Source organism: Macaca fascicularis, chromosome 1, assembly GCF_037993035.2.
Source record: "Macaca fascicularis isolate 582-1 chromosome 1, T2T-MFA8v1.1".
Lineage (NCBI taxonomy): Eukaryota > Metazoa > Chordata > Mammalia > Primates > Cercopithecidae > Macaca > Macaca fascicularis.
The window spans coordinates 127683202-127755290 of record NC_088375.1 but is presented as its reverse complement, the minus strand read 5'-3'; the positions used below and the strand labels follow the sequence as shown (position 1 = coordinate 127755290).

The 72089-nt window shown below is 36.0% G+C and overlaps 1 long non-coding RNA gene across 1 annotated transcript; it reads left to right on the top strand.

Annotated features, from left to right (window-relative positions):
* The first annotated feature begins 12436 nt into the window (after window positions 1–12436).
* LOC123572466 (uncharacterized) lies at window positions 12437–39160 on the top strand. Its single transcript, XR_006697064.2, has 3 exons — window positions 12437–12557; window positions 14420–14972; window positions 39087–39160. It is a non-coding gene; the product is annotated as an uncharacterized lncRNA (long non-coding RNA).
* Window positions 39161–72089: the final 32929 nt, after the last annotated feature.

The window sequence follows — 72089 nt, the reverse complement described above, 5'->3', positions numbered from 1 at the left end:
GCGGCAATGGAGATTTATCAGACAAAACGGGATGCTTGATACTGGGATATGGCTGGGGGTTTTGTGTTAACAATTGTGGCAATAAAGTTAATGGCCCCTAAAATAGAAGAAGCACCTGCTAAGTGGAGCAAGAAGATGATCAGATCCACAGAGGCTCCTGCATGTGCTAGGTTTCCTGCTAAAGGGGGATAAACTGTTTAGCTGGTTCAAGCGCCAGCTTCTACTACTGAGGATGCAAGTAGGAGTAGAAAAGATGGGGGAGAAGTCAGAAGCTCATATTATTTATCGGGGGATATGCCATATCAGGTGCACCAATTATCAGAGGGACTAGCCAGTTGCCAAAACCCCCAATCATGATTGGTATTACTATAAAGAAGATTATAATGAATGCGTGGGCAGTAACAATAACATTGTAGATCTGATCATCTTCTAGCAGAGTCCCTGGTTGGCCCAATTCTGCTCGAATCAGAAGGCTTAAGGTGATGCCTACTATCCCTGCTCATGTGCCAAATATAGTGTTCCAATATCTTTGTGGTTAGTTGAAAACAATCAACGACTGATGAACCTAAGTGGGGAAAAAGGTTAAATGGCTGAGTAAGCATTAGACTGTAAATCTGTGTGTTTATGTGCTTTGCTTATTCTTTTTTTAAACTGCCTTTAAAGCTAAGCAATCCCAAACACTCTCTGTGACCCAGGACATTTCCAAAGCCAAATTTTTTTAGCCAGGTGCTAAATGAAGATGACCACACAGATACATTATATTGTGTCAAAATTATGAATTTTAATTTTAATCTTTAGTGACTGAAGTCTGATAATGGCTAAATCTGGTGACATGACCTTGATGTTAATATTTTTAAATTATATATATCTTTTCAAATATATGAGAGTTAACTGCCTCATGATTTAAGCTATGTTTTCCAACCTCCTGGGTTCTAACAAAGACGCTAACCTCAGGCAATTTAGAAAAAGATTTGTTGCATGATAATGAGAATTGAACAGCACATACAAAAAACTGATATTGTTTAAATAGCATCATGAATTTAAAAACCTGATAGACTGTAATATTTATCTCATGACAACAGACTACTTGAAAATGCTGTAAAATCTAAAAATAATGCATTTTAATTTTCCTAACAGTTTGAAGCAAAATTGGATGTTTTAAAATTAAAGACATATAGGGCATTGACTGGTAGGTCTTAATTCAAATAATGAGGCCTTATGTGATGTAGTATTTCATATTAAATCCAATTTATGAGCCCAAATATTTTATGGAATTAAAAATGGATTATGACAGCTTATGTAGTCCTCCCTCAATGGTTACCAAACTCTTTGCCAGAGTAGTGATAATATCTTACATAGATGAGATGCATCTTTTTTGACTGGTAGCTGAAGATTCTTGACTGCATCTGCAAAAGATATAAAACACAAGACTGCCCAAAATGGTCTGAGATGACTCTTGGAAGATAGGCCTTATAATACCAATGCTGACCATATCAGTGACTTTGGGCAAATTAACTGTTTTCTCACTGGTAACCCATAGGGATTGAAATTACTGATATCAAGTATCCATTTCAAATCTAACATTCTCTAGTTTCAACGTATTTTACTAGAAGGGATATAAACAGAATTTTCTAGCTTCCAACTTAAGTCATGCACATGCTGTGAACCCTTTCTTTCTGAGTGTCTTCATCACGCTTGTCATGTCCTGGTTTTTCTGATTCCACCATACCTGTGGCATATGGGCTAAAGTAAAATTGCACCAGATGGGTTAAACATTGAAGAATATTTTACTTAAGGCTATTGCAATAGATGAGAGAGATTAACCTCACTCTGCTAAAACAAAGAACGGAAGGATTTTTAATTACTGGGGTTAATGGAAAAGTACTAGAGGATGTTAGGAAGAAGTTTATCAAAGTGATTAGGCCATATGCATTTGCTAAGTGTAACTTATCAAAGTTAGGATTTTGCCCTTCCACAGAGACTGAAAGATGGGAACCCTATCTTTCTCGATGACTGTATTTCAAAGAGATGGCTCTAGGTTCTTAAGAAAGACATTCCTGAGTTATAGAAGATTCACGTCTCAAATAGGTAGAGAAAGAATTACAATTGCAAGTTTTCTAAAGCAAGTGCTTTAAGAAAGGTGAGGTCAGGAGACTATAGTCCTAAAGAAACCTGTTGAAAATTTGGTTAAGCTGAGGAAAATGTTAAGGCCATCTTGATGATTGTGTCTTTGTAAACCAAACATTTTGGTTTAGAGGAGGCCAAACAGTATCCTGAGAGGAAAATAAGAACTGAAATTGAAGTTTAACAATGTCCAAATGCTCACAGATACTATGGAGCACTTGACTTAAGCACCTTACAAGCAGATTATTTACCACCATTTCTCTAGTGCCCAGCAGGTGCCAGTCACATAGTCATAGTTCCATAAAAGCAGTATTTAACATGGAAAAACTGTTCCTTCGTCATCTGGCCTTCACCAACAGATAATTCCTTACTGTACACAAATATGTCAGGCTGCCACAATGACATTCATCTCCAAACCACAATTGTCTCAAAAGCAACAATTTATTACCTTTTTCTCCAGAATCTATGGCTAAGATCATGAGCTATAGAGTCAGAGAGCTTAGTACAAGTTTTAGCTCTGTTGTGCAGTGACTGGTTGATCTTGAGTAAGTTTCATAAACTTCAGGAAGCTCAGCTTTCAAATAATCACAAAAGAAATAATACCAGTACCTACCTCATGGGATTGAGAGAAAGAAAACACTTAGCAAAGTACCTCACACAGAGTAAGCCTCTAATAATTACTGATTTGCTTTACATTGTTAGTGTTTTTCATATAAGAAGCTTGCTAATAGTATGTTGAATTAATAAGTGAAAAAATGAATAGTTACCAAAACAGTTAGGTGATATTTTAACTATATTATTTCTTCTATCCTGAATATTTAAACTATAGACAGAAAATTAAGAATTTCTGCTATATTAGTCTGATCTCCCACTGCTATGAAGAAATACCCAAGACTGCATAATTCATCAAGGAAAGAGGTTTAACTGAATCACATTTCTGAATGGTTGTGGAGGCCTCAGAAAACTTACAATCATAGCAGAAGACACCTCTTCATGGGGTGGCAAGAGAGAGAATGAAGGCCAAGCAAAGGGGAAAGCCCCTTATAAGACCACCAGATCATGTGAGAATTCATTCACTATCATGAGGGCAGCAGCATGGGGGTAACTGCCCCCAAGATTCAGTTATCTCCACCTCATCTCACCCCTGACATGTGGGAATTATTACAATTCAAGATGATATTTGGGTGGGGACACAGAGTTAAACCATATCATTCCACCCTAGCCCCTCTCAAATCTCATGTCTTCACATTCCAAAACACAATCATGCCCTTCCAACAGTCCCCCAACGTCTTAACTCATTAAAGCATTAACCCAGAAGTACAAGTCCAAAGTCTCATCAGAGACAAGGCAAGTCTCTTTTGCCTATGAAACTGTAAAATCAAAAGAAAGTTAGTTACTTCCTAGATAAATTGGAGGTACAGATATTGGGTAAATACACCCATTCCAAATGGGAGAAATTGGCCAAAACAAAGGGGCTACAGGCCCCATGAAAGTCCAAAATTCAGTAGGGCAGTCATTAAACATTAAAATTCCAAAATGATCTCCTTTGACTCCATGTCTAACAACCAGGTCACACTGATGCAAGAGGTGGCTCCCATAGCCTTGGAAATCTCCATCCCTGTAGCTTTGCAAGGTACAGCCCCCCTCCAAGCTTCCTTCATGGGCTAATATTGAGTGCCTGTGGCTTTTCCAGGGGCATGGTGCAAGCTGCCAGTGGATCTACCATTCTGGGGTCTGGAGGATAGTGGCCCTCTTCTCACAACTCCACTAGGCAGTGCCCCAGTGGGGACTCTGGAGGTTCCAACCCCGTATTTTCCTTCTGCACTGCTCTAGCAGCAGCTCTCCATGAGGGCCCAGCCCCTGCAGCAAACTTCCACCTGGACATCCAGACATTTCCATACATCCTCTGAAATCTAGGCAGAAGTTCTCAAACTTCAGTTCTTGACTTCTGTGCACCTGTAGGCTCAACACCATGTGGAAGCTGCCAAGGCTTGGGGTTTGCATCCTCTGAAGCCATGGCCCCAACTGTACCTTGGCCCCTTTTAGCCATGGCTGGGACACAGGGGACCAAGTCCTGAGACTGCACAAAGCAGCAAAGTCCTGGGCCCAGTCCATGGAATCATTTTGCCCTCCTAGGCCTCCAAGCCTGTGATGTAAGGGGCTTCCGTGAAGATCTCTGATATGCCCTGGAGACATTTTCCCCATTTTCTTGGCAATTATCATTTGGCTCCTGATATGGTTTGGCTCTATGTCCACATTCAAATCTCATCTTATAGCTCCCATAATTCCCATGTGTTGTGGAAAGAACTGGGTGGAAGATGATTGAATCATGGGGGTGGTCTTTCCCATGCTGTCCTCATGATAGTAAATGGGTCTCACAATATCTGATGGTTTTAAAAATGGGAGTTTCTCTGCACAAGCTCTCTTTTTGCCTGCTGCCATCCACATGTGACTTGCTCTTCCGTGCCTTCCACCACGATTGTGAGGCCTCCCAGCCATGCGGAACTGTAAGTCCAACTAAACCTCTTTTTTTCTGTAAATTGCCTAGTCCCAGGTATGTCTTTATCAGCAGCATGTAAACAGACTAATACAGCTCCTCGTTACTTATGCAAATTTCTGCATCAGGTTTGAATTTCTCCTCAGAAAATGGGTTTTTCTTTTCTAGCACATTGTCGAGCTGCAAATTTTCTAAACTTTTATGCTCTGCTTCCTGTTAAATGCTTTGTCACTTATAAATATCTCCCACCAGAAACACTAAATTATCTCTCTCAAGTTTTAAAGCTCCACAGATCTCTATAGCATGGGCAATATGCTGCCAGTCTCTTTGCTAAAGCATAACAAGAGTCATCTTTTCTCCAGTTTCCAACAAGTTCCTCATCTTCATCTGAAACCACCTCAGCCTGGACTTCATTGTCCATATCACTATCAGCATTTTGGTCAAAGTCATTTGACAAGTCTCTAGGAAGTCCCAACTTTCCCATATCCTCCTGTCTTCTGAGTCATTTAAGTCACTAGGAAGTTTCAAATTTTTGCACATCCTCCTATTTTCTTCTAGGCCCTCCAAACTGTTCCAATCTCTGCCTATTATCCAGTTCCAAAGTTGCTTTCACATTTTCATATATCCTTCCTTATAGCAGCACCCTATTCCTTTGGTAACAGTTTGCTGTATTATTTCATTCTCATACTAATATGAAAAAATACCCAAGACTGGGTAATTTATAAAGGAAAAAGGTTAAATTGACTAACACTTCCACATGGTTTTGGAGGCCTCGGGAAACTTACAATCATGGCAGAAGGCACCTCTTCATAGGGTAGCAGGAGAGAGAATGAGTGTCAAGTGAAGGAGGAAGAGCCCCTTATAAAACCATCAGATCTCATGACAACTCACTCACTACTATGAGAACAGCGTGGCAGAAACCACCCCCATGATTCACTTATCTCCACTTGGTCTGCCTCTTGACATGTGGGGATTACTACAATTCAAGGTGAGATTTGGGTGGGAACACAGAGCCAAACCATATCATCTGCCTTCACAAGACAGACACAATATAGCCAAATATGTCAATGAGTTCATCTCTAATTAATTAATTGTTTCAATTAAAAACAAAGTACATGGAATAAATATTTATTTTCAAAGGAGAAACAAAAAAAGAAACAATAAAATTTCTATCAACTTTATGAAGTAATTAAATGAACATAAAACAATGCTATTTAATAGAGAAATGTCTCACTTTTTTTTGCTTAGTTGTTTGAAATATGACTACTGAAATTTACATTACTTTTCTGTTTCCATCTACCAAATAAGAATAATGAAACTTGATAAGGTACATTGACACCCCCCTCAGTGGAAAGGCATTTGTTAATAATAAACAGGGTCCAATGACCTTGTAAAGATGAGGTACCAGATCCTTCCCATCATCCAATGAGTCTTTGGCAAGATCTCCAAAAACACAACCGTTCACTTAGATAACAATTTTTGGGTGGGGATGTTACAGTAATTTATGGTAATTGCTCCATTCAAAAAAACAATTTTAACGAAAAAATAGAAGGCATCTCTATTTGGGAGGCATTCTACCTCAACAATCCTATAAGCCTAACTAAGGGATGTTAATGAATCAAAAAAGGAAAAAGAACAGTAATTTGGGCAAGCATGACAACTATAGTTCTGTCTATATTTTATTCAGAGAAATTGAATGTCCCACACCTTATGTTCAAAGTTTTTCTTACTTAATGATGTATGGCTTCTTAATAAGTTATAAATTATTCCCAAGAATAAGCTAGAAAATATATATATTCTGATTGAGACTACAATTGACTAAAAAATGACATGATGGTTTGGAAGATCTATCCAAAAATAAGCAATCATGTCAACCTTGTGAGTAGGCAACATGTTCAAGTTTGTCTTAGATTGGAATCACTTGCATTTGCATCTTTCTCAATCTAGAGAATACTGGATTTCCTTCTGAAAAAAACATTTTAGTTTCTTCCTGAAGGTATAAAGGAGATTCATACACTGGAGAATATTTTTAACTAGGAATGTACACTTTTTTATGAATATATTTACATTAATAAGTGCTGTGAACATACCAAAAAAAAAAAAAAAACATATGGTGTCTGTTCTTGAGAAACTTACATTGCTGCCCATTTCTCTACTTCAGTCTATGGAAAAATATTAAAGAGTAGTCTATACCACTAGTCTCCAGTTCAGTTTATTTTTTCTGCCTATTCTTTCTCAAACCCAATTCAACAAGACTTTTACTCCAATAATCACAAAAACTGCTCTTATCAAGGTCACTAAAGGCATCTATGTTCTTAAATCCCATGATCAGTTCTCAAATAATTTGACCTATTTGCAACATCTGTCTCTCCACCTTAATATGCTTTCTTTGTGTGACTTCCAGGATGTCAACTTTACATTTTCCCACTACCTCTCTGAACATTTCTTTGTTTCCTTACCTGGTTCTCCTTTATTTCCTAAACCTCTCAATATTAGAGAAACAATGGGATAAGTTTTTGTATGTCTTCTCTTTTCTAACTATATGCATTATTTTGACAATGAGAATTGCAAAAATAATCTTCAACTTTTATCTTGATAGTGGTATAGATGTATCAATTTGAAAACTATTTTGTGTGTATTTAATTATGAGCCAATGAGTAAATATGTTGATCTTCATCAATAAGTGAATGAATAAAGACAATTTGTTATATATACACAATGGAATACTATTCAGTCTCAAGAAAGAAATTTTGTCATTTACAATGACATGAATGAACCTTGAGAACACTGTGTTAAGTAAAATAAACCAAGGGCAGAAAAACAAATACTGTATGATCTCACTTATATGTTTAATCTAAAAATAGATGAGCTCATAGAAGTAGAGAGTAGAATGTTGGTTACCAGAGGCTGGGAAGATTTGGGGTTGGAGGGATGAAGTCAAGGGATACAAAATTTCAGTTAGAACTTATTCTGAGGAGTAAGTTCAAGAGATCTATTGTACAACATGGTGGCAGTGGTTAATAACAGTGTACTGTATTTTGAAAATCACTAAGATAATAGATTTTGAGTGTTCTCACTGCAAATAAAAGATGTGAGGTAATGCATACGTTAATTAGATTGATAGAGCCATTCCACAATGTATGCATATTTGAAAACATCAGATGTACACAATAAATGCTAAATTTTTATGTCAATTAAATAAAAATTAATAACCTATACTTTTATTTATCCTTTGACCTAGAAATCTTACTTCTAGGAATTTTTCTGAAGATATAGCTCCAATATGAGAAATATATATGCAAAAGGTATTTCACTGTAGTATTTTTTTGTTACTATAAAATATTAAGAACAAAGAAAACTAAAAATAAAACTTAATTGAGTAAGCTATGAGTCATACACCCAATGGAGTACCTGCAGCTCTACAGAAGAATGGAGAGAAGCTCTATAAAGGGATATAGAATGATTTTCAGTATGTATTATTAAGTTACAAAGCAATGTACAATGGAGTATGTATAATTTACTGTGTCTTGATAAGACAAAGTAGGAGGCATATACATGTGTTAGCTTATTTTTGCAAAAAGAAATATAGGGATAATACACTCAACATTAATTTAATGGGCTACCTCTAGGAAGTAAATGGGAATTGGATGGCAGGAAGCAGCACTTCTCTTAAAATGGTTCTTTGTGTAGTTTTGACTTTAAATACCACATTATCATTTTATATATTCAAAAACAAAAAATCAAAATTAACTGACACAAATTAAATTTAAATACAAATAAACAAAAATAAGTTATACTGTGTATCAAATGGATTATATAACCACATTAGAAAAACTATAATCTAAATGATATTTTGTAAACATTACTTTGATTATATACCTTTAGTCTAAAGGCAATGAGAATTGCAAAAAAATCTTCAACTTTTATCTTGATAGTGGTATAGATATATCAATTCTAAAACAATTTTTTGTGTATTTAATTTTAAGCCAATGAGTAAATATGTTGATCTTTTTCGGGGCCCTTACTTCTTACTATGGGAGAAGGAAACACAAACTGAGAATGTGAAAAGTCAAGAAAACCTCTATGGTTGGAATTTTTTAAAAAGGTTCAGTAGGTAGTCGTGACATCTTAAAAGAGGTAATAGTAATCAATTTCCTGTTCATTGAAATAGTTCAGTAGCAATAAGTATGCCTAGTGTCCAGATCTTGATTTTTACGTCCACTTCTCCATTAACAGAAGCCAAGGATCCTGGATCTAGGATCTGATCATTGATCCCAGGGCTCAGACAAAGAAAGTACTAATAAATTAATATAGAGTTTTACCTTCTAAGCTCAGACTATCTCTTTCACTAGTTTGATAATTAGAGTAGCTTTCTGACTTTTTTCCCTGCTTCTACTCATGCCCCATACATTCCATTCTCAACAGAGCAGTCACAGTAATCCTATTAAAATGCAAGTTTAATCATGTCAATGATAAAGCCCTCATGTATTTTCAGATCTGTTAGAGTAAAAGCCAAACTCCTTTGAGGGCCTATAAATCTCTATAGAATCAGGTACGCCACTCTTTTTCTCTTGCTCAGTTCCTTCCAGGCACATTGGTAACTCTTTTGCTTCTTAAACGCATGAAGAGCACTCTAAACTCAAGTCCTTTACACACACTGCTTTAGTTAACTCAGAATGCTCTTCCTGCAGATATCCACATGGCTCTCCCCTCTTTTCCATCATTTCTTTATTCAACCATCATTTTCTTAATGAAGTCCTTTTTGGTCATTCTATCTAAAACCCCTAACTCACTCCTTCCCAACCTTCTTCATCATTATATTTGTTCTCCTCTTTAGGTATCATTTTCTAAGGAATCATTTAACTTGTATTTATTTTTAAATGACTACTTAATTAAGCAAATAACAGAGTAACCAAACACAAAGAAAATGTAAGCCAAACAAACCAAAAAAGCAAAATCAAATGCCATGTAAATCTACTATATTATATAATACACGTTATATAATACCATGTATAACTGGTATTAAAATAAAATGAATTCATGAGTTTTTATAAAGAAAATATTATATAGATAAGATGACAATGGAAGTATAAAATTGAGCTGGTGCTTGACTAAGAGGAACTGGAAAAAAATAAAGAATGTTGATGGTAAGGGAATACTACATTGAAGATTCACTTTCACATCTTCAAAAAATTTGATTATTTTCAAAATGTGATCCTTCAAAGATATTAATTTTCAAATAGATTGAAAATGATCATATCAATATCCTTCTCACCCTTGAATCATCCAAACCATCATTACTATATCTTATGAAAAATAAAATAAAATAAAGAAAAACAGAAAATAGTCACTTAGGCCAAAGACACTGAATGATTACTACTCTTTCGTAAGTATCCAACCTGGAAAATTAATTTAAATCAAAAATCTATAATTTCATAAGTATTCTCTACATGGCTGATAAATTTTGTCAAAGCAAAAGGCATTTTCTGATGTCATGTCATTTTTTTTTCTCTTTGTAGGTCTGATCAATGCATTCTTTCTCTCACAACATTGATAAAAAATTAGGAATCATGTCACTACCTCCTCTGCACTCTTCTGTAGAATTTTAAACAACTGATCTGGGAGACCTTTGCTAAAATACCTTTTGAAGGATATGAGAGCACCTTATCACTCACTATGCAATTAATAATTTTTTCTCTTTCAAGAAAAAAATGAAATTAAGGAAGTGTGATTATTATTATTATTAAGAGAGTTACTGTGTATGTCTGCAAAACAGATTATACATATTGCAGATAACATTTGAACAATTGTAAGAATTCTCTTTTATTAAACAGTGAAGGAACTCCTGGGTAAAGCTCACTCAGTTGCTGTTATAAAGATGTGATGAGCTTGCATTAAGGTGCACTATTTATGTTTCAGAAGTGAAAAAATAAGGGCATATTTCTACCTATCCAGAAGTCATCCAGTCATGCGCAGAGCTTGACTGTGATTGTGATAAAATACCTCTGTGTCACTTCTCTACCTTCAAGTACCTTCTCTACTCTGCCAGCAAGGAATCTGGAATTGCTCAGATATAACTCTGGCATGGGGCTGAAAATCAATGGCTGATACCTTAAGTTGTTAACATTGTCTTATAGATCGAGAATGAGCATACGATACACTAACCTTTTTAATTGGCTTCTTTCTCTTAGTAGCCTAAAACTTCAAGTTTTTCTTTCTACAAAGAATAAGAATGAGGTGTTGTTGTTGTTGTTATTGTTTTTGTTGTTTGAGTAGTCTCGCTCTGTCGCCCAGGCTGGAGTACAGTGGCGCGATCTCGGCTCACCGCAAGCTCCGCCTCCCGGGTGCACGCCATTCTCCTGCCTCAGTCTCCAGAGTAACTGGGACTGAAGGCGCCTGCCACCACTCCCGGCTAACTTTTTTTTTTTTTCTTTTCACTGGAGACGGGGTTTCACCGTGTTAGCCAGGATGGTCTTGATCTCCTGACCTTGTGATCCACACGTCTCAGCCTCCCAAAATGCTGGGATTACAGGCGTGAGCCACCACGTCCAGTCAAGAACGAGATTTTGTCCAAAGAAGGGAGTCATCTCTAATTTCAGCAGTTCTAAAACAATCATCATTATGGTTTATATCACACAACATTACAATGATTTGGTTACTTAACCTAATTTCCACCAGCCTGTAATGAAGTCAAAGAGAAGAATTTTATCTTATGAGCCTTTGTACTGTGCTTGACAAAACATTTTAGTTCATGCATGGCACACAATAAATATTTTTAAAAGAATACAAAAAATTAAGCTCATAAAATCTGTGAATGACATAAAGCTAGGGAGATGGGCAGCTCATACATTAAGTACAAAATCAAGACTCCAAGTTATCTCTAAAATCAAGCTAAAATCTAACAAGTGGCATTTTCAAATCTTTTATTCAGACTTTCTAATAAAATACCCAAATATAGATCTGAAAGGAAATTGACAAAACTGCAATTCATAAAAATACTCTCAGGAATTAAAGTTCACAACAACATCAAAACGAACCAGTGTGAAACAGCCTCTTTGGAAAACTAATGCAGGTTTGTGACTGTGGCCCAAAGACCTGGGGCCTGGTAAACCCAGGAACCAGCCCACCGGCACCATCAGAACTCATATACCAGGACACAAGAAGTGTGAAGCTCTTCCTCCACTTTAAAAGGAAGATAATATTTTTAGTTCTACAGGAGGAAGAAACTTGCTATTGAAAAGATCTAGCTATGTCAAAGAAGCAAAGGTCAAAGAATATGCAGAGAAATTGCAAAAAGCCCCAGAGGGAAGCAAAGAGAGGGAGGCACAGCTGCAACAAATTAAAAATAGGAACAGGGATTCTCTGGTCAGAAAATAACCACCTCCTGATGGAGTTAGAATCTTTCCAAAAAGCAACATTCTAGAATCATCCAGGAGATTTCTGCAATAGAGAATGGCCTTGTAAAAACTAAAAGAATTACAGATGAATACAAAAATATATCGGAGAGCTGGGCAAACAAATGATTCCAGGGAATAAGCAAAATGAGCCTCTGTTATGTCTCTGCAAGAATCTGAACTGTATCTGAATTAAACCAATGAAAGAACCACCTTCTTGGAAGGGAAAAAAAAAAAAAAAAAAAAAAAAACTTTACCATGAAAGAAAATCTCCTGAAATCTGTTCAGAAGATGCAAGATTAAGCTAATGATTTTTGTGTGTGTGTGTGTGTGTGTGTGTGTGTGTGTGTGTGTGTGTGTGTGTGTGTGTTAGAAATCCACAGAATGGTAACTGCAAGAGAATTCCAGAACCCCCAAGCTCAGCTCAGAGGAAGCTAAGCAGTTGGACAAAGCCATCTAAACCCAAAGCAATGGCTCGATGGAATTCTCCAAGGAGGATCTTGCTCTGATCTAAATATACAGTGGAAATCTGATGTGATCTAGTGAATCACCCAACCCCTATCTTCAATAACTGTGACTTCAATATCTTCACTCAATCTTGGAATGAACTTACTGTGGTCAATAGGGCATACTTTCAGACCCACACGTCTGACTGATTAGTCTCCAAACTGAACAAGTGTTCTGACATTATGGAGGGGGAGCAGGGACAAGAGATAGCAGTGACCAATAGCCAGATAGTACCCATGTGACTTTGAGCCACAAAAGTTTGGAAAATGCTTGAAATTTGGGGTGCTACTTTCAAAATTTTTCTCACCATCACTGCAGAGTGTGGTCAAGATGTTGTTTTACTAAAATCAGAAAGCCTTTGATGGGTCATATAAAGGTTTATGCATGTCCTTGATATAACTTAAACCATAATTAACTGGATTTGCAGACTCTCATCTATGTCTACCAGAGCAAAAACCTCCAATGTTTTATGGCACATTAAGGATTGACATTTTAAACTGTTTTTAGAATTTGAGTGGCAATTTACCTGACTTTTTTTTTTCCCAAAATAATACCTGCTACCACAATGCCTAGCTAAAGGCTGATTAATTTGCCCCTTATTGGGCTTTTGGAGATGTGCTTATCTCCAACTTGAGGTTGAAGACAAATTTCATCTTGACCAGTGTCAGTTAAGTAATTTTTATTCTTCAGGTGCTTCCTGACCATTAGCTTGTCTGACTCTCCAGTGTGAGATTGACCTCATTTTCTGGTTCTAAGAGGGTCTTCCATCAGGGCGGGCTGGCCTCGGTAACATGGCCCCTGATAATCGGGCTTTATTCAAAACCTTATTGAATTAATAGAGGCATCCTTCAAAGGAAATTCACATATGAAGATTGTTGCTAGAAGCTTACTTATCAAAGAAGTAAAATAACACAGGATATCAAATAATCTACAGTGGGTTTACTCATCACTGATTATTATGATCTGATGTCTCACATTTTTTGGATTAAAGAACACAGTAATTTCAGGAGCGCTATTCTCACCTGAATAATTTTCTTTTTGTTATTATTTTCTAGGAAAAAAAGCAAATGTATCTTTAAGTCAAGAGTACAACTTTTTATACTACTGCAATTCAACAGAAGAAATAAGTGCCAGGCTTCCTAACCTAAATGTTTTCTTAATCTGCATAAAAAAGATAGGCTTTTACTTTTTGACAATAACAAAAGAAGCGAAAGAAAGTAATGTTCAATTTGTTTCCAGCTGAGTGACAACCTCATGATGGTGTTTTATCCTGCCATATCTACTTATGCTTCTCTATTGTCTCACATGGTGGTGAAAACTATTTTGGCTTCTGTTTGTTTTTATTGAACTAAGTAAATATGAAAAATCAAATCCATCATGAAAACTTTTTAATTTTAATTTTTAGTAACATAGTTTAGATAAGTGCATGTACTACTAAAACTATTTTAACATTTGATCATTTAATTGAATCTCCTACATTTCCATTATAAATGATAACAGTCCATATTTCTATTCTCTCAAATCTATTTTATTCCATGAATTGGTATGTGGAATGAAGTTTGTTTTGAATGGTAGAGGGGAAAAACAACAATTATTGGAAACTTAGGGGGCTATGGTAGATTCATGTCAACAGTGGAACTTGTCCTACCCTGTCTTGCACAGGACACTCTAATCAGTGATCATGGTGGTCCCCTCAGAACCAGGTACTATTTACTTAACTAACAAACAAAGGCACAGAAAATTTCTAAAGAGCATTAGCAAACTAGGGTAATTGAATGATGATCAACATAATGAGCAATGATTAAAGGTGCTGAGAACATTATGTAGAAAAAGAAGAAAGAAAGATTATGCTTAATGAGATGATCTTCAAAATCCCCCCCTCCCCCTTTTTCCCCAGGGTTGCTGCGCCTCATTCACTAAAGCCAAATCCTGGGAAAGATTCCTATGAGATGGTTTCTGTCATTCTTCCTAAACTGGGAGCTAAGTGATTAATATAGAAGAGAACCCACAGATAAACATATCTCTGCAAATGGGAATAAGTACCACACTGCTCATAACCAACATCCCCACCGTGGTTCCTCTTAGCACTTCAGTCAAAGGCACACTCCAAACAGAAGAATCTGAACCACAAATTTAGCCAAACAGTTTCTACTACCTTCAGAAAGGTTTTCAGAAGTTATTTTTCCTCCCGGACCTCCTAGATTTCTAGTTTCTCTATTCCTGCTAGGAGGGACACTACTACCTTATTTAGGAGTATCTTGGAAGATTCAAGTGGGAAACCATTCAGATCTGTCTCTTCCCCTCAGAGCATCGACATTTTAATCTAACTCTGCATACTGAAAACAATGAAGAATTCACAAGGAAAGTCTCAAACCCCAAAGTGTTGCTTACAAGCAGCGTGACGACAAGGATGAAGCCAGAGAGCCACCTATGGTACAAAATTTTAAAAGGTATTTAATCTCAAGGTCATACTATGAGGCTTTTCATGTTCTGATCCTTCCCAGTATCATCTCTTAGAATTCAGGCCTCACAAACTATATCCCAAGTTTACTGAACAACTTGGTGGTTCCTAAACGACTATCAGAAACATGCTCCTCCCTTTATCTAAATCCTTCTCTTCCTACAGCTGGCAAATTTGGGGAGAATTTCTGGAACACACTGCCTACACACAAAATTGAATTAGGAATCCTTACCCTCAGTATAACATTTATCACACACTATATATATATTTTTTTTTTTAAGCAAATTTACTGAATCATAACTTACATTAAAATATGAGCCATGCATTTTAAGCAAACATAGCATATCTCTTCATTAATTTAGATATTTAATTTCTTTCAAGAATTTTATGTCATTTCTAGTATATAGTTCTTATTTATATTTAATTGCATATATTAATAGATGTTACATGTTTATGTCAATTTTACAACACATTCACATAGTACTTTTTAATTTAATCTTTTGCTTTTTCTTATATACTTATTTCTCTTTTTTAATTGACAGAAATAATTGTACATACTCATGGTGTACATAGTGATATTTCAATACATATAATGTGTAGTGATTAGATCAAAATAATTATCATATTTATCATCTCAAATAATTATCGTTTCTTTATGTTGGGAATGTTCACTATCCTCTTAGCTATTTGAAAGTATATATTATTGTTAACTATAGACATCCTACAGTGGTATAGAACATCAGAATGTATTCCTCCTACCTAGCTGTAATTTTGTATCTTTTAACAAATCTCTTTTTATCCCTCTCTTCCCCCACCCTTCCAAGCCTCTAGTATCTTCTGTTCTACTTTTTACTTCTATGAGATCAACCTTTTTTAGCTTCCACATATGAGTGAGAACATGCAGTGTTTAACTTTATGTTGCTGGCTTATTTTATTTAACATATGTCCTCCAGTTTCATCTACATTGCCATAAATGATAAGATTTTATTCTTTTTTTATGGCTGGATAGTATTCCATGTGTACATATACAAAATTTTCTTCACCCATTCATCTGTTTTTGGACACCCAGGTTAATTGCATATCTTGGCTATAGCGAAAAGCGCTGCAATAAACATGGGGGTGCAGATGTCTCTTCAATGTAATGATTTCCTTTCCTTTGGATAAAGTTGCAGTGGTAGGATTTCTAGATCACATGGTAGTTACATTTGCAGTTTTTTTGAGGAACTTCCATGCTGTTCTTTGTAGTGGCAATACTGGTTTACATTCCAACCAACAGTGTGTAAGAGTTCCCTTTTCTCCACATCCTCCTCAACATTTTTTATTTTTGTCTCTTGATAATAGCCATCCTAACTGGGGTAAGACAATACCTCATTATAGTTTCGATTTGCATTTTGCTGTTAGTTAGTAATGCTAAAAACTTTTTCTTGTATTTATTGTTCATTTATATGTCTTCTTTTGAGAAATGTCTGTTCAGATTATATGGCCATTTTTAAGTTAAGTTGTTTACTTTTTGCTGTTGAGTTGTGTCAGTTCCTTGTATATTCTGCATATTAATCCTTTGTTAGATGAGTAGTTTGTAAATATTTTATCCCATTTTGCAGGTTGTCTTGAACTGTTTATTGTTTTCTTTGCTGCACAGACCATTTCAGTTAGACATAATCATTTTTTTGAAAATTTATTTATTATTATTATACTTTAAGTTGTAGGGTACATGTGCATAACGTGCAGGTTTGTTACATATGTATACTTGTGCCATGTTGCTGTGCTGCACCCATCAACTCGTCATTTACATCAGGTATAACTCCCAATGCAATCCCTCCCCCCGCCCCCTTCCCCATGATAGGCCCCGGTGTGTGATGTTCCCCTTCCTGAGTCCAAGTGATCTCATTGTTCAGTTCCCACCTATGAGTGAGAACATGCGGTGTTTGGTTTTCTGTTCTTGTGATAGTTTGCTAAGAATGATGGATTCCAGCTGCATCCAAGTCCCTACAAAGGACTCAAACTCATCCTTTTTTATGGCTGCATAGTATTCCATGGTGTATATGTGCCACATTTTCTTAATCCAATCTGTCACTGATGGACATTTGGGTTGATTCCAAGTCTTTGCTATTGTGAATAGTGCCGCAATAAACATACATGTGCATGTGTCTTTATAGCAGCATAATTTATAATCCTTTGGGTATATACCCAGTAATGGGATGGCTGGGTCATATGGTACATCTAGTTCTAGATCCTTGAGGAATCGCCATACTGTTTTCCATAATGGTTGAACTAGTTTACAATCCCACCAACAGTGTAAAAGTGTTCCTATTTCTCCACATCCTCTCCAGCACCTGTTGTTTCCTGACTTTTGAATGATTGCCATTCTAACTGGTGTGAGATGGTATCTCATTGTGGTTTTGATTTGCATTTCTCTGATGGCCAGTGATGATGAGCATTTTTTCATGTGTCTGTTGGCTGTATGAATGTCTTCTTTTGAGAAATGTCTGTTCATATCCTTTGCCCACTTTTTGATGGGGTTGTTTGTTTTTTTCTTGTAAATTTGTTTGAGTTCTTTGTAGGTTCTGGATATTAGCCCTTTGTCAGATGAGTAGATTGCAAAAATTTTCTCCCATTCTGTAGGTTGCCTGTTCACTCTGATGGTAGTTTCTTTTGCTGTGCAGAAACTCTTTAGTTTAATGAGATCCCATTTGTCAATTTTGGCTTTTGCTGCCGTTGCTTTTGGTGTTTTAGACATGAAGTCTTTCCCCATGCCTATGTCCTGAATGGTATTACCTAGGTTTGCTTCTAGGATTTTTATGGTATTAGGTCTAACATTTAAGTCTCTAATCCATCTTGAATTAATTTTCGTATAAGGAGTAAGGAAGGGATCCAGTTTCAGCTTTCTACTTATGGCTAGCCAATTTTCCCAGCACCATTTATTAAATAGGGAATCCTTTCCCCATTTCTTGTTTCTCTCAGGTTTGTCAAAGATCAGATGGCTGTAGATGTGTGGTATTATTTCTGAGGACTCTGTTCTGTTCCATTGGTCTATATCTCTGTTTTGGTACCAGTACCATGCTGTTTTGGTTACTGTAGCCTTGTAGTATAGTTTGAAGTCAGGTAGCGTGATGCCTCCAGCTTTGTTCTTTTGACTTAGGATTGTCTTGGAGATGCGGGCTCTTTTTTGGTTCCATATGAACTTTAAAGCAGTTTTTTCCAATTCTGTGAAGAAACTCATTGGTAGCTTGATGGGGATGGCATTGAATCTATAAATTACCTTGGGCAATATGGCCATTTTCACGATATTGATTCTTCCTATCCATGAGCATGGTATGTTCTTCCATTTGTTTGTGTCCTCTTTTATTTCACTGAGCAGTGGTTTGTAGTTCTCCTTGAAGAGGTCCTTTACATCCCTTGTCAGTTGGATTCCTAGGTATTTTATTCTCTTTGAAGCAATTGTGAATGGAAGTTCATTCCTGATTTGGCTCTCTGTTTGTCTGTTACTGGTGTATAAGAATGCTTGTGATTTTTGCACATTAATTTTGTATCCTGAGACTTTGCTGAAGTTGCTTATCATCTTAAGGAGATTTTGGGTTGAGACAATGGGGTTTTCTAAATATACAATCATGTCATCTGCAAACAGGGACAATTTGACTTCTTCTTTTCCTAACTGAATACCCTTGATTTCTTTCTCTTGCCTGATTGCCCTAGCCAAAACTTCCAACACTATGTTGAATAGGAGTGGTGAGAGAGGGCATCCCTGTCTTGTGCCAGTTTTCAAAGGGAATTTTTCCAGTTTTTGCCCATTCAGTATGATATTGGCTGTGGGTTTGTCATAAATAGCTCTTATTATTTTGAGGTACGTTCCATCAATACCGAATTTATTGAGCGTTTTTAGCATGAAGGGCTGTTGAATTTTGTCAAAAGCCTTTTCTGCATCAATTGAGATAATCATGTGGTTCTTGTCTTTGGTTCTGTTTATATGCTGGATTATGTTTATTGATTTGCGAATGTTGAACCAGCCTTGCATCCCAGGGATGAAGCCCACTTGATCATGGTGGATAAGCTTTTTGATGTGTTGCTGAATCCGGTTTGCCAGTATTTTATTGAGGATTTTTGCATCGGTGTTCATCAGGGATATTGGTCTAAAATTCTCTTTTTTTGTTGTGTCCCTGCCAGGCTTTGGTATCAGGATGATATTGGCCTCATAAAATGAGTTAGGGAGGATTCCCTCTTTTTCTATTGATTGGAATAGTTTCAGAAGGAATGGTACCAACTCCTCCTTGTACCTCTGGTAGAATTCAGCTGTGAATCCATCTGGTCCTGGACTTTTTTTGGTTGGTAGGCTATTAATTGTTGCCTCAATTTCAGAGCCTGCTACTGGTCTATTCAGGGATTCAACTTCTTCCTGGTTTAGTCTTGGAAGAGTGTAAGTGTCCAGGAAATTATCCATTTCTTCTAGATTTTCCAGTTTATTTGCATAGAGGTGTTTATAGTATTCTCTGATGGTAGTTTGTATTTCTGTGGGGTCGGTGGTGATATCCCCTTTATCATTTTTAATTGCGTCGATTTGATTCTTCTCTCTTTTCTTCTTTATTCGTCTGGCTAGTGGTCTGTCAATTTTGTTGATCTTTTCAAAAAACAAACTCCTGGATTCATTGATTTTTTGGAGGGTTTTTTGTGTCTCTATCTCCTTCAGTTCTGCTCTGATCTTAGTTATTTCTTGCCTTCTGCTAGCTTTCGAATGTGTTTGCTCTTGCTTCTCTAGTTCTTTTAATTGCGATGTTAGAGTGTCAATTTTAGATCTCTCCAGCTTTCTCTTGTGGGCATTTAGTGCTATAAATTTCCCTCTACACACTGCTTTAAATGTGTCCCAGAGATTCTGGTATGTTGTATCTTTGTTCTCATTGGTTTCAAAGAACATCTTTATTTCTGCCTTCATTTCGTTATGTACCCAGTAGTCATTCAGGAGCAGGTTGTTCAGTTTCCATGTAGTTGAGCGGTTTTGATTGAGTTTCTTAGTCCTGAGTTCTAGTTTGATTGCACTGTGGTCTGAGAGACAGTTTGTTATAATTTCTGTTCTTGTACATTTGCTGAGGAGTGCTTTACTTCCAATTACGTGGTCGATTTTGGAGTAAGCATGATGTGGTGCTGAGAAGAATGTATATTCTGTTGATTTGTGGTGGAGAGTTCTATAGATGTCTATTAGGTCTGCTTGCTGCAGAGATGAGTTCAATTCCTGGATATCCTTGTTAACTTTCTGTCTCGTTGATCTGTCTAATGTTGACAGTGGAGTGTTGAAGTCTCCCATTATTATTGTATGGGAGTCTAAGTCTCTTTGTAAGTCTCTAAGGACTTGCTTTATGAATCTGGGTGCTCCTGTATTGGGTGCATATATATTTAGGATAGTTAGCTCTTCCTGTTGAATTGATCCCTTTACCATTATGTAATGGCCTTCTTTGTCTCTTTTGATCTTTGATGGTTTAAAGTCTGTTTTATCAGAGACTAGTATTGCAACCCCTGCTTTTTTTTGTTCTCCATTTGCTTGGTAAATCTTCCTCCATCCCTTTATTTTGAGCCTATGCATGTCTCTGCGTGTCAGATGGGTCTCCTGAATACAGCAGACTGATGGGTCTTGACTCTTTATCCAGTTTGCCAGTCTGTGTCTTTTAATTGGAGCATTTAGTCCATTTACATTTAAGGTTAAGATTGTTATGTGTGAATTTGATCCTGCCATTATGATATTAACTGGTTATTTTGCTCATTAGTTGATGCAGTTTCTTCCTAGCCTCAATGGTCTTTACATTTTGGCATGTTTTTGCAATGGCTGGTACCGGTTGTTCCTTTCCATGTTTAGTGCTTCCTTCAGGGTCTCTTGTAAGGCAGGCCTAGTGGTGACAAAATCTCTAAGCATTTGCTTATCTGTAAAGGATTTTATTTCTCCTTCACTTATGAAACTTAGTTTGGCTGGATATGAAATTCTGGGTTTACAATTCTTTTCTTTAAGAATGTTGAATATTGGCCCCCACTCTCTTCTGGCTTGTAGAGTTTCTGCTGAGAGATCTGCTGTTAGTCTGATGGGCTTCCCTTTGTGGGTAACCCGACCTTTCTCTCTGGCTGCCCTTAAGATTTTTTCCTTCATTTCAACTTTGGTGAATCTGGCAATTATGTGTCTTGGAGTTGCTCTTCTCGAGGAGTATCTTTGTGGCGTTCTCTGTATTTCCTGGATTTGAATGTTGGCCTGCCCTACTAGGTTGGGGAAGTTCTCCTGGATGATATCCTGAAGAGTGTTTTCCAACTTGGTTCCATTTTCCCCCTCACTTTCAGGCACCCCAATCAGACGTAGATTTGGTCTTTTTACATAATCCCATACTTCTTGCAGGCTTTGTTCATTTCTTTTTCTTCTTTTTTCTTTTGGTTTCTCTTCTCGCTTCATTTCATTCATTTGATCCTCAATCGCTGATACTCTCTCTTCCAGTTGATCGAGTCGGTTACTGAAGCTTGTGCATTTGTCACGTATTTCTCGTGTCATGGTTTTCATCTCTTTCATTTTGTTTAGGACCTTCTCTGCATTAATTACTCTAGCCATCAATTCTTCCACTTTTTTTTCAAGATTTTTAGTTTCTTTGTGCTGGGTACGTAATTCCTCCTTTAGCTCTGAGAAATGTGATGGACTGAAGCCTTCTTCTCTCATCTCGTCAAAGTCATTCTCCGTCCAGCTTTGATCCGTTGCTGGCGATGAGCTGTGCTCCTTTGCCGGGGGAGATGCGCTCTTATTTTTTGAATTTCCAGCTTTTCTGCCCTGCTTTTTCCCCATCTTTGTGGTTTTATCTGCCTCTGGTCTTTGATGATGGTGATGTACTGATGGGGTTTTGGTGTAGGTGTCCTTCCTGTTTGATAGTTTTCCTTCTAACAGTCAGGACCCTCAGCTGTAGGTCTGTTGGAGATTGCTTGAGGTCCACTCCAGACCCTGTTTGCCTGGGTATCAGCAGCAGAGTCTGCAGAAGATAGAATATTTCTGAACAGCGAGTGTACCTGTGTGATTCTTGCTTTGGAAGCTTCCTCTCAGGGGTGTACTCCTCCCTGTGAGGTGTGGGGTGTCAGACTGCCCCTAGTGGGGGATGTCTCCCAGTTAGGCTACTCAGGGGTCAGGGACCCACTTGAGCAGGGAGTCTGTCCCTTCTCAGATCTCAACCTCCGTGTTGGGAGATCCACTGCTCTCTTCAAAGCTGTCAGACAGAGTCGTTTGCGTCTGCAGAGGTGTCTGCTGCGTTTGTTTAGTTTACTGTGCCCTGTCCCCAGAGGTGGAGTCTACAGAGACAGGCAGGTTTCTTTGAGCTGCTGTGAGCTCCACCCAGTTCGAGCTTCCCAGCAGCTTTGTTTACCTACTTAAGCCTCAGCAATGGCGGGTGCCCCTCCCCCAGCCTCGCTGCTGCTTTGCCGGTAGATCACAGACTGCTGTGCTAGCAATGAGGGAGGCTCCGTGGGTGTGGGATCCTCCCGGCCAGGTGTGGGATATGATCTCCTGGTGTGCCTCTTTGCTTAAAGCGCAGTATTGGGGTGGGAGTTACCCGATTTTCCAGGTGTTGTGTGTCTCAGTTCCCCTGGCTAGGAAAAGGGACTCCCTTCCCCCTTGCGCTTCCCAGGTGAGGCAATGCCTCACCCTGCTTCAGCTCTCGCTGTTCGGGCTGCAGCAGCTGACCAGCACCGATCGTCCGGCACTCCCCAGTGAGATGAACCCAGTACCTCAGTTGAAAATGCAGAAATCACCGGTCTTCTGTGTCGCTCGCGCTGGGAGTTGGAGACTGGAGCTGCTCCTATTCGGCCATCTTGCTCCGCCCCCAGACATAATCATTTTTATTTATTTTTGGCTTTTGTTGCCTGAGCTTTTGAGGTCTTATTTATAAAATCTTTTCCCAGACCAATGTTCTGAACTATTTCCCTTTTTTAATTTTAGTATTTCTATTGTTTCAAGTATTACATTTAGGTCTTTGATGCATTTTGAGTTGATTTCTGTATATGGTGAGAGGTGGGTGTCTAATTTCATTCTTCTGCATATGAATATCCAGTTTTCCCAGCACCATTTATTGGAGAGATTGTTCTTCCCCAAGGAATGTTCTTATAACCTTCATAAAAAAATAAGTTGACTGTAAATATGTGGATTCATTTCTGGATTCTCTATTTTGTTCCACTGTTCTATGCATCTGTTGTTATGACAATACCATGCTGCTTGGGTTATTACAGCTTTGTAGTATATTTTGAGGTCAGATAGTATGATACCTGCAGCTCTGTTCTTTTTGCTCAGGATTTCTTTGGTTATTTGGAGTATTTTGTTGTTCCGTATAAATTTTGGGATTCTTTTCTGTTTTCATAAAGAATGTTATTGGTATTTTGATAAGGATTGCATTGAATATGTAGATTGCTTTAAGTAGTATTGTCATTTTAACAATATTAATTATTTCAACTCATGAACATGGGATGTCTTTCCATTTGTTAGTTCCCTCTTCAATTTCTTTCTTTTTTTTTTTTTTTTTTTTTTTGAGACGGAGTCTCCATCTGTCACCCAGACTGGAGTGCAGTGGTGTGATTTCAGTTCACTGCAATCTCTGCCTCTCAAGTTCAAACAATTCTCCTGCCTTAGCCTCCAGAGTAGCTGGGATTACAGGCACCTGCCATCACGCCAGGCTAATTTTTTTTTTTTTTTTTAATTTTAGTAGATACAGGGTTTTACCATGTTGGTCAGGCTGGTCTTGAACTCCTGACCTCAAGTGATCCACCTGCCTCAGCCTCCCAAAGTGCTGGGATTACAGGTGTGAGCCACCACGCCCAGCCTCTTCCATTTCTTTCATCAGTGTTTCGTAGTTTTCCTCGTAAACTTCTTTTACCTCCTTGATTAAATTTATTACTAGGTACTATACTTTTATAGCTGCTATGAAAGTGATTGCCTTCTTGATTCTTTTTCAGCTAGTTTGTTGTTAATGTATTAAAAACACTACTGATTTTGTATATTAATTTTGTGCACTACAACTTTACTGGATTCATGTATCAGTTCTAAGAGTTTTTTGGTAGAGTCTTCAGGTTTTGCTACACATACTATCATGTTGTCTTCAGGGAAAATATAATTTCCTCCTTCTGAATTCGGATGTGTTTTATTTTTTCTTTGCCAAATTTATCTAGCTAGGAATTCCAGTACTATGTTGAAAAGGATTGGTGAGAGTGGGGGTCCTTGTTTTTTTTTTTTTGTTTTTTTTTTTTTGTTTTTTTTTTTCCAGTTGGAGGAAAACCTGAAAACTTTCTGTTCAGTAGGATGTTAGCTGAACAGGATGTGTTATATGTGGTCTTTATTATGTTAAGATATTTTCCTTCTATGCCTAATTCATTTAGAATTTTTATCATGAAGAGATGTTGAATTTTATCAAAAACTTTTTCTTCACATATTGAGAAAATTATATGATGTTTGTCTCTCATTCTATTGATGTATGATGTAAATTGATCTATGGGTCTAATTGATCTATAGATCCCACTTGATCATAGTGTATTATTTTTTGATGTGTTGTTGGATTCCGTTTGTTAGTATTTTGTTGAGAATTTTTGTGTCTATATTCATCACTGATATTGGCCTGTAGTTTCTTTTTTTAAATTGTGTCCTTGTCTGGCTTTGGTGTCAGGGTTATGCTGGCCTTGTAGATGGCAATTGTATTTTTTAATCATTTATTGCTAATATAGAGAAATATAATAGCTTTTTCTATGTTGATTTAGTATCTTGTGATCTTGCTAAATTCACTTTTTAGTCCTACTTGCTTTTTTATAGTTTTTTAGGATCTTCTATATGCATAGTCATATCATTAACAAACAAAGACACATTTATCTATTTATTTCCAATGTATATGTCTTTTATTTCTCTTACTTTTCTTATTACACTGGCTTGAACTTCCATTAAAATGTGGAAGAGGAACGTGAGAGAAATTTTAATCTTTTTTCCCAACCTTAGAACTATTACATACAATGTCAGATGAAGGTTTTGTATATACTCTTTTTTAGTTTGAATAAGTTTCTATTTGTTCCCATCCTCTTAATAGCTTTTTAAATTATTTAATGTTGAGTTTTGTTAAATTAGTTTTCTTCACATATTGAAATTATTGTATAGTTTAACTCTTTTGTTATAGTAATATGACAAAATACATTGATTGATACTCAAATGATAAACCAACTTTGCATTCCAGAGATAAATTTTGTTTACTCATGATGTATTATACTTTGTGTTTATTGCTGGATCTAATTATGATAATATTTTGTTAAGGATTTTGCATTTGTATTCATAAAGTATATTCATGTGTAATTTTACATGCATTCTGTAATGCCAGTACCATAAAATGAGTTTGGAATTAATTATCCTTTCAGTATTTGTTAATTTTCAAACAATAGCTAGTATTTCTTTTTTTAAAAGATTGTCTAGAGTTCACAAGCAAAGCTATTCTGTATTGTATTTTTCTTCATGGAAAAGTTTTTAATTATAGATTTAATTTCTTTCACAGATATATGGCTATTAAAATTTTCCTTCTTATTGATTCAATTTTTCTAATTTGTACCATTTTTGAAATGTATCTATTCTATCTAAAGTAATCAATCTCTTGTCATTTATCCATATCATATTATAACATTCCTCCTTTTAATGCCTGCAGAATATGCAGCAATACTTCTGTCATTTTTGAAATTGGTAACTTGTGTCTGTTTTTTCCTGTTTAATGTAGCTTGATTGCAATTTTTTGATAATTTCAAGGAAAAATATTTTTATTTAATTTTTTCTACTGCATTTTGATTTCTCCTTTTATTGCTTTCTGCCTTATTAATACCTTGTACTTATTATCATCTAATTATTTTATTGTACTTATTTATCTTTATTGTTTTTATTATTATTTTCTACTTTCCTTGAGTATAATTTTTTGGTAGCATTCAAGAAAGAAGCTTAGAATTTATTTCAGACACTTTTTTTTCTAAAATATGCATGTAAGAGTATAAATTTCTCTTCATGTACACCTAAATTTTAATATGTTATGTTTTCCATTGTCACTCAATTAGAAACATTTTCTAAATCTTCACATAATTTCTACTTGACCTGTGGGCACTTTGACCTACCTAGTCTAGTTGGTTGATGTTTGTTGACATTTGTTTTTCTTTACCAGTTACTGAGAGAAGATTCTAGAAATTTATAGGCATAATTGTCAATTTGTCTATATCTCTTTCAGTTTTGCTAGTTTTTCTTCCATGTATATTAGACTACTTGATATTCATCCCACATATCAATGAGACCTTTTATGACAGTTTGGTTTCTTTTTCTATGTGTTTCAATTCAAGTAATTTCTATTAATATATCTTTAAGATTTGTGTTAGTCTGTTCTCACTGTGCTATAAAGAAATACCTGAAACTAAATAATTTATATTTTAAAAGGGGGTTTAAATTTGCTCACAGTTCTACCAGCTATACAGGAAGAATGTCTGGGGAGGCCTCAGGAAACTGTCAGTCATAACAGAAGGGAAATTAGGCATGTTTTACATGGCCAGAGCAGAAGAAAGAGAGAGAAGGGGGAGGTGCTACACACTTTAAACAACCAGATCTCATAAGAACTCACTCACTATCATGAGAAAAGCAAGGGGGAAATTCATCCCCATGATGCAATCACCTCCCATCAGGCCCCTCCTCCAACACTGAGGATTACAATTTGACATGAGATTTGGGCGGAGACACATATCCAAGCCATATCAAGATTATTAATTATTTCCTCCACAGTTTCTAATCTACTGTTAACACAATTCATTAAAATTATCACTTCATTTGCATTTACAACTCTTAATCATTTCACTATGCTTCAGATTTTCACTTTGTAGCTTAATTATGTTTATGTTTTCCTTTAAATCTTTTCATACATTTTTAATCACTATCTTAAAGTCATTGTCTGATAACTCTGTCATTTGCCATTTCTGGATGTTTCCATTGACAGATTTTTCTCCTTGTAATGGGACACATTTTTTCTGCTTTTTCTCTTGTTTTTAAATCAAATTCTGGATAATGTAAATTTTGTTTTTAAATTGTTTAATTTTTTTTTAATATAAAGAATGTTGGACTTCCAAGGTTGGGTACATTTATATTTATAATTATTGTGTTCTTTAATTAACATCATATCCCCTAAATATGTAAAGCAAATATTAAAAGAATTAACAGGAGAACTAGACAGTAATACAATAACAGTAAATGACTTTAATACTCCAATTTCAACACCAGAGATATCACCCAGACAGAAAATCAATAAATAGTGGACTTGAATAACAGTATAGGTCAAATGGATCTAACTGATATGTGTATATATATAGAGAGAGAGAACATCCCATCCAATAGCAGGGAAATACACATTCTTTTAAAGCATACAAAAAACATTCTTCAGGATAGATCATATGTTAGACCACAAAACAAGTCTTCACAAATTTAACAGTCATCTCAAATATCTTTACTAATCATGTTGGTAAAATCTAGAAATCAGTAACAGGAGAAATTTTGGAAAATACACTAGTATGTGAAAATTAAAAACAACACACTCCTGGAAGATCATTGGATCAAAGAAAAAGGCATATATTTTATTATTATTATTTTTTTAGATGGATTGTCCCTCTGTCACCCAGGCTGGAGTGCAGAGGCTCGATCTCTGCTCACTGCAACTTACACCTCTCGGGTTCAAGCAATTCTGCTGCCTCAGCTTCCTGAGCAGCTGGGATTACAGATGTGTGCCACCATGCCTGTCTATTTTTTTTTTTTTTTTGAATTTTTAGTAGAGATTTTCAGCATATTGGTCAGGCTGGTCTCAAACTTCTGACTTTGTGATCTGCCCACCTCGGCCTCCCAAAGTGGTGTGAGCCACCACACCTGGCTGAAAAAAAATTTAGAAAGAAATTAAAAGAAGTATCTTGAGAAACAAGTGGAAATTACAATATACCAAAACGTAGGGAATGCAACTAAAGGAGTTCTGACATGGAAGTTTCTAGCCATAAAAGCCTACATTAAGAAAAAAACTACTTCAAATAACTTCACACCTCGAGGAACTAGAAAAAGAAAAGTAAATATTGCAAGGGCAGCAGAAGGGAGGAAATAATAAAAATAAGAGTAAACATAGATAAAATAATAGACTAGAAAAACAATAGAAAAAGTCAATGAACCTAAAAATCTGGTTGAAAATATCAACAAAATTGGCAAGCATTCAGCTATGCTAGCCAAGAAGAAAGAGGGAACTCAAATAAAATTATAAATGTAAGGTAAACCATTACAATTAATATCACAGAAATACAAAGGATCACAAGAGATTATTATGAACAATTATAATAATTATACATCAACAAATTGGATAACCTAGAGAAAAATAATAAATTCCTGGAGACATACAGTCTACCAAGATTGGATCATAAAGAAAATAAAAATCTGAACACACCAATAACAAATAGAATTATTGAATCAGTAATCAAAAGCCTCCCAACAACAACAACAAAGCTCAGGACTAGATGACTTCATTGGTGAATTCTACCAAGCATTTAAAGAATTAATGCCAATCCTTCAAACCTTTCCAAAAAGTTGAAGAGAATAGAACACTGCCAAACTAATTTTAGGAGTCCAGAATTACCCTCATATTGAATTCAGATAAAGACACTAAGAAAAGAAAATTACAGGTCAATATATCTGATGAACATAGATGCAAAAATCCTCAACAAAAATTACTAGCAAACCAAATACAATTCACATTAAAAGGATAATACATCACAATAAAGATTCATCCTTAGGATGCAAAAATAATTCAACATGTGCAAATTAATAACTGTGATACACCACATTAACAAAATGGATAATATAACTTATTATGTTAATAGACACAGAAAAAGCATTTGATCAAATTCAACATTCTTTCATAATAAAACCTCAGAACAAATTAAATGTAGAAGAAATATACCTCAACACAATAAAGGCCATATTTAACAAACCTATAGCTAACTTACACTCAATGTTGAAAAGTTAAAAACTTCTACTATAACATCAGAAAGTAGAAAAGGATTCTTACTTTTGCCACTTCTATTTAAAATAGTACTAGAAGTCTTGGCCAGAGCAATTAGGCAAGAAAAATAAATGAGAGGTATTCCAATTGGAAGGGAACAAGTAAAATTGTCTCTACAGATGACAAAATCTTATATATAGAAAACTCTAAAAACTTCACCAAAAATATTTTAGAATGAATGAAGTAGTTTGGAAATTTTTCAGGATACAAAATCAACACACAAAAATTACCTGGGTTTCTATACACCAAAAAATATGTATTCAAAAAAGAAATTAAGAAAGCTATTCTGGGCCGGGCGCGGTGGCTCAAGCCTGTAATCCCAGCACTTTGGGAGGCCGAGACGGGTGGATCACGAGGTCAGGAGATTGAGACCATCCTGGCTAACATGGTGAAACCCCGTCTCTACTAAAAAATACAAAAAACTAGCCAGGCGTGGTGGCAGGCACCTATAGTCCCAGCTACTCGGGAGGCTGAGGCAGGAGAATGGCATAAACCCAGGAGGTGGAGCTTGCAGTGAACCAGGATCCGGCCACTGCACTCCAGCCTGGGCGACAGAGCAAGACTCCGTCTCAAAAAAAAAAAAAAAAAAAAAAAGAAAGAAAGCTATTCTGGCTGGGTGCGGTGGCTCACACCTGTAATCCCAGCACTCTGGGAGGCCAAGGCGGGCAGATCACGAGGTCAGAGGTGATCAAGACCATCCTGGCTTACACAGTGAAACCCCATCTCTACTAAATATACAAAAAAATAGCCGAGTGTGGTGGCGGGCACCTGTAGTCTCAGCTACTCCTACTCAGGAGGTTGAGGCAGGAGAATGGCGTGAATCCAGGAGGTGGAGCTTTCAGTGAGCCAAGATCACACCACTGCACTCCAACCTAGGTGACAGAGAGAGACTCTGTCTCAAAAAAAAAAAAAAAAAAAGAAAACGAAAAAGAAAACAATTCAATAATATCAAAAAGAATAAAATACTTAGAAATAAATTTAAACAAAGAGATGAAAGATCCATACACTGAAAAGACATTGAGGAAAGAAATTAAAGACAAATAATAGAAAATATATCTTCCATTCATGGATTGGAAGAATAATTTTGTTAAAATGTATATATTACCCAAAGAGATCTACAGATTCAATGAAATCTCTATAAAAATTCCAATGACATTTTTCATAGAAATAGAAAACAATCTTAAAATTTATATGGAACCATAAAATACTGTGAATAGCCAAAGCAAACATGAGCAAGAACAAAGCTGAAGGCATCACACTTCCTGATTTCAAACTATATTACAAAGCTATAGTAATCAAAACAACATAGTACTGACATAAAAACAGATACATAAACCAATGGAGCAGAGCAAAGAATCCAAACATATACCCACACATACATGTTCAACTAATCTTTGACATGAGTGCCAAGATTACAATGGGAAGATATCTCTTTAATAAATGTTGTTGGGAAAATTGGATATTAACATGAAAAAGAATGAAGTTGGAGCCTTGTCTTACACCATATATAAAAATTAGCTCCAAATGGATTAAGGACTTAAATGTAAGATTCAAAATCATAAAACTTCTAGAAGAAAACAGAAATAGAAAGCTCCTTGAATTTTTAATGCATTGATTTTTTTATATATGATAACAAAAGTAAAAATAAACAAATGGAAATATATCAAACTAAAATGAGCCTGTATAGCAAAGAATAAAATTCAAAAAAAGAAAAGGCAACCTATGAAATGAACTAAAATATTCAAAATTGTATATTTGATTAGGGTTAAATGAGGAATTCACACAATTGGAAAAAAAAAAAAAAAAAAAAAACTATTCTTAAAAATAGGCAAAGAACCTGAACAAACTTCTTTTTCAAGGAAGACATAAAAATGTTGAGCATGTACATGAAAAAGTGCTCAGTGTCACTAACCATTAGGAAAATGAAAATCAAAACCCCAATGAGCTCTCACCTCACATCTGTTAGGAAGATTATTATCAAAAAGATAAGAGATAACAAGTGTTAATGAAAATGTAGAGTAAAGGTAAATCTTGTACACTGTTGGTGGAAATGTAAACTAGTAGAAGAATTATAGAAAACAGTGTGAAGTTTCTGCAAAACTTTAAAAACAGAACTACTATATGATCTAGCAATTCTATTTATAGGTATACATCCAAAGGAAATGAAATCAGTATCTTGAAAAGATAAATTCACGTTCAAGTTCATTGTAGTATTATTCACAGAAGCCAAGATATTGAAACAATCTAAGTTTCCATTAATCGATGAATAGATAAAGAAAATATAGTATGTATTTATGTATGTATAAATAAATAAATATACACATATACAAACAATGGAATATTATCCAGCCATAAAAAAGAAGGAAATCCTTACATTTGTGACCTGGAGGATCTTATGCTAAGTGAAATAAGCCAGACACAGAAAGAGAAATACTGCACAATCTCACTTATATGTGGAATCAAACAAACTCAGAATCACAGAAGCAGAGAGTAGAATGGTGGTTGCCAAAGGCTGGTGCGGGGGAAGGGAGTTGGGAGAAATGGGAAGATATTGGTCAAGGTGTTTATATATTGTAAGATAAATACATTCTGAAGATGTAAGATACAGAATGAGTGATAATAAAGGTGTTCATTAATTTTTTAAAAATAATGTTGGGCTTTGTTCTAACAGACACTTATATAACTTGCAGGTTGGCTTAATTATTTAGAGACCCCTTCATAAGCTTTTTTAGGGTGGGACTAGAGTAGATTTTTCTCTAAGTCTGCTTTAGCCCTACCACCATTCTGGGGTGTCTACTGAGTGCTCTGTGGTTCACCCTCCGCTTTGCATGATTGGGACTCAAATGTCTCACAGAAATGCATGAGCTCTGCGAATTGCTCAGCTTACAACTTCAAGTTTGTCTTTGTTCTACATCATTGAGTTTTACTCTATACATATGTAGTTTAGTAGTCAGCTAAAAACTCAAAGGCCTATACACATATTTCTAGGACTCTTTTTCTATGTAGATTCCAGATTTCAACCACCTCAGATTACTCAAACTCTAATCTCTGTCTCTTCAAGTCAAAGAGTCTACTATACTTTGCTTAGATTCCCCTTTCTCTACCACAGTACAGAAAATGCCTACAAAAGAAAGCTGGAACAAACATAAGACTCACCTCATTTGTTTCCCTTCTCCAAAGGATCACATTGCTGAGATGCCAGCTGTCCAGTGCCTGAAAAGAGCTGTTTAATATATCTGGTCCATTTTCCAGTTATTTATGGCAGGAAGGCAAGTCTGGTACCAGTTGGCTAGAAGTGGGAGTCTATCACACTGTATTTTAATTGCTCATTTTTGTGTAGTAGGAATCTCAGTTTGAGCACAGGCTACATGCAGGGCTGAACTTCAGGCATGTTTGATGTATTAGTTTTTTTTGTTGTACTGTAACAAATTAACACAAATTTAGTAACTCTAAACAACACAAATTTATTCTCTTAGAATTCTGGTAGTCAAAGTCTGAAATGAGTCTTGCAGGGCTAAAATCAAAGTGTTGACAGCACGGTTCCTTCTGGAGGCTCTAGACAGAATCTTTTCCTTGTCTCTCCCAGCTTCTCAAGGCTGCCCACATTCCTTGGCCCACAGCCATGTCACTCCAATCTCTGCTTCTGTTGTCACATCACATTCTTCATACTTTCAAACTCCTACCTCCCTTTTATAAGGACACTGTGTTTACATTGGAACCACCTAGATAATCCAGGATAATTTACCCATTTCAAGAACCTAACTGCACATGCAAAGTCCTTTTTGCCATGTAAAATAATATATTCACCTGACAGTTGGGGCTTGGACATCTTTGAGGAACAATTTTTCACTCTATTACATTTGGCAATCTGTGTAAAAATCACATAAGAATGTATTTATGTGAAGATTTTGGATTTTAAATTAAGCAGGAAGGGAGAAATTGTATGAATTGACCATAGGAGTGAGCTAACAGAGAAGACTGTGTATTTATCAGGTTCTCCACAGAAACAGGAATAGGATGGAGACAGAAGAATATGAGAGAAGAAAGTGAGCAAGAGAAAAAGATTTATTTAAAAAAAATAGTGCACATAATTTTAGAGGCTGGTAAGTTCAAAATATGCAGGGAAGCCTGGCAGGCTGGGAATTCCAGCAGGAGTCAATGCTGCAGGCTTAAGTTGAAGGCAGTTTGGAGGCAGAATGCTTTCCTCTTCTGAAGACTTCAGTCTTCAATCTTTTATCTTAAGGTCTTCATCTGATTGGATGAGGCCAACCCACATTATGGAGAGTAATATGATTTATTCAGTCTACTGATTTAAATCTAAAATATACATTCAAATACATTGACAGTAACTTCTGGATTGCTGCTTGAACAGCAGCTGAGCACCATACACTGAATTGTCTGTGATTGTCAGTTTTGTGCATCAGCTAGTTGATGCACAAAACTGACAATCACAGACAGCATACTGTCTGTCCATCCACCCAATTACCTAAGGAGAGGAGTTGCTGTAGACAGAAAGTAGAGTTATCTACATAAGAAATTTAAGACATATTTTCATAGAATAAAGTATGACACTGACATGAGGAGTCTGAAGTGAATATAAAAACATTTTGGCACCTTAAGCTTTTGGAGGCCTTGAGAACATTGAGACATAAATTTTGGTGTGGACTTTCCCATTCTTTTAGTAAGATGAATCTCTTTTAAATAGCTTATCTAACAAAGAATATCAATGAGAAGGAGCCCAGGCATAAGGTAAAGATAAAGCCAGTGCTGAGAGGCTGACACATGTGAAACAGCCCCTGAAAACTCTCAATTACTTGAGGGAGATTATGAAAGTTCCCAGGTGTCCTTTGCAGATTTCAGGAATTTACAAAAAATTATTAATATATTATAAATATTAAAGTGATCCAATCTATATCCATATGGGGACAATGCCTAAGAAAATTCTAGTTACTATTATTTGTCCCACCATTAAGCAGGGAGCTATTTGATTATTGTCTGTTCTTACTCATGATTGTATCTTAGTGGCAATTCATAAATATGCATTGAATGAATGAGTCAGTCAGTGAATTAGTAAGAAGAGATTAAGGTAAGAGAGAAGAAAATGAAAACAACTAAAGTCATTCTGAATGGTGAGAAGTTTGATGGTAAGTTATATTCAGCTTTTGGTATCCTTATATTTCCCAACCTCCCAATTATTGTCATGCAAGGTGCCAAGGAATACACGGAAAATGGCACCACACACAAAGTGATATGCAATCAGAATTCTTGCATTTAAATATAAAACCATAGAAAATCACTGTCAAATTCTAGCATGTCAATGTGTCTGGTTGCAAGGGATAGCAAACGGAATCTTGTCGTTATCTCCTGTTGTGCATCAGAAGCTATATACCCATTGCAGAGCCCGGTGACCTCTCAAGCATGTGGTTCTGCAAGCTTTCTTTAACATAATAGCAGATGTTTTGTCTTTAAGCATAGGGAAAAAAGACAATTTTAAATAGTTAAGTTGATGACACTTTTAAGAAAGAAAGTGCATAGAAGGAAGTAAAGTGGTCCAATATCTTTGTGGGGATTATATATATTCAGGGGATTGAAAAATACAAGAAGACACAAAATGCATGCGACAGATAGGAGAGGAACCAGGAGAGTTCGTATAATAAAAACTAGGAAGAGAGAGGGTTTTAAGAAGAAGGAGGAAGAAATGGGAAGGGTTGAATGCTGCAGAATGTTTAGGGAGGATGATAAATTAGAAAGGTGTTTACTATTTGGCAATTAAGAAAATGTACTAAAAGATAAAGTAATGTCCCTGAGGAGATGAGAGGAGAATGATGTAAAGCAGGTAGAAAGGTTATCTTTGGACAAATCATAGGAAGGAGGAAGTGAGGGAAGTCTGGGAACTCAATGTATGAAATCCCATTGAAGCAGGAAATTGATAGAGAAGGTAAAAGAACTTCACACTGGTAACTTGAAATAAAAGAAAGAATGAGAGAATATATTGAAAGTGAAGAAGTTGCAAAGAAATCTATTGAATCAGCTGCCATAATATGAAATGCTGTTATTAGAGTGTGTCTTCTCAGATTCCAAGTCTGCTGGTGAGAATAGGCTGTGACATAGTTTTGACTATGGAGTAGAGGTAAAGGAATACAGATTTCTAAAATATATCAGTAGGAGAAATTAATCGTAGGAGGTTTCACAGTGACATTTCAGGTTTTGGGCCTGCCATCAAATGTATTCATTCATCCATCAATTCAACTCAGTAGGTATTCATTGACTAGTTGAGTAGTTACTTCAAACCTAATGATTTGTTAGAATGATGAGCAAAAGTAGACATAAACTCTAACCTTATAAGCCTTTTTTATGTGAAAGGGGAATGGGGGAACAGGATATTGATATTAATAATAATGGCATAAATGAATGTAAAACATTAACATTTATAAGTTCTTTAAGGAAATATGAGAGTGATGTATGGGAAGATAAAGCCACGTGTTTTGAAGAGTCAAGGAAACCATTTAACAAAAAGATTATATCAATTCTCTGCCATTTCTTTCAGATGATAGAAGCAGAGGAAATACTTTCTAATGAATTTTTTGAGACTAGTATTTCCATAATATCAAAACCAGACTAAGACCATGCAAGAAATAAAACTAGATACCAGTATCTCTCATGATAGACAGATAGATAGATAGATCCAAAAATCTTTATAAATTATTAGCAAATCAAATTCAATAATATGTAAACAGAATTATATATCATAACCAAGTGAAACTGATCCCAGATATGCAAACCCAGTTCAACATTCAAAAATTAGTTAATGTAATCTTATCACCTCAACAGGCTGAAGAAGTAAAACACAGGATCATATCAATAGATACAGAAAAAAAGCAGTTGACAAAATCCAACAGCCATTCACACTAAAAAGTATCAGTAAATTAGGAAGAGAGAAAAACTTCCTCAAATTGGTTGAGAACATCTATTAAAAAAAAAAATACAGCTAACATCATGCTTAATGGTGGTAAACTCAAAGCTTTCCCACTAAAATCAGGAACAAGGAAAGGATGTCCCATTTCACTCTCTTCTTCAATATGGTATTGGAAGTTCGAGATAATGCAAAGAGTCAACAAGAAAAGAAAAGTGAAACAAGAAATAAAATTGTTCACAAATGACATGGCTATCCATGTAGAAAATCTGAAGGAATTTAAAAGAAAAGTAAATAAACCTAGAATCAATACATGATTATAGTAAGGTTGCAGGATGTAAGGTTGGTATGCAAAAGTCAACCGAGTCCCTGTATATCAGCAATAAAAAAGTAGAATTTGAAATTAGGAAACAATACTATTTATAATAATAGTATCTAAAAAATAACATATAAGAAGCACATGAAAAAACTCTAAATCCCTTAATTTAAAAACTAAAAAAATGGAGAGAGCTCATATTTATAGATAGAAGACAATATTATTAACATGCCAGTTATTTCCAGCTTATTTCTAGATTAAACGCAATCCCAATCAAAATTCACAGAAAGTTATTTTGTGGATATTGACAAATGCCTCTTAAGTTTAGATGAAGACGCAAAAGACCCCCCATAGCTAACAAAATATTGAAGGAGAACAAATTTGGAGGACGAATACAACCGGATTTCAAGACTTACTACAGAGTTACAAGGTAGTGTGATATTGGAGAATCAATTAATTGATTTATGGCATAAAAAAGAGAGCCCAGACAGGACTCAAATAAATATAATCAGCTAATCTTTGACAAAGGGTTAAAGGCAATATAATGGAGAAAAAAGTATTTTTTTGTTTTTTACAATGGAGAAAAAAAGTATTTTTCAATACAATGGAGAAAAAAGTATTTTCAACAGATGGAAATGGAACAATTAAGCATCCACATGCAAAAAAAAAAGGGGGGGTGTATTTAGACACAGATCTTATCACCTTCTCAAAAACTCAAAATGGATTGCAGATCTTAATATAATATGCAGAACTATAAACTCCAAGAAGATAATGTAGGAGAAAATGTAGATGTCACTGATTTTGATGATGACTTTGTAGATACAATGCCAAAGGCACGATCTATGTAAGAATGGTAAACTGGACTTCATTAAAATTAAAATTTTCTGCTCTGTGAGAGGCAGTCAAAATAATAAAAAAAAAATTCAAAAAATGAGCTACAGTCTAGGAGAAAATATTGCAGAAGACACATCAATTGGACAAAGGACTTGTCAAAAATATTCAAAGAACGCTTAAAACTCAACAAGAAGGAGAAAAAGACAAACAAACCCTGATTGAAAAAAAAAAAAGACTTAACAGCCTGGGTGCAGTAGCTCATGTTTGTAATCCCAAGACTTTGAGAGACCAAAGAAGGAGAATCTCTTGAGCTCAGGAGTTTGAGATCCACCTGAGCAAAATAGTGCATCCTTGTCTCTACTAAAAATCAAAAAAATTAGCCGGGTATGGTGGCGTGTGCCTGTAGTCCCAGCTACTGAGGAGGCTGTGGTGGGAGGATCACCTGAGCCCAGGAAGATCGCTTGATACCAGGAGGTCAAGGCTGTGGTAAGCTGTGATTACACCAATGCACTCCAGCCTGGGCAATAGAGCAAAATTCTGTCTCCAAAAAATTATATATATATATATATATAAAATATATATATATAAACAATATATATATAATTCTGCTCAGATATCACCTTAACAGATATCACCAGAGCAGATATGCAGATGGCAAATAAGCATATGAAAAGATGTTCCACATCATTTGTCATCAGGAAAATGCAAATTAAAACAAGAATAAGATACCACCATACATCTATTAGAATGACCAAAACCCAGAAACACTGACAACACCAAATGCTAGTGAGGATATGGAGCAACAGGAACTGTCATTCATTGCTGGTAAGAATGCAAATGGTACAGCCACTTGGGAAGGCAGCTTGGCAGTCTCTTATAAAACTAAACATATTCTTACCACATAATCCAGCAATCACACTACTTGATATGTACTTGAAGGAGTTGAAAAAGTATGTCCACACAAAAACCTGCACTTCATAGCAGATTTATTTAAAATTGTCAAAGGTTAAAAGCAACCCCAAACATCCTTCATTAATCCAACCAATGCATATAGTTAGGACTAAAAATTGGTCTATCTAGCTCTGGAAAGACAAGAAGGAAACTTTAAATATATATTACTACATGAAAGAAGCCAATCTGAAAATGCTACATATGTATGATTCCAACCATACAACATGCTGAAAAAAGCAAAACTATGAAGATAGCAAAAAGATCAGTGGTTGATAGGATTTTAGGGGATGTAGAGAGGTTACTTCAGGCAGTGAGACTATTCTATATGATACATTTGTGCAAACCCATAGGATATACAACACCACGAATGAATCCTAATGGAAAATATTTGTGCTAGGTGATAATGATGTGTCAACGCTGGTCATCAGTTGTAACAAATGTACCACTCTGGTTGGAAATGTTGATAATGGGGTAGGCCATGTATGTGCAGGAACAGAGGATATATGGAAAATGTCTCAATTTTGTTATGAACCTGAAACTACTCTAAAAAACTAAAATATATCAAATAAATTTTCTAAAAATGTTATTGGAGACTCTATCCATGATAAGGCTATAGAGGTAGATAGGAGTCAAATCAGTCCAGGTCATAGGGAAATTTTGTCATAAATCAGAAGATAATAAACAGAAACTAGCTTGATCAAGTTTACATTTTTGAAAAGATATTCTGGCTGCAATGTGAAGATTAATGTGGATGGGGTGCCACAAGAAATGGAATTTAGACCAATAGAAAAGCTATTGCAGGGTAGAGGTTATTGTAAATTAGAAAAGGTAGTGGTGACTAGAAGAGAAAGTACATGAGAGATATTTCTAATCAAAGTCAAAAATCTTGTTGATACATTGAGCATTTCATATGTGACACTCACTTGATTAGTAGACAAGTTGATGATTATTGCATCTGTGTGTATGGATGCTATAGTCATATTTACATGCTAACAAACTACTACCAACAAATTACAGCATGAATTTCCCTCAACGTGAAGAAGAGATGGAATGTTCATAATGAGGAAGGAGTCTTCTGATTTTCTAAATAGGTAGGTATCAGGGTACTATTTGAATTTGACAACAAAATTCACAGATTATGTAACTTGCTTTCCACTCTCATTGAGTCTGCAAGCTAGTGAACAATGTGACCATTTATTCTAAAAGGAATAAGCACCCAACCAAATCAGAGAGCTGACTAACGGCTCCAGTAATATTCCCATCAGAACTCATTCTGGCATCAAACTAAGTTCCCCAGACAAATTACTAAGTTTTACACATAAATTTTTCCTCCATATTTCTCCGTATTTCTCTCAGCCAAAGCTTTATTCCAACTTACTTTAAATTTCTTTCCTGTTTTTCTTTTCTTCCATAAAATAAATGCGAGTACTTTCACCTCGAAGTGACTTCTCCATTTTATTGTCTTTTAAGAAATTCTCCTCAGTCTCCAGTAGTCTATTTTGGTACTGAGAATGAAGTTAGGAAAAAAATATCATTTTAGATTTTAAGCTCTTTGAGAGAATTTTGCCTACCTTTTTTCTCTACAATATCCCTAAAACGTATTCTAATGCTGGGGATATTATCAGTATTTAATAAATTATTGTTGAATAAACAATAAATACATTACTGAATGAAGTTAATGTAAGTATCATTTTCTCATATCAACTTTCCCCAATCCCTTATAATAGGTCATGTCCCCTATTAATCACCTTTAAGTCCCCATTCTTCTCCTTCATGGCACCACTCACCATTGTAATTAAGTTATAAACTGTGTAATTGGTTGTTTAATTTATATTTTATAGCATACTTTGAGCTCCATGAAAGCAGGTACCACTCTGCCCCTATTCACTGATATCTGCCCTGTGCTTAATACTGACTGAAACACAGAAATCATGAAATGAATATTTGTTGTAAATTTATACACAGGAAGCAATGTAGTTAAGGGATATGAAAAATCTTAGATGAGAGAAGAAATTTGCAGCTTCAGATTCATGTCAGTTTTTCAGTTGATAAAATGGAGACCCAGAAAAGTTAAGTGACTTGCTCAGCGTTTCATAGATAATAAGTTGTCAGAGCTGTATTTTAATCTCAGTTCCCTCCAACTCCATAGCCTGTGCTTTGAAATGGAAACACTGTGCCACGCTGCACCATTTAAGCAATGATATATTCATTTAAAGCACCAGAGATCACATTTTAGGGAGAGAAAAAGTTTGTAGTATGAGATGAATCAATCAGCCATATGGAAGGAAGAAAAAAAGAACAGGCTGAAAAGCTTCCTTTCACTTTGTACAATATGAATTGTCACAGGAATCAAATTTGGCACATACTGTAAAGCAAAGAAAAAAAATTATCCCACATTGGATGTAAAATGTGACTTGCATTTTATCTATGTTTTTGAAATTCGGAAGAGGATACCAGAAGACTTGTGGAGTTGAGGGCATGATGTTTTGATGATAGGCTTTTTATGCACTTATCCCCAGGCAGCTAGAGGAGGACCTGAAAAATTGAAGCCGACCTCAGACATAATGAATACATTAAATGATGAAGCGTCTGGTCAGGGTCAGGCGGCCTCCTTGAAGAGAGTAGATGTGTCTCAGGACACTGAGTCTCCAGACAGAGGCAGGGGCAAAGAAATGGTCTATCAGGGCATAAAACATTTACATCTGTTCTTCTTCTGTCACTTCTCTTTGAGGTTGTTTCCCTTGCCTTCAGCAACATCGCAGGCTCACAACCAGATTCTTATGCCTGCTAATTAGAAGAGAGGTCTAACAGCAGCGATCAAGTCTCCACCTGCAACTGGCACCTAATTCTAACAATATCAAATAGATAATGGAAATTATGGATCATTAATTATTAACTCCATCTAACCTGCCACATTCAAGTTCCACAGATTGTCACTTCCCATATGGCTGTGCAGTCAAGGCTTTGCACTGTGGAATCCTAAGTACCCAACCTTCTAACAGGTCCTTATCACAGAATTTCACATATCAAAGGCATTTTTGATTTCCAAGTAAAACACACAGCCCATGCACTAATCCTCTTTTAAAAAAATCTGTCTCAAAATCTCATCTAGCCTGTGTTACAATCCCGTGATTGGGAGTCACTACCTCCTCAGGCAACCTCATTCTGTTTTTAGGATAGGTAAAATCGCTAGAAAAATCTTCCATGGTTAAACCAAAATTGAGTTCTTTGTGGCTTCTGCTGCTGTGGCTTCCTCTGCTCTAAAGAATTTCATCCATTCTTCATCTACATTGTATGTCATGTTGTAAAAAACATGGCATCCTAAAAAGAGTTCTGGAATTTTACAAGCATGAGCTCAAATGTTAATTCTGGACGTAGAAACATTTATTATTTCTCAAACTCAATTTCCTCACCTATACAATGAGGATACCACCTCATGGAATTCCTGCTATACTTAAATGAGTTAAATGCTACCTAGTGCCAATGGGTAGACTTCAATGGTAAAGAGCATGAACTCTGGAACCAGGTTGCTTGGTTTGAACCTTGGCCCGTAACACTTACTACCTGTGTGACCTTGGGAAAGCTACTTAAACTCTCTGGTCTCCTTTTTTTATCATATTTACAATAGCTATAAGGAAAGTAACATTTCTTATATCAGAGGGTTGTTTGGAAGATTCGTAAGTTAGTATGTTAGGTCCAGTTTTAATCAGGGTAAGCTAACTGCTGTATCAAAGGAAAAGCCCCAAATCCTAGAGCCTTATGACAAAAAAGACTTATTTCTTGCTGTCATCACTATAAAAGTGGACAATTCAAGGATACAGTCTCCTTCTATCTGGGAGCATCATTGTCCCACAGGACCTTGGCATCTTCCACTGGATCCCCTGTTTTCAGTACAGGTAATCACAACACAGAAGAGTGAAGAAGGACACAGACTTTTAGCCACCATGGCCTAAAACTGTCCCACATCTCTTCAATTCACATCCTACTGTCCAGAACCAGTCATCAGTCATGGGCAACGCTCACACATAAAAGCCCTGGGAAATGAAGGCCAGTGATTTGTCTAGGAAAAATAGTAAGTAGGTTTGGTGCCAGTTACCGGTGGAGACTTGATTGCTGCTATCAGACCTCTGTTCTAAATAGCAGGCATAAGGAACAGTAAGTGGGTTTGGTTTGGTGGTTCCTCATACATCATGGTTGAGGGTCTTTCATCAGTTCTTAGACTTCATAATGTCACCAACATTTTGGATCTTAACCAGTGCAATGCATATTGCTTTTAGTTTTCGGTATTCACACAATATAAACACATATCAATTGGTTCATTTTTCAATATCTTTGTTGTTGTTTATCTTATGTTTTCAAAATGGAGAAAGCCTTGTAAAGGAAGGAAATTCTGACACATGCTACAACATGTATGAATCTAAAAGACATTACATTAAGTGAAATATATGTATGTCTCTGCCACAAGGACTGAGAAGAGTGCCTGACACTTCAACACACACTGTTAAGTGTGGGTTATTATTATTACCATGCCATGTGATGATAGCAACTAGAGCAATTGTAATTAAAATAGTCCTTGATACTTAAAAAGCCATCATATTTGCTGGACTAAGCATCCTTTTTGTCATTTTTTCATCCATCATGGTTCAGAGTCTTTCATCAGTTCTTAGACTTCATAATGTCACCGTCATCTTGGATCCTAACCAATGCAAATTGTATTGCTTTTAGTTTTTAGTATGCACACAATATAGACTCATATCAACTGGTTGCTTTTTTAATACCTTTATTTTTCTTCATCTTATGTTCTCTCTGAATCCATGCCTTGCATTTAACTAAGACTTAGCTTCAGGACATGCCATTGATCAGAGATTTCAAACTATGGGCTTTGACTCCCGAGTGAGACAAGGATATTTCAGTGGATCTAAAGTATGTTTCTATAATGGAATAGAAAAATATATATATACATATATATATATGTATAGTTTGTTGTTAGATTTAAATGAGTTTCTATATGCAAATCATTAGAACAGTAAATTTTCAAAATGAAGAAAACCTTATAAAGGAATGAAATTCTGACATATGTTACAACATGTATGAATCTAGAAGACATTATACTAAGTGAAATAAGCCAACCACAAGAGAATAAATATTATACGATTCCTCTTCGATGATGTCAAGAGCTGTCGTGTTCATAGAGATAGCAAGTAAAATGGTGGTTGCCAGGGAATGGAGTAATGAGGAATTGTTGTTGAATGGGTACAAAGTTTCAATTTAGGAAAATTCAAAATGTTCTAGAGATGGATGAGATGGTAGTTGTTCAGTATATGAATATACTTAATGCTACTGAACTGTGTGCTTAAACATGGTTAAATGGTCAATTTTATGTTGTTATTTTAACAAAAGAAGAAAAAAATGAAAAAAAAATAAATCAGAATAGGTTAAAAATATGAGAGTCTCACACTAGAGTGAGCTAGGTATTATTTTATGAAACATTTATTTCATACATGTGTGTACTTACCAATGAAGTAAATGTATTTCTTAGTATGGGTCAAGGTTAAATAAAAGCTACTATTCCAGAGAACAAGTATCACAACAACACGATTATGCATATGCATTACTGTTTGAGCACAGTCATCCTTGCCGAATCTAAAACTCATAACAATTGTTGCTTTTGAAATTCCAGAAATTGTTGTAGCAGTGCACACACACATAACCCCCACCGCCGCTACCACCACTTTCCACTTACAACAATAACTCCATGCTCTCACATGTTTAAAGACATGACTATGCTATCTGTCCCTCCCTTCCCTCCTGATCATTCTTCCCTTCCTTTATGGATCAACTTAAATGTTGTTCACCTGCAAGCTTTTTTTGACTTGACCTCTGTCTGTGATAAGAGAAAAACATACTCCTCTAAGATAGCATTTATTATTTCATTTGTAATTATTTTTTAATTTTTTCCCCACTGAGTCATAATCTCAGAAGAAAGTGTTTATCTTGCTCACCAGAAAATCTCCAGGATTTATCAGAGTGTCCAGAAGGCACTATAATATGTTTAAAAATTGTTAATGGATAAATGAATGATGATTGAATAAAGACACAGAGCTACCTCAGTCACAACTTCAAATTAAAAGATATATAGCATAAGCTGTTAGATAGCCTAGAATAAATACTAATTTCATATTTATCCTGTGTCTTTTTACTTCTCTGTGGTTTTTCCTTAATCATGTAGATACTTATTTCATAGTTATTGATGACCCCTTTTTTCAATATGAGAGTAAGGAACTTAGAGTAAAAAGAATGTATGCAACGAAACTGTTAAAGTCTTTTTTAGAGAAATGAAACACAAACATAATAATGACAGCTCATACAAAGAGTGAAATTGAGCTTCTCTTTTACCTCTGTGTTTTATGGCAGCCACAGATGCCTGAAATTACAGATGTGCCTATAAACTCCTAACACCCCGAAACCTTTAGTTGCTCCTTTGAAGGTATCATTTGCACAGATACCTCTTTAAAAGGTGACAATTTTTCCCATATCCTGAAACCACTCACCCATTAAGCCCTGTTGTATTGCTCTTACCTTCTTGCTATTATCATATTACTCTTTATTCTTGACATCCAATCTATCGAAAGGGAGAGACTTGCTGTGCTATGCTTCCATTCACGTGCTGCCAGGTTGCTGGGGACGAGGCTAATCTGTCATTTTGGGTCAGGAGGGAGGCTGGAAGCAGTTAGGTGAGTAGTGAGTCATGACCTTTGCTTTTATGATTTTTCCCATTTTGAACTAACTTTCAGACTTTTTATTGTCGTTGTTAGTCCACTGTTAATTCTACAGGAGATTCTATAAAGAACAAAAAAAGAATAAACTTTGGATTATTCATTTTCACTATCAAATAAACCTATCATGGTTATTTAAAGGGCAAGTTAGTTCTCTGATGACATTTTCCACATCACATTTAGAACCTTCTACTAACACAAGATGTTAGTTTGCCTTTCCTTCACTCAAGGTATTGACAAATATTAATAAAAACTATCTCTTGGACCACCTCTGCAGCATATCATCAATAAACAGCTAACTATTTCAAGTCTGCCATTCAAAAAAAATTCAGAATATATGTCCCCTCACCCAGGAAGTTCCAGCTTTGAGGATTTAAAGTAGGAACCAGAAACTACTAGTAGCTTTTATAATTAGCAAGTCACTATCACACACTCTAATGAAATCGCATGATCCCCAGGACCTTTAGAGTCAAATGATTTACTCCAAAATTAAAGGTCTTTTTCTATCGAGAATTGTATATCTATATTCCAGCCTTGAAAAGACACCACAATTAGATGTGAAAATTACTTACTGTGTACATTGTTAGGTAAACTGTTTATGGAAATAAAAGATACACATTCCTATGAATCCGTAGAAGTATTATCTGGCTAGAATAATGAGAACATAGTTCAAATAAGAAGAATTTAGTTTTGAATAGGAAATGTCATACCCGGCCAGGCATGGTAGCTCACGCCTGTAATCCCAGCACTTTAGGAGGCTGAGGCGGGCAGATCATGAGGTCAGGAGTTCGAGACTAGCTTGGCCAACACGGTAAAACCCCGTCTCTACTAAAAATACAAAAATTAGCTGGATGTGGTGGTGCGTACCTGTAATCCCAACTACTCAGGAGGCTGAGGCAGGAGAATCACTTGAACCTGGGAGGCGGAGATTGTGGTGAGCCAAGATCACGCCATTGCACTCTAGCCTGGGCAATAGAGTGAGACTCCATCTCAAAAAAAAAAAAAAAAAGTCATAACCATTGATATAAGTGGACAGTGATATTCTAGTACCAAAGATGCAATAAGTGAGCAAGAGGTCAAGTCCAGAAGAACCTAGGACTAGGTAACCAGAACTATACACTTCAGGAGAGCTGAGGCAAGACTGGGGCTAAGCCAGGAAGGTTAAGGAGCTTTTGCACTTCTGTTCCTCTGCATGGAATGTTCTTCCTTACACCATTGCATGAATCTCCTTTATAGTCTTCAGTTCTCAGTTCAAATACTTCCTCAGAAAGACCTTTTCTGACAACCCTGTTACTACACTATCAGCATACAAGACTTGCTTTATATCATTGCCAGTTCCTTTTTTCATAGCTACAACACATCTTCAGCTATCTTATTTTGAATTTTACTTGCTTTTATTTACCTCTTTTTGAAAGGTATGTTTTTTTTGTTGTTGTTATTTTTTTTTTTTTTTTTTTGAGACGGAGTCTCGCTCTGTTGCCCAGGCTGGAGTGCAGTGGCCAGATCTCAGCTCACTGCAAGCTCTGACTCCCGGGTTTACGCCATTCTCCTGCCTCAGCCTCCCGAGTAGCTGGAACTACAGGCACCCGCCACCTCGCCCGGCTAGTTTTTTGTGTTTTTTAGTAGAGATGGGGTTTCACCATATTAGCCAGGATGGTCTCGATCTCCTGACCTCGTGATCCACCCGTCTCGGCCTCCCAAAGTGCTGGGATTACAGGCTTGAGCCACCGCGCCCGGCCAGGTATGTAAGTTTTATAAGATCAAGGACCTTCCCTATAATCCCCACAGACCGGAATATAATATGACAATTCATGAAGGCGGTGCCCAGTAAATATTGTGGCATGAAAGAAGGAAGGGAGGAAGATATTCATAGGCCCCTTGCAGAGACATTGTCATGCACACTACATATATCATAGAATTCTTCTCAAATTTGTCTTGATTAGACACATTTCCTCTGAATAGAAGATAATGCAATGCATCAATTCCATCCTCAACTATCTGGAATCCCTTGCCATATAAAGGATGCTCTATTGCTGCAAAAAGCCTCATTTAGTCTTCATGATATTCTGTGGCAGTGGTGTTATTACTTATCCTGGAGATGAGGAAAGATACAAACAGGACATGAACTGAAATTTTCTAAATCTAAATCTCTTGCTCTTTCCTCTAAACGAAATTCTTAGCTTCTCAGTATCTGTGGTACTGAAATAAAAGAAACATAAATGTTGGTTGTACACGAATCTCCTTTTGCCTTTGTTTTTGTTTTTCCTGGTTTTTATGTATCTAGGAGTATATCTGAGAGATAAAGAGGGAGAAAGAAAGCGACAGTGTGTGCATGTATGTGAGAGAGAACGACGGAGACCCAGACACAGAGAGACAGAAAGACGCACACACATACAGTAAGAGAAAGAGACAGAGAGCAGACAGCGAGAGAGAAAAAGTAGTTTCTGTGGCAGTTTCCAACATTTGCTACATTTTCTGGAGTTAATCAGCTGAAACTTTCTTCAACGCCTAATGTGTTACCTGGGCTCAGGGCAGTTTATTATGATGAACATTGATTTGAACGTAGAAAATGTGAATTCCAATACTTACATCAACATGCATCAGCTTTGCGTCTTTGGGCAAGTTACTTCCTCTTTCTAGACCTCAGTTTTCCCATCTCTAAAATGAGAATAATATCATTTACCTTATATAGGTGTTGGAAAACCTAAATAAGAGTTTGTACTTTGAAATTCTAATGTGTTGGGCACCTTTAAAATCTCCATAAAAATGTGGCACCCTCTCCCTTAGGTTATATTTTTCCTTCTCATTATTCTAAATATAGTGCATAGATAGATAGATAGATAGATAGATAGATAGATAGATAGATAGATAGGTAGATAGATTGTGCATACAAAAATATTGTGTATATATAAAGATTGTGTATTGCCTAGGCATTTGTATATTTACCCAAGCAATCCTTTCTTGTGTGTGTATTTCATAAACCTAGTTTAGGCTACTGCAATGTTAGGTATTTATTTAGTTGTTTTTAGTTGTTTTTATACTTTCATTAGTCTTCCTGATAATCCACAAGTATGGAGTTAGATACTATCTGTGATTGCGAATATTTTTTCTTGATATAACTCTAACTAAATTTAAAAAGAATTACAAAAGCAAAATTTGGAAAGCTCCTTAGAGGACATTACTTTCAAAGCCAGCTGAATAAAACTTGCCTGGGGAGCTTGGTAAAAATACAGACATTACAATCCAACTCCATAGATTTGGATTTAGTAGGTATGGAAAAGTACCCAGAAATTAGTGCTTTTATGAATCTCTCCAGGGGATTCTGATGCACAGCCGAGTTTGAGAAGCAATGTAATACAGATGAGCAGTTTTCAAAAGTTGTTCAATCAGTGGAACATTCCTTTAACTTCTTTACTTGAAACCCCAACATACAAAACTAATAAAAGCACAACTGTTCTAATTGAAGGGGATGATAAACACCTCATCAGCTCCCCCTCTCTCAAAACCTGAGAACTGCTGAGGAACTCCAGTAAGGAGTAGAGGTTGGAAATGACTGATCTAGACCAAGTCTTTCATAATATTACTCATAGTCATTCGGCTCCAGTTTAAATGCCACCAGTGACATGAGATCTCTCATTTATAAATAGCCTTTGCTACTGAGATGTAGTTATTTATTTACTAGTAATATGTTGCTCCCTTAGAGTTCTGCAGGCTTGTGTATTGACATAATTAAATAATTGTTAGATTAAGTATAAAACTAACAAACCCATACACGTACAGTGAACTCATTTTTGACAAAGGTGCTAAGAACATACATTAAGGAAAAGACAGTATTTTCAATAAGTGGAAAACTGGATATCCATATGAAGAAGAAAAAAATTAGACTCCTATTTCTTGCCATATACAAAAATCAAATCAAAATGGATTAAAGGCTTAAATCTAAGACTTCAGACTATGAGACCACTACAAGAAAACATTGGGGAAAAATCTCTAGGACATTGGTTTGAGCAAAAATGTCTTGAGCAATACCCCACAAGCACAAGTAACCAAAGCAAAAATGGACAAATGAGATCACATCAAGTCAAAAAGCTTCTGTCCGCAAAAGATACAATAAAAAAAGTGAAGAAACAACCAACGGAATGGAAGAAAATATTTGTAAACTACCCATCTGACAAGGGATAGAATGTATAAGGAGTTCAAACAACTTAACAGAAAAAAATCTAATAATCTGATCAAAAAACAGGCAAAAGATTCAAATAGACATTTCTTAAAAGAAGACATAAAAATGGCAAATAAGATATGAAAATGTATTTAACATCATCACTGATAATCAGAGAAATGCAGATCAAAACTACAATGAGATATTGTCTCACCCCAGTTAAAATGGCTTATATCCGAAACAGAGGCAATAACAAATGCTGGTGAGGATGTGGAGAAAAGGGAACAACTGTACACTGTTGGTGGGTATGTAAATTAGTACAACCACTCTGGAGAACAGTTTGGAGATTCCTCAAAAGAATAAATACTGAGCTACCATATGATCCAGCAATCCCACTTCTGGGCATATACCCAAAAGACAGGAAGTTAATATATTAAAGAGATGTTTGCACTCCTATATTTGTTACAGCTCTGTTTACAATAGCTAAAATTTGTAAGCAACCCAACTGTCCATCAACAGATGAATTAATGAAGAAAATGTGGTACATACACACAACGGTGTAGTATTCAGCCATAAGAAAGAATGAGGCCGGGTGCAGTGGCTCATATCTGTAATCTCAGCACTTTGGGAGGCCAAGGCAGGCAGCTCAAGAGGTCAGGAGTTCGAGACCAGCCTGACCAACATGGTGAAACCCCGTCTCTACTAAAAATACAAAAATTAGCTGGGCGTGGTGGCAGTCACCTGTAATCCCAGCTACTTAGGAGGCTGAGGCAGGAGAATCGGTTGAACCCAGAAGGCAGAGGTTGCAGTGAGCCAAGACTGTACCACTGCACTCCAGCCTCAGCAACAGAATGAGACTATGTCCAAAAAAAAAAAAAAAAAAAAAAAAGAGAGAGAGAAAGAATGAGATTCAGTCATTTGCAACAATGTGGATGGAATTGGAGATCATTATGTTAAGGAAAATAAGCCAGGCGCAAAAAGACAAACATCACATGTTCTCACTCATTTGTGGGATCTGAAAATCAAAACAATTGAACTCATGGACATAGACAGTAGAAGGATGGTTACCAGAAGCTGGGAAGGGTAGTAGAAGGGTGTGGGGGAGGTGGGAATGGTTAATGAGTACGAAAATTATATATAGTTAGAAAGAATGAATAAGACCTACCCATCTGACAAGCGATAGAATGTACAAGTTCAAACAACTCTATAGAAAAAATTATAATAATCTGATCAAAAAATGGGCAAAAGATTCAAATAGACTTTTCTTTCCCAATAGCCATGTAACTAAACAGCATACAGAGGTAGAAAACATTTTGTCATTGTTTAAAATAAAGAAAAAAGTAAACTGGTTTACTTGTGTCATCTCTTGATATAGTTTGCAAATATCACAAGTTTTCTTTTCTTATTTCTGCTTATTCTACAGCACTTACATACAAAATTGTCTTTGAGCACTTTTTCTATGCTCAGCCATGTATTAGTGTTGTATGTACAAAAGTCAGTCCGATTCAACTTCTGTCCTTCATGAATTCACAAGGTAGAAGAGGAGACAAATACATAAACAGTTGTAATATAATGAAGTAAGTGCCAAATGAGACCAAAAAAGGAAAGGTGACTAGCTTCAGGAGGAGGTGCTATGTGAATTTCAACAAGAAGAGTTAACAGAAGAAACAGAAAAGGAAAGGAGAGAAAGAATAGGCCAGTAAAATTCAAGAAAGCAGTTTCTTTTAGAAACAAAACAAAAAACAAACAAATAAACAATAACAACAACAACAACAAACAGAAGAAGTAAAGGAATATTTGGAATGTTTATCAAAAGAATCACGAGGAACACAACATCCCTAAGAAATTCCTAAGATTTCCATTTGTGAATTCTAAATAAATCTAAGCTTTGAAAGAAAAACAATGATTTCAACTGTACCATTATTTAAAAAAATCATTAAATTAATATTGGCAATATGGACTTTACTTTGTTAAAGAATCTATGGATCAAGGGTGTGTTGTGATGAGGCAGGAATCATTATTTTCATTATTAACCTTATAGAACTATTTGACTTTTTAAACTATGTATGTAAAACTTAAAAGTTAAAGTTAAGTTAGAAAAAAGTATACAAGATGTTATGTCATAATTTATTAAAAATTTAGAGAATGAGTAAAAGAGGGCTTTGTGATAATTACAGGAAAAGCATTATATCAACAAATCAGATAAATTTGTTTTACATTAAAGGAAAAAAGTTACTATGAATCAGCAGGTGCTGTTGTACATTGTCAACTCAGCATTACTGACAACTCCCTCTAACTCAGTTTAACAAAGAATCCTGCTAAGCCAACTTAGCAAGAATCCCCGCCCTTGATATTCAATCAAACTTCTCTTCCTCCATCACTGATACCTAACCAAGTTCCTCTTAGTAATTTTCCATCCACTCCCTCATCCTGCAGTTGGCGTTAAATCCCTATACGTTCTTTTGTATTAGGAGCTGAGTTCAATCTCTCTTTATTACAGTAGTTTTGACCCTTACTGCAAGTCTTGAATAAAATCTTCCTTGCAATTTTTGTTAAGTGTCCAGGGGAAAAAAATTTTTCTTTAACGGTGGCAAGAAAAAAAAATCCAATTTTAATCAAATTATTTTACACTAATTATAATGTAACAATTTAAATATTCTCTTTAGTGAATCTTTTTGTTTATTCCCTTCTTCCCATGTTCCCTTAGAATGGTGCCTGAGTGTGTGCAGGAGGGCCTTACTTGACCTTGTGCTAATCTCTGCACGTGTGCCAACTTGAGTCCACCAGTGTTTGGCAGGCGTTATCCTATCTTTGACTGTTAGGAACCTCTCTTTGACTGATAAAATTGTGGCCTATTAATTTTCAGCTTGATTCAGACCTGGTGGCCCCTCTCTGCTGGGTAAGCCTTTGCTAGGCTCTCAGTAGTTCTGAAGATATTTTGAGTTTCTATGAAATGCTTCATCTGGCATCTGGTTTATCTCTGCCTCTGAAAAAAAAAAAAAAACCTGCATTACCAAGAACTATTTTATAATGACACCTGGCTTCCACCATGGCTCCACAGGATTCTTACTGGTTCTCATATCTGTGTCTATGCCACACAGCACCAAAGGGACCCCCTGAACTACAAAATAGACCCTCCTTGTGGTTGACCATCATTCCCATGTTAGCATGGATTTGTTCTGTATGGTGACCTCTTCAGATCACTAATGGGGACTACAGCTAGAGTCCTCCCCATCTACAATTTTCAAGTTGACAAGTTTTCATGAATCTGTATATTCAATCCCATATCTCACTAACTTTGCTCTCATCTTCAGTTGCCTCTACTCATAATTATTGCAGGATGCAAAAGAAGTACAGTTCCCTTTTACTGCTTCTACGTTATATCCTGAGGTAGCTTCCTTTCATTATGGAATAAATTCTATGTTGTGATCCAAAAGCCCAATGCTTTATATTTCAAATGGGAGGTAAAGGATTAAGAAACAAACAGAAAAATAAAACAAACCAACTTTTTACTTTTAAAATGCTGTTTAACCTTATAACATAATATTAAATTTTTATTTCTCTAGGAATTTCTTTTATAGCAATCTTAATGCCCATTTCAAGCCCCTTGAACATACAATAAAAAGGAACAAAAAGCAGAAACAAAATTCTTCAGTAAGAGAACTAGTAAGATTAAGAAGAAAGATTGGTAAAGAGGACAAATGCAAGATATAATACAGAAATCAATAGCTTTTTTATACTAGTAATGCGGCTTGAAATTGAAATGGTACAGAATAATACATTTACAATAACAACAAAAACTATCAAATACTAAGGTGTTAATTTAACAAGAAAGTTCAAGATCTATGTGAAGAACAACATGAAAAGCTTGTTATTAAAGAGCACAAAACCAAAACAAGCAAATGAAGATCTATACTATATTCTTAGATGGGAAAACTTAATATCATTAAAATATAAATTTCCCCAAAAATTAATATATATTTTTTAGTTCCAACACCAAAGATTTTTTAAAGGGATATGGATAAAGTATCTTAAAGTTAGTATAGCAGAATTATAGGAACTTGTAAAGAAACAGGTAATGGAAGAATATTCGTTCCACCTAATATTAAAAACTATTATAAATTTTCTGCAATTCAATTGTATTGTCATAGGAAGAAAAAATAGATCAATAGAGCAAAACTAGTAGTTTAGAAATACAACACAACATAAGTGGAGATACACTATATAACAAAGGTGGTTTTAATTAGTTAGCAAATACATGATTTATTTAATAAAGAATGTTGGAACAACTGGCCATCCATCTGGCAACACATAAAGCTGAACTGGTACCTCATACATGAAGAGATACAAAAGTAAATCCAGATGTGTTAAGAAACTAAATATAAAATGAAATACATAAAGAAAGATAGATATGCAAATATAACTTTGGATAGGGAAAACTTCTTAAACAAAATGAAAAATCCAGAAGTTCTAAAAGATAAGATATCTACGTTTGACTATGTAGAAATTAAACATTCTTTTGTGTAGAAAATAATACCATAAAAGAGTAAAAACAGATTAAAAAATACTTTCAACATATTTAACAAAAAAAAATTGCTAACCATAGTACAAAAAGAACTTTTTCCAAATTGATAAGAAAAAGGCAAACCACTTAATAGGGAAATAATCAAATAATACAAACACATAAATAACTGGAGAACAAATCTAAATGTAATTAATACAGCCAGTAGACATATAACCTCATCAGTAGGGAAGGAAATATAAGCTAATATCACTGAAATAATTCTGGTAATTATCAGACTGGCAAAATTAAACCAAAGGAGAGCTAAAGACCTTTCTGGTGAGAATGGACACAGAATAGAATAAAAGAAAAATAATTTTTGCCTATAGTAAACAATGTCAATATATATTAAAAATATAAATAACCTTTGTATCAGTCAGCATTCTGGGCTGTAATAAGAGAAATGGGTCCTGAAATTTAAATAGAAAGCAACTTATTGACAGAATATCAATCATTTACAGAATTTACAAAAAGACTAAAGAATAAAACAATGAAAATGGGCAAGGAGGGGACCTGGGCAAGATGGCCGAATAAGACCTGCTCCGGTTGCAACTCCCAGAGAGATCAATGCAGAAGTCAGGTGATTTCTGCATTTCCAACTGAGGTACTTAGCTTATCTCATTGGGACTGGTTAGACAGTGGGTGCAGCCAACAGAGGATAAGCAGAAGCAGGGTAAGGCATCGCCTCACCCAGGAAGTGCAAAGAGTTGGGGAACTCCCTTCCCTAACCAAAGGAAGCTGTGAGGGACTGTGCCCCAAGGAATGGTGTATTCCAGCCCAGATACTACGCTTTTCCCACAGTCTTCACAACCCACAGACCAGAAGATTCCCCCCTGGTGCCTACATCACTAGGGCCCTGGGCTTTAAGCACAAAACTGGGCGGCCATTTGGGCAGACACCGAGCTAGCTGCAGGAGTTTTTTTTCATACCCCATTGGCACCTGGAATGCCAGCGAGACAGAACCGATCACTCCCCTGGAAAGGGGGCTGAAGTCAGGGAGCAAAGTAATCTAGCTCAGCAGATCCCACCCCCATGGAGCCCGACAAGCTAAGATCCACTGGCTTGAAATTCTCGCTGCCAGCACAGCAGTCTGAAGTCCATCTGGGATGCTCAAGCTAGGTGTGGGGAGGGGTATCTGCCATTACTGAGGCTTGAATAGGCAGTTTTCCCCTCACAGTGTAAACAAAGCCACTGGGAAGTTCAGACTGGGCAGAGCCCACTGCAACACCTCAAAGCCTCTGTGGCCAGACTGCCTCTCTAGATTCCTCCTCTTTGAGAAGGGCATCTCTGGAGGAAAGGCAGAAGCTTCAGTCAGGTGATAATAGATAAAACTCCCATCTCTCTGGACAGAAACCTGGGAGAAGGGGTGGCTGTGGACGCAGCTTCAGCAGACTTAAACATTTCTGCCTGCCAGCTCTGAAGAGAGCAGCAGATCTCCCAGCACAGTGCTCCAGCTCTGCTAAGGGACAGATTGCCTCCTCAAGTGGGTCCCTGACTCCCCTGCCTCCTGACTGGGAGACACCTCCCAGCAGGAGTCAACAGACACCTCATACAGGAGAGCTCTGGCTGTCATCTGGCAGATTCCCCTCTGGGATGAAGCTTCCTGAGAAAGGAACAGGAATCAATCTTTGCTGTTCTGCAGCTTCTGCTGGTGACACCCAGGCAAACAGGGTCTGGACTGGAACTCCAACAAACTCCAGCAGACCTGCAGCAGAGGGGCCTGACTGTTAGAAAGAAAACTAACAAACAGAAAGGAATAACATCAACATCAACAAAAAGGATGTCCATATAAAAACCTCATCTGAAGGTCACCAATATCAAAGACCAAAGGTAGATAAATCTACAAAGATGAGAAAAATAAACAGTGCGAAAAGGCTGAAAATTCCAAAAACCAGAACACCTCTTCTCCTCCAAAGGATCACAACTCCTTGCCAGTAAGTGAGCAAAACTGGATGGAGAATGAGTTTGATGAATTGACAGAAGTAGGCTTAAGAAAGTGTGTAAAAACAAACTACTCCAAGGTAAAAAAGTATGTTCTAACCCAATGCAAGGAAGCAAAGAACCTTGAAAAAAGGTTAGAGAAATTGCTAACTAGAATAACCAGTTTAGAGAAGAACATAAATTACCTGATGGCACTGAAAAACACAGCATGAAAACTTAGTGAAGCATACACAAGTATCAATAGCTGAATCAATCAAGAAGAAAAAAGGATACTGGAGATAGAAGATAACTTAATGAAATAAAGCGTGAAGGCAAAAATAGAGAAAAAAGAAAGAAAAGGAGTGAACAAAACTTCCAAGATATGAGGGACTATTTGAAAAGACCAAATCAACATTTGATTAGGGTACCCGAAAGCAACAGGGAGAATGGAACCAAACTGGAAAAAACTCTTCAGGATATTATGCAGGAGAAGTTCCCCAACCTAGCAAGACAGGCCAACATTCAAATTCAAGAAACACAGAGAACACCACAAAGATACTCCTTGAGAAGAGCAACCCTAAGACACATAATCGTCAGATTCACCAAAGTTGAAATGAAGGAAAATATTTTAAGGGCAACGAGAGAGAAAGGTCGGGTTACCCACAAAGGGAAGCCCATCAGACTAACAGAGGATCTCTCTGCAGAAACCCTAAAAGCCAGAGGAGAGTGGGGGTCAATATTCAACATTCTTAAAGAAAGAAAAGAATTTTCAACCCGGAATTTCATATCCAGAATTTCATATCTAAACTTCATAAATGAAGGAGAAATCAAATCATTTACAGACGAGCAAATACTGAGAGATTTTCTTACCACCAGGCCTGCCTTACAAGAGCTCCTGAAGGAAGCACTACATATGAAAAGGAAAAACCGGTACCAGCCACTGCAAAAATATACCAAATTGTAAAGATATCAACACTGTGAAGAAACTGCATCAACTAACAGGCAAAATAACCAGCTAGCATCATAATGACAGGATCAAATTCACACATAACAATACTAATCTTAAAGGTAAATGGGTTAAATGCCCTAATTAAGAGACACAGACTGGCAAATGGGATATAGTCAAGACTCATCATCATCAGTGTGCTGTATTCAGGAGACCTATCTCACGTGCAAAGACACGCATAGGCTCAAATAAAGGGATGGAGGTATATTTATCAAGCAAGGGGAAAGCAAAAAAAAGCAGGGGTTGCAATCCTAGTCTCTGATAAAACCAACTTTAAACCAACAAAGATCAAAAAAGACAAAGAAAAACATTACATAATGGTAAAGGGATCAATAAAACAAGAAGAGCTAACTAACCTATATATATCTGTACCCAATGCAGGAGCACCCAGATTCATAAAGCAAGTCCTTAGAGATCTACAAAGAGACTTAGACTCCCACACAATAATAGTGGGAGGCTTTAAACCCCCCCTGTTAATATTAGATTAATGAGACAAAACTAACAAGAATATTCAGGACCTGAACACAGCTCTGGACCATGTGGACCTAATAGACATCTACAGAACTCTCCACCCAAATCAACAGAACATGCATTCTTCTCAGCACCACATCACACTTATTCTAAAATTGGCAACATAATTGGAAGTAAAACACTCCCCAGGAAATGCAAAAGAACATAATTCATAACAATCAGTCTCTCAGGCCACAGTGCAATCAAATTAGAGCTCAGGATTAAGAAACTCACTCAAAATTGCACAACTATATAAAAACTGAACAACCTGCTCCTGAATGACTACTGGGTAAATAACGAAATTAAGGCAGAAATAAATAAGTTTTTTGAAACCAATGAGAACAAAGATACGATGTACCAGAATCTCTGAGACATAGCTAAACCAGTGTTCACAGGAAAATTTGTAGCACTAAATGCCCACAGGAGAAAATGACAAAGATCTAAAGTCAACACTTTAACATCACAATTAAAAGAACTAGAAAATCAAAAGCTAACAAATTCAAAAGGTAGCAGAAGACAAGAAATAACTAAGATCAGAGCAGAAGTGAATGAGATAGAGACACGAAAAACCCTTAAAAAAAAATCAATGAATCCAGGATCTGGTTTTTTGGAAAGATTAACATAATAGATAGACCGTTAGCAAAACTAATAAAGAAGAAAAGAGACAAGAATCAAATAGACATAATAAAAAATGATAAAGGGGACATCACCACTGATCCCACAGAAATACGGACTACCATCAGAGAATACTATAAACACCTATACGCAATTAAACTAGAAAATCTAGAAGAAATTGATAAATTCCTGGACAAATATACCTTCCCAAGACTAAACCAGAAGAAGTCGAATCCCCGAATAGACCAATAGCGAGTTCTGAAATTGAGGCAGTAATTAACAGCCTACCAAGCAAAAATGACCAGGACCAGACCGATTCACACCCACATTCTACCAGAGGTACAAAGAGGAGCTGATACCATTCCTTCTGAAAATATTCCAAATAATAGAAAAAGAGGGACTCCTCTCTAACTCATTTTATGAGGCCAGCATCATCCTGATACCAAAATCTGGCAGAGACACAACAAAAAAAGAAAATTTCAGGCCATCATCCGTGATGAATATAGATGCGAAAATTCTCAGTAAAATACTGGTAAACTGAATCCAGCAGCACATCAAAAATCTTGTCCACCATGACCAAGTCGGCTTCATCCCTAGGATACAAGGTTGGTTCAACATACGCAAATCAATAAGCATAATCCATCACATAAACAGAACCAATGACAAAAACCACATGATTATCTCAATAGATGCAGAAAAGGCCTTTGATAAAATTCAACACTCCTTCATGCTAAAAACTCTCAATAAACTAGGTATTGATGGAATATATCACAAAATAATAAGAGCTATTTATGACAAACCCACAGCCAATATCATATTGAATGGGCAAAAGCTGGAAGCATTCCCTTTGAAAACCAGCACAAGACATGGATGCCCTCTCTCACCACTCCTATTCAATAAAGTATTGGAAGTTCTGGCCAGGGCAATCAGGCAAGAGAAAGAAATAAAGCATATTCAAATAGGAAGAGAGGAAGTCAAATTGTCACTGTTTGCAGATGACATGATTGTATATTTAGAAAACCCCATCGTCTCAACCCCAAATCTCCTTAAGCTGATAACCAACTTCAGTAAAATCTCAGGATACAAAATCAATGTGCAAAAATCACAAGCATTCCTATACACCAATAATAGACAGAGATCCAAATAATGAGAGAACTCCCATTCACAATTGCTATGAAGAGAATAAAATACCTAGGAATATAACTTAAAAGGAATGTGAAGGACCTCTTCAAGGATAACTACAAACCACTGCTCAACAAAATAAAAGAGGAAACAAACAAATGGAAAAAACATTCCATGCTCATGGATAAGAGGAATCAATATCAAAATGGCCATACTGCCCAAAGTACTTTATAGATTCAATGCTATACCAATCAAGCTACCATTGACTTTCTTCACAGGAATAGAAAGAACTGCTTTAAATTTCATATGGAACCAAAAAGGAGCCCATATAGCCAAGACAATCCTAAACAAAAAGAATAAAGCTGAAGGCATCACACTACCTGACTTCAAACTAAACTACAAGGCTACAGTAACTAAAACAGCATGGTACTGGTACCAAAACAGATATGTGGGCCAATGGAAAACAACAGAGGCCTCAGAAATAACCTCACACATCCACAACCATCTGATCTTTGACAAACCTGACAAAAACAAGCAATGGGGAAAGTATTCCCTATTTAATAAATGGGGTTGGGAAAACTGGCTAGCCATATGCAGAAAACTGAAACTGGACCCCTTCCTTATACCTTATACGAACATTAACTTGAGATGGATTAAAGAGTTAAATGTAAGATCTAAAACCATAAAAACCCTAGAAGAAAACCTAGGCAATACTGTTCAGGACATAAGCATGGACAAAGAATTCATGGCTAAGACACCAAAAGCAATGGCAACAAAAGCCAAAGTTGACAAATGGGATCTAATTAAACTAAAGAGCTTCTGCAGAGCAAAAATAAACTATCATCAGTGTGAAAAGGTAACCTATAGAATGGGAGAAAATTTTTGCAATCTATCTGACAAAGGGCTAATATCGAGAATCTACAAGAAACTTATACAAATTTACAAGAAAGAAACAAACAACAGCATTAAAAAGTAGGCAAAGGATATGAACAGATACTTATCAAAAGAAGACATTTATGTAGCCAATAAACATATGAGAAAAAGCTCATCATCACTGGTCATTAGAGAAATCCAAATCAAAACCAAAAAGAGATACCATCTCATGCCAGTTAGAATGGAGATCATTAAAACATCAGGAAACAGATGCTGGAGAGGATGTGGAGAAATAAGAATGCCTTTACAATGTTGGTGGGAGTGTAAATTAGTTCAACCATTGTGGAAGGCAGTGTGGCGATTGCTCAAGGATCTAGAACCAGAAATACCATTTGACCCAGCAATTCCATTACTGGGTATATTCCAAAGGGTTATAAATCATTCTACTATAAAACCCTATGCACACGTATGTTTATTGCAGCACTGTTCGCAATAGGAAAGACTTGTAACCAATCCAAATGCTCATCAATGATAGACCAGATAAAGAAAATGTGGCACACATTCACCATGGAATACTATGCAGCCATAAAAGAAGGATGAGTTCATGTCCTTTGCAGGGACATGGATGAAGCTGGAAACCATCATTCTCAGCAAACTAACATAGGAACAGAAAACCAAACACTGCATGTTCTCACTTATAAGTGGGAGTTGAACAATGAGAACACATGGACACAGGGAGGGGAACATCACACACTGGGGCCTGTCAGGGAGTGGGGGACTAGGTGAGGGATAGCAATAGGAGAAATATCTAATGTAGATGATGGGTTGATGGGTGCAGCAAACCAACATGGCACTTGTATACCTATGTAACAAACCTGCACGTTCTGTACATATATCCTAGAACTTACAATATAATAAATAATAATAATAATAATAAATAAAATAAAATAAAGAAAATGGGCAAGGATCATTGAAATCTAAATAGCTGGAAACACAGCCAAGGGAAAGTCCAGGAACACCCTGTTCAGGGAATCTTTGTCCTTGCCAGTGGATACTGTATACCATTCTTGACCACCAGTTCAATTTTTTAAAAAGGAAGACTTCACACTCTCAGTTTTTAAAATCAGGATTTTGTTTTGTTTTTTAATTTTTAACTACCTGAAAATGTATTTAACAAAACAATGTCTCTTTACGTGAAAACATACATTAAAAAGTTTTGAATTCCTTCTATTTGTTTAATTTTGGTTTTTTTCAGAGAAAAGTCAACTGAAAAAAATTTATGAAATATCAAAATGTATGTATTAATATATGTACTCACATGTATATAAATGATTTTCATTTATTTTAAATAATTATCTCTGGGTAGTAGGATAATTTAAGTAGTTTTTTATGCATTTTAATGACGTGCAATTTTTTTTTGTTACAGAAAGATGATATATTAGTCTGTTTTCATGCTGCTGATAAAGATATACCCAAGATGGTCAATTTACAAAAAAAAAAAAAGACTTTTATTGGACTCATAGTTATTTCCACACATTTGGAGAGTCCTCACAATCATGGCGGAAGATAAAAGGCACATTTCACTTGGCAGTAGACAAGGGACGAGAGCTTGTTCAGGGAACTCCCCTTTTTAAAACCATCAGATCTCATGAGACTTATTCACTATCATGAGAACAACAAAAGAAAGACTTGCCCCATGATTCAATCGCCTGCCACCAGGTCCCTCCCGAAACATGCGGGAATTCAAGATGAGATTTTGGTGGAGACACAGCCAAAGCATACTACATGAGCTTTATTAAAACGACAATATCATTATTTTAGTTAAAAGAAGAATGAAGCATTGATTTAGTTTTGAGAAAGAATAGAGTTACTTTAAATACATGACTCCTGTAAATAGCGGACTAGTTTTTCCCATAATAAAATGTTTGTAGAGAGAGGGTCAGTTCCAAGTTTGGTTCCGAAGTTCAGCCCAGCCAAGGTCCTGAGTTGGATTTTTACAATTTTCCATTTTGGCTTCAAGGAGACTACAGTAGCACCAAGAATCTTAGACCACATAACTATTTTCAAAGGTAGGAAACACAGGTCATTGCTTCTGTCTTCTCAGATATACCCATCAGCTTTCTCCTTTATCTCATTTTCACCCCTACATTATGCCTGACTCTCCTGACATCGGGAGACCTCTGGGTGATAGCGGAACAAAATCAGGACTCTGTTAGCCAGGAAAGGGGAGAAAGAAGGGATGGCCTTTGCAATCTACACTGTCTACTATATCCATTTTTTTACATTTCCATATAGGAAGAAATAGAGATGAGAGAGAATAAGGAAAAGAGGAAAGAGGGAAGGGAAGGGAAGGGAAGGGAGAAGGAAAGAAAAGAAAGAAAGAAAGAAAAAGAAAGAAAGAAAGAAAGAAAGAAAGAAAGAAAGAAAGAAAGAAAGAAAGAAAGAAAGAAAGAAAGAAAGAAAGAAAGAAAAGAAAGAAAGAAAAAGAAAGAAAGAAAGAGAGAGAGAGAGAGAGAGAGAGAAAGAGAAAGAAAGAAAGAGAGAAAGAGAATAAGAGAGAGAGGGCATTAGGACAAATAACTAATGCATGTGAGGCTTAAAACCTAGATGACGGGTTGATAGGTGCAGCAAACCAACATGGCACATGTATACCTATGTAACAAACCTGTAAGTTCTGCATATGTATCCCAGAACTTAAAGTAAAAGAAAAAAAAAAGAAAGAGAAAGAAAGAAGGAAAGAAAGAAACGAAAGAAAGAAAAGAAAGAAAGAAAGAAAGAAAAAGAAAGAAAGAAAGAAAGAAAGAAAGAAAGAAAGAAAGAAAGAAAGAAAGAAAGAAAGAAAGAAAGAAAGAGAGAGAGAGAAAGAAAGAAAGAGAGAGAGAAAGAGGGCAGGAGGGAGGGAGGGAGGGAAGAAGAGGAAGAAGAGGAAGAAGAAGAAGGAAGGAAGAAAGGAAGGAAGGAAGGAAGGAAAGAAGGAAGGAAGGAAAGAAAGGGAGGGAGAGAGGGAAGGACGGAAGGAAGGGAGGGAGGGAGGGAGGGAAGGGAGAGAGAGAGAAAGGCAGGCTTCATAAACATCTCAAAATTTCTATACATATCTGTAACATGCTTACTTTCAAATCACCTATAATTTAGAATTTAAGATCTCAATTTATCTAATCATCCAAGAAAAAAAAATTGTACTTTTATTAGATTGTTTGTTCTTTTGCTCTTCATTAATCCTTAAGAAGATACCTTGAATATTAATAATAGCCTTTCTTTACAATGTATTTCCTTGGCTTTTGCTGTGAAGCAATGAAATTTTTGGTAGAGACTAGGCTTAAAATATTTAGACAATTGGCAGAGTCATAGTCCAATGATAGACTTGTCTCAAAAATAGTGAGAATAAATGTTATTAAAATTAGTATTTAATATACACTTTATAATTTTTTCTATAGTCTATAGACATTATTTGCTGATAAACTTCAAAACTTGATACAGTATACTCAACTTTTCTTAAAAATCCAAATGTGACTTATTTTTCTTGTGCACTTTTGTGTCAGAGTTTTGTAAACAATTTGGGATTGAGAAAGAAGGAGTAGTAAATAACAAAGATACGATTTAAGAAAAAATGGAAGGTGGTAATCAAATAACTTCATGCAGCAATGACTGATTTTTTTTTCTTAGCTTTTGAATAAACTCTTAGCTAAACAACTGATTCATTATATTGGTGAGGCAAACAGAAGCCTTTGTGAAACCAAAAAATAAGTTATCAAATACAATTCTCTCCTCAGGAAACTAAAATCCAGCAAATTGAGGGAAGCTACTTTTAATCTCTGTGCACATTTCCAATCTAGAAAGGCTTGCTTTGTTTCTACATTAACAGAAATTGGTGAGTTTTAAAAGAGCATGCTCATCAGAGTCTAATAAGATTGAGTTTGGAATAAGTAGGTAACAATTACAGATAATGAAAATGGTATCTAATTGAACCTAGATGTTTGTTTTTGTTTTTGTTTTTGTTTTTTCCAGGTCTTCATTTCTTTGTATAATCTTTTAAAGATGGCTCTTAGGAATCCCCGTTAATGTTTTACTGTTTTAATAAGGAGCTGCATTTTTGTACTAAATTAGAAGTAATAGAGTCATTTAGTTAACTCTATCTACTCCATAAAACCCAGTGTGAGACACATATTCAAAACCATTACTCATCCAGTGAAAACCCAGTAATTTTGTTTTGTTTTGTTTTGTTTTGTTTTGTTTTTTTGAGATGGAATCTCGCTCTCGCTCTGTTGCCCACGCTGGAGTGCAATGGTGCAATCACAGCTCGCTGCAACCTCCGTCTCCCAGGTTCAAGAGATTATCCTGCCTCGATCTCCTGAGTAGCTGGGATTACAGGCATGAGCCACCATGTCCGGCTAATTTTTGTATTTTTAGTAGAGACAGGGTTTCACCATGTTGGCCAGGCTGTTCTTGAACTTTTGACCTCGTGATCTTCCCACCTCAGCCTCCCAAAGTGCTGGGATTACAGGCATGAGCTACCGCACCTGACCAGTGACAACCCAATAACTTTTAAGCAAAATACGCAAAAGAGATTCCAGGACCTACAAACCAAAGGAAAGACTGGCAACACTGCATTTCCTTTTCTTTACGGAGAATTGAACCAAGACACTTAAAAGTATTAAAAGAAAGAATATTCACGAGACCTGACAGTAAAGACAGTGCAAACAACAAAATATTAAGCTATAAAACAATACCAAAGTAAGTGGGGAGATTGTATTTTGGCCAATAAACATGCAACCAATTTCATTATTTTCTTTTTATCGCTCAACCTTGGTTAATTAATTGAGGTAAATATAATATTTGGGCAAAGATTAAAAACCAGATTGTAACGTGTATGTCACTTAAGATCCAGTGTAGAAACAGTTTTAAACTTCATCTGGTGCTGATATGGGTTGAGTATGAACCAGTTATTTGTTTTCTTTTTTTATGATTTGTACCTTAATTAAATAATTTTGTATCTTTTGTTATTGTTGGAATTCTTCTATTTTCAAATGTGTCGGAAGCAACCTGGGGCTTTATTTGGTTGTTCTCAACTGGACATTATAATAGGCTTTTGTTTGTGTATCTGGGAGAATAGAAATCTGGGTTGTAAGATTTAATTAAGAGAAGCTATTTTATAAAAGATTTGGCTATGTTCTTTCTCTAAATACTTCAGTAGAGCTGCTTCACAAGCAGTGAACATAGAAGACTGATTTGATTGTTGAAAAATGAACTCTGCATCAAATCCCTCCAAACTAACTATGAGTTTGAGCCATTTTTTCTAACCCTATGGAATTCTAGTATCTAAAGTTCAATAAATGACAAAATGAAAGACAAAAATCCTTCTTGTTTTGGTTGGGGGGTGGTGGCAGGAGACAGAGTCTCACTTTGTCACCCAGGCTGGATTGCAGTGGCACGATCTCGGCTCATTGCAACCTCTGCCTCCAAGATTCAAGCAATTCTCCTGCCTCAGCTTCCCATGTAGCTGGGATTACAGATGCCTGCCACCACGCCCAGGTAAGTTTTGTATTTTTAGTAGAGACAGGGATTTACCATGTTGGCCAGACTGGTCTCAAACTCTTGACCTCAAGTGATTCTCCGATCTCAGCCTCCCAAAGTGCTGGGATTACAGGCATGAGCCACCATGCCCAGCCTTTCTCTTAAAGAAAACACAAAAAGCAAGTATGTATTTGGAGAGTTTCAACTGAATTTTATTTGTGGGGTATTAGTGAAGGAATAAGAGACATATTTGAGATTCTTTCCTGTAATATGTTTGCCACTTTAAATTTATTTTGACACATGAAAGTAAATTTTCTTAAAAGTATAGTAGGAACAGGCTAGGGAATTATGTATAGACTCTTTCCTTCATTGCATATACAAAAGTGAGGAGGAAAAATTTTTCTGTCATTGCTCTTGTTTACACACACATGTGCGCACACACACACACACACATGCATTCCCTGACAGTCTCTGGAATAAATGTGACATTAAGTGGTGACACAGAATTCAGAATTCAATTTCTAGCCAGCAGTTTTATGCAGAAGCTATCGGTATATGTAAAAGAAAAAAAAAAATCTCAGTAAGGAGTCTCCAGCCCAGGGTTAAAGCAGTCATGTTAGTTCCTTTATTTTACTTTATTCTGCATCTTACATCAGGACACAAAGAGACCTACCAATGGGAATTAATTACCTAATCATAGAAAATACATGAAAGTGGTCAAACGCCATGGTTGTCAAGCACAACACTCAACACATTTTCATTAAAGGAGGGCATTTGCCAGATACAATAGAGCCTGGAACTCCTAGGGGACTGAAAGGCAATCAACAAGGATGAATACAAATTCACTAATGAAAGCAGCTACAAGTTGGTTATAACCCCAAGTTTTAGAAGAATTAGGAAAAAAAAAGCTTTAAAACCTGATTTTATAAACTTTGTTTTCCTTTATCTGATTTTAACTCAATTCACAAAATCCCTCCTCATGTTTTAGTATCCTGTTATGGGCTTTTTTACCCTGATTTAAACATTTGTACCTTAGACTAGAAAATAGAAGATGGCTTTTGAAAGGATAAGGCCTTTATAAGTACCTATAAGAAAACTTTGGGCTATATATCTCAAAACAAAAGGCTAACCACCCTAAATTCATTATTATAATGTTGTAGCCTAAATGTTTGTGTCTCCTGACAATTCACACGTTAAATCCCTAACCTCCAGTGTGATGGTATTTGGAGACTGGGCCTTTGGGAGGTAATTAGGGATAGATAAGGTTGTGAAGGTAGGCTTTCATGATGGGATTACTGCCCCTAGAAGAGGACACCAGAGAGCGTGTTCTCTCAGATCTCTCCATCTGCCACGAAATGACACATCAAGAAGGTGCCTTCTGCAATCCAGGAAGAGAGCCCTTACCAGGAACTGAGTTGACCAGTACTTGATCTTGAGCTCCCTAGTCTCTAGAAAATGTATTTCTCTGGTTTTAGTCACCTCCTCTATAGTATTTTGTTATTGCAACATAAGCAGACTAATAATATGCGTAGTCAATAAGAAACTGATATAACACAAAGGCTTTCTTGTTTAGGATGAAGAGGGCAGACTGGCCTTACCTTTGTTTGTATAACCCTAAGCAAGTTATTAACCTGTCTTAACCTATTTCTTCTTCTAAAAGATGGGAATAACAACACCAGCATTCTTCTAGTGTGTGAACGTTCAAACAATATGAAGCAAAATCTTCACAGAGCATCTGGCAAGTGGCAAAATCTAAATTAAGGTTGATTATTTGAGCCCATCCCCATCACTTCCATAAGGAGTAATAGCCTTCAGATTCCATTCCTTATTTCTACCAGTACCTCACTGCACATTAAGAAATACTTTGCGTTTCTTTCTTTATGATGCAAAGAAGAATTATTTTACAATTCAAACAGATATTCTGAAATGTGTTATCACTTGCTTGGAATATGATGTTACCCTTTTAAAATCTGATTGTTTTCTGAAAGCCTTGAAAGAAAACTCTAAACCTGTCTGAATAATATACAAATAATTCAACATAGTAAATATTTTTTAACATTTGATATATGCTGGAAAATTTTTATCTTGGATGCTATAGAGCATACATGGGTGTCTTAAGACGGGGTCCCGTCCTCAAAAGGCCCAGAATAGTGAAGGAAACAGACATGCAAATTAGCATTTTATAGTGTAATAGCTACTATCATAGTCATAACCACAAGGCTTAGTGAAGACACAAAGGAAAGACTAGTCTGTTCTTCCTAGGGTAGACAGAAAAGGCACCTTACAGAAGGTGAAACTGTTAAGCAGGTAAGTTTACCAGCATTACATGAACTTTGTACCTTACTGCAAGAACTAACAGCAGCTAAAGTAAAATGAATGAATTTGTGAAGGGTTCATTATGCAGCTTGCACACTGAATAGTCCATGTATGTTCTTTGTTTCAGCATTCAACACGGGATACCACATTGCACTGAACAATAACACCAGCAAATTACAACCATTGTTACTACTGTTACCGATGTATTACTGCTATCACTATTACTATTACCAATATTAATAATAATAATAATCCATATCCTGTGTATAGGATTTATACACTTCATTCTAAATCTAATCTGTAGTCATCATTCTTCTTTAGTGCAAAACGAGGAAACTGATGTTCAAACTCAACAATTTGCAAAATCAATTCTTTTTTCGTTAGGAATAATAAGAAAACATCAATATCATTGATATGGCTTTCTTAAAAGTGATGAAGTAATAGAAAACAGGAAGCAATTCTACACCCTCCAGATGCTCCACACAACTATCATCCTAGCTCCCACCGTACTTGTTCTTAACTACTTGAAAAAATTAGTTAACATTCTCATTCGCATCAATTAACATTCTGAGAACTCTAACAAATGCTGTTCATAAGCTGTGTTTATACTACATTGCTTTTCCTTTTTCCACATTTTTAATTATGAAAGTAAAATATGCTCATTATAGGTAATTGAAAAATATAGACAGATATTCGAGGATAAAAAATTAATCCATATCCTGAAAACCCAGAAATAACCACAGTTAACATTTGATGATATATTTCCTTCTAGCCCATTTTCCCTCTGTTTCTCTGCATTTGCACGTGTATTTTTCTTAGAAAATATGCTTTATATAAAGCATATTTATTTTACCCTATATTATTAGTTTAATAAACTTTTTGGAATCATTTTATATTTTAAAAACAGTTGCAAAGATAATACAGTATTGTATAAGCCCTTCACCTAGCTTCCTCTAAAATTAACATCTTATATAACTGTGCTACCTGTCTCCTTTGTCTCCTGATTTGTGACAGTTTCTCAATCTTTCTTTGTTTTTTGTGGCTTTGACATCTTTGAAGACTACTGGCTAGGTATTACCTTTGGACTTTTTTTATGTTTTCTCATGACTAGAGCCCTTCTCATCACCAGTATGTCAGAGAGTACATGATAGCAGCATCATTCATCATTGGTGAAGTTAATCTTGATCACCTGGTCAAGGTGGTGTGTGTCAGTTTCCAATCTTCCTTTGTCATCCTTTGTTATTTGTGAGTCACTACATCCAGTTAACCCTAAAGACATAGGTGAGCTTAACAAAGCTGCATATCCTAGAGGAGTAACTACACATATTATTTGAAATCCTTCTGTAATGATGATTTACCTTTTGCATCTTGTCTCCCATTCATTTATTTTTTCTATTATTTACTAACACCATATGGACACCTAACAGTTTAGTTTATACTTTGGGTTATATTGTGTTATTTTGTTGCTCAAAATTATCCCAATTTGACCATTGAGAGCTCTTTCATGTGGCTCTTGTGTCTTTTTGAAATGTCCCGTTTTCCCCACTTTATTTTTTTAATTTTTTTGTTTGTTTGTGATTATTTCTTTACTTTCTGGCACTACGAGATGCTTCATGCTTGTCACCCCAGCCCTCAAATTAGCCATTTCTCCAGGGAGCACCATAAGTTAGGCTCATTCCATTTCTTTATCAAAGAATGGTATTAGACATTTAAGATCTGAGTTCTGGGTTTTATATTATCCTTTAAGTAGAAACAATATCCAATAACCCAATAAATTATTCACCATTTATTTTAGTATAAGCAAGCATGAAATTGAACAACCTATTGCTTGATTTGAACTACAATTTGTGTTTCTCTAATTTTTCTTCACCAAAAGTATAATATGCATACCATAGTGAATTGCTTAAGAGCCTGGACTCTGAAATCAGAGTCTGGGTTCACCCATTTGACGTGTGACATTGGGCAGGTTTCTCTATCTTCTTGTACCTCAGTTCTATCATCTAGAGAACAGAATAAATAATAAAGTATGCACCTCACCCAGAAATTGTGAGAGTTTAAATAAGTTATTATTTGCAACGTACTTAGAATGGTGCCTGGCACTCAATAATTACTGTATAAATACTAGTTGTTATGATTGCTATTCTGACAACTTTAACCAGAATTCTGATACTGAAAAGGCAACATCCAATAATAGCCAACACTTACTGAGCCTAGCTTATGAGAAAGACACTCATTAATTCTATTTATAAGGTATATCTTTTTAAAAAAATGTATATTATTAATTTTGATCTTAATTTTTTTAGTATGCACATATTAAATTATATTTTATCTCATGTTTATATTCAATTTCTCATAAAATCTTTATGAGTAGGTGGAGTACACAAGATTTTTAGAGCAGTAAAATTACTGTGAATGATACTATAATGGTGGGTACATGTTTTATTACACATTCATTCAAACCTATAGAAGGTACAATAACAAGAATGAACTCTGATATAAACTAGGGACTCTGGGTGATACGGATGTGTCAATCTAAATTCACCAGTTGTAACAAATTACCACTCTGATGGGGAATATTAGTAATGGAGGAGACTATGCCTGTGTGGAAGCAGGGTTTTAGGAAAGCTCTGTGCCTTCTGCTCAATTTTGCAATAAACCTCAAACTGCTTCAAAGAAATACAGTAAACTTTATAAAAAAAATCAGTATGTGTTAGAGCATCTCCAAGATGACCCCCATAAAGTCCTCCTCTAACTGTATATGTATGCTATTTCTCACTTTAAAAAGTAGAATCTAATTCCCCTTCCCCTGAATTTGGAACTTTGTTAGTGACTTATCTAACCAAAAGAATGTAACAGAAGTAACATTCTTAAACTTTCAAAACTAAGTTTTATACGAAGATTTGGCATTTACACGTGGGTATCTAGAAACACTTATTTTGGAAATGACTCTTCTCAGGACTAAGCTGTCAGGCCCTAGAAGCCTAAGCTGCATGGAGAGACCAAAATGTAAGGCACACAAGTTGACAGCTCCAATTGAGTTATCAGCTGACAGCCAGCATCAACTTCCAGCCCTCCTGGATTCCCAGGCTAATCAAACCCCTAATGATTGTAGACCCAGTTGACATCTGATGCCGCCTCATGAGAGCTTCAAAGCAAAAACTGCATGCTGCATCTGGTGAATGTACAGAATTATCAACAATACTATTAAATTATTGCTTTAAACCACAAAGTTTTTGAGTAGTTTGCTATGGAGAAATATATGACCAGAATATGATGTCTTTTATTTTTTTATACTCAGTCATTGGTGAGAAACTTAGTTCACACAAGTAAAGGTAGCAAATATCGAAGATTATTAATAGCTTTTTGACTGATGGATAAAATTTTCACCATTGCCAAAATGTAGGTCATTTACTTTCTTTAACTTATACATCATAAAATCTAACAGTTCTTTTTTTATTCATTGACTAATGTAATTTTAGAAAAATATTATGAAAATTTGATGGGATTTAAGACCAATACAGTTTCTTAAATCAAGTATTTCTTTTAACTTTTAAGTTTTGGGGTACATGTGAAGGTTTGTCACATAGGTAAACAAGTGTCATGAGGGTTTGTTGTGCAGATTATTTAATATCCAGGTATTGAGCCTAGTACTTATTAGTTATTTTTTCTGATCCTCTCCCTCCTCCCACTCTTCACCCTCCAATAGGCCCTACTGTGTGTTGTTTCCCTCTACGTGTCAAAGTGTTCTCATTATTTTGCTCCCACTTGTGAGAACATGCAGTATTTGTTTTTCTGTCCCTGTGGTAGTTTGCTAAGGATAATGGCCTCTACATCCATCCATGTCCTTTCAAAGGATATGATCTCATTCCTTTTATTGTTGCATAGTATTCCATGGTGTATATGTACCACTGTTTGGTGTTTTTCTTTTTTTTTTTTATCTAGTCTATCATTGATGGACATTTAGGTTGATTCCCTGACTTTGCTACAATAAGTAGTGCTACAATAAACATGCATGTGCCTGTGTCTTTATAATAAAATTCTTTATATTCCTTTGGGTATATATCCTGTAATGGGATTGCTGGTTAAATGGTATTTATGTCTTTAGGTTTTTGAGGAATTGCTACACTGTCTTCCACAATGGTTGAACTAAATTACACTTCCACCAACAGTGTATAAGCATCTCTTTTTTCTCCACAAATGGAACAGCATCTGTTATTTTTGACTTTTTAATAATAGCCATTCTGACTGGTGTGAGATAGTACTTCATTGTGGTTTTAATCTGCATTTCTCTAAAGATCAGTGATGTTGAGCTTTTTTTCATATTATTGTTGGCCACTTGTATGTCTTCTTTTGAGAAGTGTCTGTTCATGTCCTTTGCCCACTTTTTAATGGGGTTGTTTTTTCTTGTAAATTTGTTTAAGTTCCTTGTAGATGCTGGATATTAGACCTTTGTCAAATGGATAGATTGCAAAAATGTTCTCTCATACTGTAGGCTGTCTGTTTATTTTTTTTTCTGTGCAGGAGGTCTTTAGTTTCATTAGATCTCATTTGTCAATTTTGGGTTTTTCTTAAATTGCTTTAGGCATCTTCTTCATGAAATCTTTGCCCATACCCATGTCCTGAATGACATTGCCTAGGTTGTCTTCCAAGA